Here is a 72,089-nt window from a genome sequence, read left to right on the forward strand (position 1 = left end):
AAAATTTGATGACCACCAGTATTCGTGAATTCAACCCAAAGTGCTTCCTGCCCAAGCAATTGTGGTCCGACGGCGTCTGGTTTTCCCTTTTCACGGCACATATCCTCGTTCTCGGACGAACCGAGCACATGAAAACTAACCTTCAAACTTTTCTAGACTCTTTTGGTACAGCCCCAGTCGTGATGTTTTGACGAGAAAGCAGGTTTTTGTCAGGTTCCTTTCAAAACAACGCAGGAATACACGTCTCGCACGGGGGCTTCCGCCCACAGCCCCAGACCGGAAGTGTGCCCGAAGCGCCACCACCGCACTGTGACGTAACAGAGATGAGTTTGTGTATGAAGGAATACAAAAAACATTTTTGCATAAAAATCTAAATATCTAGACACAAAAAGGTGTAGATTATGAAAAGCTAGGTTGTCACTTGCATTCACGAGCATGACCGATGTGATCAAGTTTGATAGTGAATACCTTAAGTAATAGTATTAGGCAATTTTAGACTAGAGTACCCAAAAGCCTTGCGTAAGCAAAAATAGCGTCGCCACCAGTGCGCATGTGCCAAGCCTAGACCTTGTCTGGATTGGCGCATGACGACGATGCCATTTCTTTGACACGCACAAATTTGGACACATTCTAAAACTTGCAATTAGAAGCTCATTAATTTTGAGAAACAATGTCTGGGTTAGGCGAAAGAGGCCTTGAGAACATACGTTCATCATTCATGCTCCTTTTTTTTTCATGCTTTATATTGAATACAAAATATTTGCATATAACAAGCAGATTTAAAAATCCCCTTGATTAGAATATCTGCAACAAATTTCTTGTTCAGATGCCGCAGTTTATAAGTATGAGTTACGTATTAAAATAAGGACTTAGGAGAGTACAAGTGAAATCTCGGCAGCAACCTGCAGGGTTTCTATTTAACTATGGTACAGTAGTGGAAGGCTTGTAAAAACTATAACAATAATAAATTCAAAAATATTTAACAAAAAATATTCGCTTTAAATTCGTTTTGAACTCAAAATCCACTATACGTCAAACCTGTTTATATCAAACTCGGACGAAAACGTCTGCCAGTTCGATATAGCGGGTTATTCAATCAGAAGTATTAATGAATTTGACTCTCAAAAATCCACTTTCTGCTTACATATTACACAATGAAATAGTCTTGCATCTTCTGCTGCTTTTTGTTCATTGCATCCGCGATAACAATATTTTTCTACGCTATCGACGGACTCCTAAATTGAGGCCGCTGCCTTCTATATTCGCACATTAGGGCCGAACTATGCCGAGAGCACGGAGCACGTCCGACCAGTAGCACCTGCAGAGCTTCCGTTTTGCTTTGCAAGTTGGCTTTCCCCTAAGGTGACCAGCTGCGTTGGGGGAAAGCCAGCTAGCAGAGCAAGCTGTCTTTTTTTCTTCCGGGCGGCCGCCTCAACCTTCCCGGAAGAAAAGATAGTATTTTCTTTTGCGGACGGAGTGGGAAGAGGAACCATGAAGCGCCCTCGCCCTGCTCCCTGCGCAAAAGAGATTTTTTTTTCTTCCGGGCGGTTGACCAACACCTCCCAGAAGAGAAGGCCGTAGCGCTCCTCTTGTTACGTCGCAAATGAAGGCCATCGGGGGCGCACGTCGAAGCGAAGGCAACGCGCGTGGGTCGATTGTCGTAACGCGGGTTTAGTCACATAAGCTTGATTTATTAGCTAAAATGAAAGCTGCCCATAAGAATGGGTCTAGAAAACATTGTATTTCACGGGCAAAGCATTACATCGCTAAATAATCGGTACAAATAGGCACGAAGTATGCGTATAAGACGCCTATACAAAGTGATTGTTTTAAGTTGAAAACATTGAGTTACGCAATTGTTGTAGGAATGCATAATTTATACAGAAATGCTTCAACAAAATTGTGAGACACGCAGTGAGAGGACACAGCAAAACAGATCAGTTAAAGATCAGGTAGACGTAGTCAACGCGGACACGGCTAGAGAAGGGTCACTTACAATCATGTAAACAAAATATAACTTCTTTTGTATACAATAATACTATTGCCATACTACAGTTAAGGTCCTGGTATAAATGCGGTAAAGGCAGTAAAATGACATTAGTATCAAGAAACACGAAACGACAAAAAATGCACTTTGTATGATCACACAAACTTGTTATTCACCTTCCAGTGAAAACTAGAATGTTACAACGCATATTTACAAATGTGGACGCCACTGCACACGGATGGCGACAAAAAACAAAATTCCATTCTATCACAAAATTTTTAAAGAAAGACTGCAGCACTTACTTGCGTCCCACATGACCAAGAAAGCCCGTAACTAAGTTCTTTCACACCTGTCGATCGTATCCATACGTCCCACAATATCTGGCACGAAAACATTTGAAGACAAGCTCCAAGAAGTCCCTCTTTGTCGAGAGAGAGGTCTATCGATAATCGACCAGTGTCATTGTTGGCTAGTTTCCACACACGTCACCCAAACAGTTGCAGGACTTGTTCCGCGAAACCACGTAAATGCCGTAGTATCAAGCGAACACAAAAACTACCCGAGACTGCGGTGACGACAGAAAAACGTCGGGAACAAGGATCAAAAGAACCCCACACAAGAGCAGCGGAGCAGTGTGGGAGGCTTAACGTTGTCGGCCCATCTCTTGCTCGTGTGCGCTCCCCGCGGCGATGACTAGATTTTTTTCCGTTCTCTTCCCTTCTGAAAGTGCCAGCGTTCCTTTTCAGACAGTCCGCAGCTCGCACACAACATACATTTACCAGAATCGGAGCCCGTTGGAGGGAAGATGAAAATGTCTCACCGAACTGGTTCATTCGAAAGGTGTGGGGAGCTGCGGGACTGCACATAGTCCCGCGGTTAGGGGGGTAATCATAAATATAAAATTGGTACTTTCAACCTTGGTAGCACATTGTATATTACATTTATAATATATATATATAATAAATTGTACAAGACAGCACTTGTAAGACATATTAATGTCGGATAAACGCGCACGAACCCCACCGTGCCGCTTGACAAGAAAAATGTTTTTCACGACGATGTGATATTTTTTTTCATGTAGTTGCACCATGGCCTTCCTTCTCCGACATTGTGATGTAACCACTCGGAGCGCTACGGCCTTCTTTCTTAGAGGTGTTAAGTCGATGCGTCCGCCCAGAAAAAAGAAGCCAGCGTGCTCTTCAAGCTGGCTTTCCCCCAATGCGGCCACGAACATTGGGGGAAAGCAAGCTTGCAGAGCAAAACGGCACTCTTGGCAGTTCGATATATCGGTAGTGGCTGCTATTTTTGTTCAATGTAACCGTAATTGTTGATATATATTATCGCTGTAACATTACTGTGCACAAACGTTTTTCAATATAAGAAATAATTCCAAGTAAACGGGTTCAATATAGCCGGGTTTGACTGTACACACATACCTGGGTCATTTCAGATAAGATCGACCAAAGGATGGCTAGTCGACATTTTCAAATCAACTGATGTTTTTATATGTTATTGTCTAGTGTCTGGTATGAACGAGTCCAAACTTAGTTTTGACTAGAAAAAATACTTGGGGACAGGAAAAATCGTAAGGCATGAGGTGGTGGACAGTTGCATTAACGCGCACTGATGGAGGGGGCCCGTTTGAGAGTGAATAACTAAAGCGATAACATTAGGAGAACTCTAATACGTTTTAGGCACAAACTATGGGCATAGCTTGCTTGTAATATAAAGTAATGATATTTATTTAAAATTTATTTATTTTTCTAAAAATTGACAAACATGCCTGCTCGAACGACAATGGCAAACTTTGGAGGTCTGTATCTCATGAAATAATTTAATCATTATGATATAATTTGCAGCTATTATTCTACTAGTATATAGCTCATATTTAAAAAATAACTAAGGTATCTGTGTGATACAATAGTTCGGATATATTTAGTCAAACATGGAAACAAAATCAAACAAAGAAAAATTCCGATGCGAATAAAAAAAAAACACCACCCTCGATTTTTTTTAAATTTAGGTAACCTATTATACTCTATTTCGGCATTCATTTCCATTAAAAACATGTTGCATCATTTTATTGAGAAAGAAGATACAACTCCCCAAAGTAGGGTCCTTTTTCAAAGCCTACACTTAGCAGTGTTTTATACAAGAACTGACTCTGAGTTCCAGTTTCATGAAACCAACACACATCTTTTATATATTTTTATTCAGATGAGGCCAATGATAACTAAAGAAATCGTTCACACATTTAAATTAAGGAGAAACTACTGTGTACAAAGAGGTATCATATTACGGACTAGTGATCCGAGAAAAGATCATGCAGCCATCGGCCACTAGGAACTTTGTTTACTTTATTCTCCTGCGACACTATATGCTATTCCCTCTTCCGCTCTACATTCATCTCTCTCTCTCTCTCTCTCATATATATCCCTGATATAAATCCAGAACAAAAACATGTTCAAGCATTCCTTTTCTGCGTGGTAGTGTTCTGTGGCTAGCAAAAATCATTTCCTCGCTAAGCTCACGATTATGGCAAAATAGTTGCCGGAAACCGCAGACGACACTCGTCGCTAGTTCTGGCGAAACGGCCGATACAATCTTTTTTTCGCATTTCCCCGCTCGCTGTCAAGGACAAGGGGGTTCGCTTCAACCAGCAAAACATGGCCGCCGACGCCTGTTTACTGAGCAGTCATGCCTGTCGCCATCTCACTCGCTGGCGTCACGGGCGATAATATCAGGCACAAAGGGGCACACCAACCGGCAGCATTATCCCCAAATACTCGAGCCTCGCGTAAATACATAGAGTGTAAACGCTGTCGCCATGTTATCGTAGTAAGACCGCCCCCCCCCCTCCCCCAACGGGGGACTGCAGTACGCGACGGCGTACTAACACAACGGCGACGTTATCGACATCGCGGGCTCCGAATTTTCCCATAGTTCTACTCCACGGGCATTTCTCGAAACGCTTGATATTGTGTACGCCCGCCTGGAAGGATTAGGCGCGTAGTTAAGATAAGGCGGTTCTCCGCGGCAAAAGAAAGCAATTTCACAAAAGCTTAAAAGCGGCGGCGACGCGTGTGCGGTGAAGGCTTGTAGTTTTGGTGTAGACAGGGTGTGTGTGTTCTCGTTGTTGACACCAGCCGGCGATAAGGCACTGCAGGTGGTAGCTCAGTACAGCAAGGGCTAATCCGAGTGACCATCAACGTAACCCCACCGCCAACCCCTCGTGAACCGGTCGCCGACATGGCTCAGGCTGTGTCATGAACCACGTGGTAGAAGCTCGGGTGCTTTCATATCAGCGCGTGGAGGGACGACAGTGCGATTCCGGAAAGTCTTTTTCGAAGGCCGCTGACCACAATTTTTTGTCTGGAGACTTTCCCTCTTTCTTCCTTTGACGTGGATCAAGCTTGGCCGACAGCCTCAGTTGTGACCTCTCTTTTCAAATGTACGTTTGCAGTGAGTGAGCTCGTCAGCCTCGGACTTGTCACTTGTGCACCCAGTAGTTCTTTCACTTGGCAATTATATGCCATCAGTTGGGGTTTAATTTCTATTATTTACGTATACATTATGAAGACGTCCTGGAGCTCCGAACAAGTATTTTGTGCAGATTACTTTTGCAAACACAAAAAGACTATACCAAAGCAGCGGAATTTTCGAAGTGTTGGCGAGTTGGACCTAAACTCGTTGAAGCAAATTCTTCCGCCTGACTGTTCCACCAAAGTGAGTGCGACGGACTACCTGTGCTACCATTGCTTCATGCACATCACTATGGAGATCTCGATGCGAAGCTCAGAGCAGTGCCCTGACATATTTGTGCCAGCTGAAGAAGCAATTGAAGATCTAAATCCCAGCATACTACCTACAGATGTGTCGCCGCTGAGACAACCAAGCGTCGTAAGAAGTCGGGACAGGCCTGCCTATGTCAAGAGAAAGCAGACAGAACTGGAGCAGGTTGCTGTCAAGAATATACGCTCAAGGCTACGTATTGCGCACGACAGGGACGCACCATCGGGGTCGTCCGAACCAACATGCTCCACATGCACTGAGTGGGTGGACAACTTTCGGCAGGCCTTTGAAACCGCCACCTCTCTCCGGGAACGTTGTCAACTGCTTACACTCCTGCCGTCAACACTGACGAAGAATGAGGTTCAAAAGATGATTCCACAGGCCTCAATGTACCTTATCAGTAAATCCCGAAAACTCAAGGAAAAGCATGGCGTGTGGTATAAGCCGGATCCTTACACGAGGTGCAAGGTGAGCCCTGAGAACCTGCCTGCTGCCCTAGAGTACTTCACGAAAGACGAGCTACAATGTTCGCGCCAATGTCCCAACCAGAAGGACGTCATCTCTGTCATGCTCAACGGAGAGAAAACGTTCGTGCCAAAGCGCTTCATGACACGCTCAATACGAGAGGCCTTCCGTATATACTAAGACAAGCATCCCGATTCCGGCGTTGGGCTAACGAAATTTTATTCGTTGCGCTCTAGATGGGTCCTGTGTATTCCACACCAGGAAGTGTGCGTTTGTGTGCGCTGCGCCAATTATTATATTTGTATTGCCGCTCTAGAGAACGTTACAGGCTCAACATTCAACACTGGTGAAATGAACTCGGCATTTCTGTGCGACCCAGCAACAGAACTGTGCCTTCAAGGAGACTGTGATCACTGCCCACAAGGCCAGTTTCTTACACTCCAGGAACTTGATATCCCGGAGGATGAAGAGATTGTGCTTGCAACATGGGAGTCCGGCGACCTTGTGAAAAAAACTTTGGAACCTGAGACTTTCTTAAATTCATCCAAGTGACGGTTGGAATTTGGGTACTTCACAACCATATCCGGCAAACGCAAGGTAAAGCGATCTACGATGAAAAACAGTGCATGCAACGCGGGAGCATTGTCTTTCATTTTGACTTTGCTGAAAACTGGACCATCGTGCTTCCTGACGAAGTGCAAGCATATCACTGGAAAAAAAAAACAAGTTTCGATATTTACATGTGTAGTGACGACAAGAAAATCTACAAACAGCTTTGCCATCATCAGTGAGGACCTGTGTCACGACGCCGCTCACGCTTGCTTGGCTCTAGAAAAAGTGAAGGAGTGGGTTGAAGACAACGTTGCGGTATACTCGTACGTGACGTACGTAAGTGACGGCGCCGCCAGTCATTTCAAGAATCGCTACCAGCTTCACCAATTTGCAAAGGACGATTGCCCACAAGTCCAGTGGTTATTTTCTGCATCTGGACGTGGGAAAAATGCATGTGACGGAGTTGGCGGACTCGTGAAGCACCAGGCCACGCAGAAAAACCTGAGAGAACGTTCAGTAAGCGCAATTCAGACGGCCAGGACAATGGTGAGCGTTCTATCAAAGAAACTGAAAGGCGTGCATCTTGTATATCTGGACGAAAATGAGGTTGTTCGGTATCGTGAACAAAAAAAAGAAGAGTGGCTGACGGTGCGCGCCTTCCCTGGCATTCAGTCTTGGCACGCGTGGCGGCTCAGCAAGTCATCAACAGAAGGGACCTGTGACGTATATGTAGCACGGACAGTCGGATCTGCTTGGAAGCAACTTTATTAAATGGGTACAGCGAGGAAAACCTTAGCGTAAAGTGCCGAATTTGATTTCCCAAGGACTGCTCATTTTGAATGCAGGGACATCTTATTTATCACATTTTTCTTCACGGGGTATTTAACCTACTGTTTTTTTTGGTGGTTACTAATAACTTTTATCTGATCACTATAAAAAAAATCCCAAAATGTTATCCTCGAGCAGGATAAAATATATCGGCTTGCCACGATTCATTCATACACCGAGAGCATCGAAGCTGCTCCAGTTAGGCACAATGGCATCCGTCACCTGAAATTGTTTGTAATCGTAAATACACAGCCAACCTAAATATCTTACTATTATATCTTTGTTTTTGTGTGTGGAAGTAAAGTTATTTATTTTACTCTAGATGTAAAATATACCGGAAGGTACAACTTCACACTGCATCATCTTTTCTCAAATCATTAGTCTCTAATATGATACCACTTTGTACGCTTATGTAAAATGCTGTATATAGTTTCTCCTCCCTTTTACTGTGTGACCGATCGCTCTTTTTATCAATGACCTCATCTGAATAAATGTATATAAAAGATTTGTGCAAGTTTCATGAAACTGGAACTCAGAGTCACTTCTTGTATAGGACACTGCTAAGTGTAGGCTTTGAAAAAGGACCCTACTTTGGGGAGTTGTTTCTTCTTTCACAGTGCAATGATGCAACATGTTTTTAATAGAAATGAATGCCGAAATAGATTATAACAGGGTACCCAAATTTTAAAAATATCGGAGGTGGTGTTTTTTTTTATTCGCATTGGAATTTTTCTTTGATTTTTTTCCCATGTTTGCCTAAATATATTGTAACTATTGTGTCACTCAGATACCTTATTTATTTTTTCAATAATAGCCATATATTAGTAAAATAATGTCTGCAAGTTATGTAATAATGATTAAATTATTTCATGAGATACAGATTTCCAAAGTTTGCATTTGTCGTTTCAGCAGGCATGTTTGGCAATTTTTAAAAAACTAAATAAATTTTTAATAAATATTACTACTTTATATTACAAGCAAGTTCTACCCATAGTTTGTTAGTAAAAAGTTTTAAAATTCTCCTAATTTTATAGTTTTAATTATTCACTTTCAAACTTGCCCCCTCCATCAGTGCGCGTTATTGCAACTGTCCACCTCTCCCTGCCTTACGCTTTTTCTTGTCTCCAAATTTTTTTTCTGGTCAAAACTAAGTGTGGATTCGTTTATACCAGACACTAGACAATGTCATATAAAAACATCAGTTGATTTAAAAATGTCGACCAGCCACCCATTGGTCGATCTTATCTGAAATCACCCACCTACAAAACATAGTTCCTGAATAATGTGCAAACATTTCTCTTGATGTGACAACGGGTTTAGGTGAACTAGGGTCAGGACAAAGCAGCTTAGGCCTTCGACAGCACAGTTCATGGTCTTGTCGAACAACCGATTGCCAGGCAAGACTAACGAATGATGTGTCTAGCCCTACTCTTGCTCCTAACCAGGGTCCTGGTTGCTGGAAATCGGGGCAAGCAATCTTTCCAACTTTAAACATTTACTGTGTTTAAATGGCAGGAGCTGCTGAGGGTGATGTCATTCTTGTAGGACCTAATGCCGACGGCATGTGCTCTTGAGAAAAATGCATATAGACATATCCGGTTACCAAATAGCACCGTAGTGCAGTCAATGGCACGGTCTTGTACCGGAGGACGCTCTTCCACATATTCCCAACAGAACAGAAGCAAGTGTGTGAAGCAAAATGGTCAGATCTCCTCACTTTCAACAAAGCACACATGAAGGAACGCTAGGTAATGTTATTCCTTGAAGTTTGACTGTCATTGCTACTTGAAAGAGTATTACATATCCGTCCTTTGCTTACTGTTAATGATGTACTTGCCAAATAGGATTCCCTGTTCACTTGTTTATTTTTCACTTGAAATAAATTTACATATTTTAGTTGGCTCCTGCCATGAATTAGGGTGTGTTTCTGTAGCCCCCCCCCCCCCCCCCCCCCAACAGAGGAGGCCAGCTGCATGACAAGAAATTGAATAGGCCAACAGGCTACCTGCAATCCACTGGTTAGAGGAACATGAGTGACACTAAATAAGCTATGCTCCAGAGTAACAACACTTAGGCCATCTTGTGGATTAAAATTATTGTATTTAAATTATTTGGAGCTTTACTTTGAATTTCAAGGACAGCTTTCCGTCGTCCAGAAACGTTGAAGCGGTTCATGGTAGAGCGGTCTCACTCAATCTTTTGGCGATGCCACAAGACACTCGGGGAGTGGAGTCCCTAAAGGCGCATTCACACTTCCAAGTTCTGGTGGTCGCGCGACTGCTTTTTTTGTCGCAAACGCGAGCGGTTTACTCTCCAAACCAGTCGCTTTTGCGATTATCACCGTCTCCCGGTGATCAAAATGCAGTCACGCAACCACTGCGTCTTGCAAGTATGAACAGACCTTGAGCGTGGCTTCTAGGGAGAGTCATTGGCCTAACCATCTTTGCCAAGTTTTTTCTACGGACACCATACCAGCTTGGCTGTCAACCCAATGCCATTGCCGGCCACTGGCATCCTGCCGATGCCACACTGTCAACTAGGCGGCCGACCGAAAGCCGCCCTCGGCCAATGGCGTTCTGCTGGTACCACAACCTCAGGTTGGTGGTCAACCCAAAACCGCCCTCGGCCGCTAGGGTTCTGCAAGTGCCAGGATCTCAGGACGGTGGCCGACCCAAAAGCTGCCCTAGGCCACTGGCGTCCTGCCGGTGCCACGATATCATCTCGGTGGCCGACCCAAAGTCGCCCTCGGCCACTGGTGTCCTCCTGGTGCCACAATATCATCTCTGTGGCCGCCCCAAATCCGCCCTCGGCCACTGGCGTTTTGCCAGTGCCACGATATCATCTCGGTGGCCGACCCGAATCCGCCCTCGGCCACTGGTGTTTTGCCAGTGCCATCAATATCATCTCGGTGGCCGACCCAAATCCGCCCTCGGCCACTGGTGTTTTGCCAGTGCCATCAATATAATCTCGGTGGCCGACCCAAATCTGCCCTCGGCCACTGGTGTTCTACCGGTGCCACGATATCATCTCGGTGGCCGACCCAAATCCGCCCTTGGCAGCTGGTGTTTTGCCGGTGCCACGATATAATCGTGTGGCCGCCCCAAATCCACCCTCGGCCACTGGTGTTCTGCCGGTGCCACGATCTCAGGTTGGTGGCCGACCCAAATCCGCCCTCGGCCACTGGTGTTCTGCCAATGCCACCATGCCAGCTCGGTGGCCGACCCAATACCGCCTTTGGCCCTTAGTCTTTTGCCGGTGCCCGGCCATTGGTGCTCAGCCGATGCCTGAGCCGGGGGTGCTCGTTAATGGGGCCCGGCCCTCCCAAAGCCCGGGCAGGTGGGCCTTTCTTATGCCGAGGGACCATAACGAGGTCGGCACCGACCTCTTTGGCCGGGCAATGGCCGATGAAAAATGGCTCGGCCATGGGGATATGGCCATCCTTCGGCCGGGCTCCCCGTGCTACTTGGGTAGTGTTTTGTTCTGCTTTAATGGGGTACGGAAGCAACATTTTAGCGCCTATTTCTTTGTATAGACATGGTCGACTTCGTCTATAAATGCTAGAAAAGCAATTTTAAAACAAATAATAAAATGTCCTAATTCCACCTGGTAGTTGAGGTCTGAGCTTTGTTGGAATGTCTCACGTGACGGGCCCATTAGAAGCTACGCCACGGTGTGGCGTGTCCGATGGAGGCGTGCGGGAGCGAGCGGCGCTTGGCGCACGTCTCAGGTCTAGTACACCGTACCTCGGGCATTCCGACTTGGCAGAATTGTAACGCGCTGGATGGATGGATGAATTTGGCTGAGCCATTTGGATCGGGCGGTAGCTTACGCCACCTAGCCATTTTGTTTTACCATTTAAGCTTAGAATATTTAAAAATGAAATATATATTCACTCCGCGCTGACGATAAAGCTGGCGCCACATAGAGACGGCGATCGTAATTACTATACCCTTGGCCTTGTATGGGCCCGTGACGTTGCGAGCGTGACGTCACGTGTGAATATCCCGAGGTTTGCGTGCCGACTCGATGGCTGATTTTGAAGCGCTCGCCAGAATCTGTCGGTTGGAACAAAAATATAGCCATCTGCTAAAAATACAAGCGTGCCATTATCATTTACGGATATCGTGGATCATATTTCACTTATTTTGAAGTGTTCCAGAAATATTCCAAGTTTTGATTTTGTACCCCCTTAATGTCTTTCTTGGGGTTTTGTTTAAAAAAAATAAAAGCAAAGGAGAATCTAATAATGGCTTTTACTAGTTTCTTAAATCGTCACAGACACTATTTGCACTGTTATGAGTCCAAGTTCGAGTCCGAGCTTGCACCTTTTTGCCATTTTTCTTCTTCATTTCTGATGTTCTGCTCTATAATGAATGATATCTAAACCTAAAAGTCAATCCCCTCTGCTTTGTCGCAGGCGGGGTTCGCGCTGACTGTGAACCCCGCCACTACTCGTCTCCCATCAGGGTACCCCATTACCTGGCCGCTCTACCAGCCCTTTTTGGATGTCTTCTGCTGCCAAGGAGCAGCCTGATGATTGAACCACCGAACCTCCAACATTGTTGCCTCTCTGTCAAAGAAACTACTGCAGGTAGGCTGGCCCACTTGTGGGGAAGCTTTGCACACAGCAGATCTGCCTTGTGTTCGAACTGTCCTCTTGAGGTGCCTACTGTTGACACTCGTATACCATCAAGTGAGCATACATTTTCAGGAATCCACCATAGGCCTAAACTGCGTGCCCACACGACTGTGTGGGCACGCAGTGTCCCACACCAAAAGGATGGTTGCCTCCCATGTGCGGGGACGAGTCCAAATGCATATAAAAAAATCAATCTGGGATCTGATGTGGTAGCCAAATAACAGTTAAGAATACTTCCCATCTTTTGCCGAGGTTCTGCAGCAGCGGAACTTCAACAACAGCGGGGAAGTGCTTGCAAGCCTGGTTCCAAGACTGTGAGGTTGAACCTCATAAAGTCCCCCTTGTCTCCACATATCGCATTCTTTGATAACCCGATGAACTGCGGGTGATACGAAGGGGTGGTGGGGTGATGTAGATGACCGTTGTAAAAACTGTTTGAAAACAGTACTATTAATCTGGGTTCATTGTCGTCAAACGCAAGTGTCCTTGGCTGTCCAAATCGATCAAAGATGTCGCACTGGGCTTCCACTGTGGTCTCGGCCGATGCTTGTATCTGCTTTGTGTCGATCAGTATCACGTAACTCTCCAGCTGTACGGCATAATATAAGCCCTGTACGGCGTAATATAAGTTATGTTCAGCATTGCTTGGTATCCAATCAGCTGACCCGAGCCTGCACCAAGGGCATTTAACAGGACTGGGCACATGTTTTCGCACCTTCTTACATGGTCTTAAATGTCTCTGTCAACACCGGGGTACCAGAATATGATTTGTTCCAAGCTCTTCATGACTGACCTGCCTGGGGCCCTATGTTGCGCTTTCTGGACTCCCACGGCCACTAGGAACAAGGAAGTGACCTCAACAACGCAGCAAGGGCAGATTAAGATTTAGGTTTACCGTTATGTTAAACTTACACCACTTCGCCTGCACCCAGATAACGTTTTTCGTTAGTCAGACATTATACATGTGTAATTCGTTTCTTTTTTGTTAACCACGTCTGCGATTGGTGCGCTATGCGCTCTATCAAGCTGTTTATTTCTACCCTGTCCCGCAGGCGGTCAGTAACAATAAAACAACTTTTAGAAAACCGGCAAAGTTTGTTTAAATGTTAGTTTGTTATCAATACTGGTTGATTCAAGGAGCGGCAAGGCTCTTTAAATCGAAATTCGGTTTCTTTAAATCGAAATTTGGTTTCTTAACCCATCGCGCCACGATTTTGTGCAGCGTTGCCCACAGAGGGTGCATTTCTTTTTTTTTTTTTTCAAAATTCGCAAAGATCGAACTTACCTGAGGAAAAGTAAAGAAAGAAAAAGGCTTAGCTCCTATGGAAACGCAACGACGCCACCTGTCTTCAAAAAACACGGCGCCGTTTCGCACGGGAGACAAGAGATGGCGCAAGCGGTCGCGATGCCATTATGCCAGCAGCCGCCAATGAACGAGCATACGTCGCCGAGAGCCTGCGTCTTTAGCAGACGTACGTTTCGACTCAAAAGCGACACGCGTTCCGCAGGCGGCGACAGTCGCAGAAACAAAAACAGGCGCGGTAACAACAACGAACTGCAAAGCAGGCAACATAAATACTCCCCCCCTCCTCCAAAAAAAAAATATCCCGACAAACCATTTTTTCATCGGTTATCTGTGCCTCCATTATGTTTTATTATTAAAGATGATAAGATAATATATTGGAAACCTATATCAGAAAAGCTCGCGCCGCTTCTGAGTCGAAACGATCGTCTGCTAAAGACACCGGCTCTCGGCGATGTATGCTCGTTGGTTGGCGGCAGTTGGCATCGCGACCGCTTGCGCCATCTCTTGTTTCCCTGCGAAGCGGCGCCGTATTAGAGAGTTTTAGTAATACGTATAGGGGCAAACGCAAACCCCCTACGTTAGCGTTAACGTTGCGTCGACGGAACGTTACGGAGCGCGTCGAATACGCACTTTTAGTAGAGCGGAAGAAGACTGCATACGCAAAGACTTGTAGCGTCATTTAGATGTGCTCCTGTAAACTGCTTCAAACAATCCAAGGCGGGTATTCAGTCTAGCCAATCCAAAGCCCCGATTCTCCTCGCTTTCTTACGGAAGTGCGTGTTTCCGTGTGCCTGTTGTGTACGTGTTTTGTCTTTTTTTTGTACCGACCGCACGGTAAACTCCTTTTTGTGTTCGACACCCATCTTTGTGGATGGTCGAAAGGGTTCGTCGCGTTGACTTCTTTGAGGAGGTTGATGTCATCTTCAATGGTAAAGCGAACCCGTACAATGCGCGTAGCACTTCCGCTGGTTTGCCTCACCGCCGCCATTTTTGAAACTGAACTAGTCTCGCGCTCTCCCGTGCGCGACGAGAGCAACGAGATGGCACGCAGGGGACCGCTACGTACGTTCGCAAAAATCGATAGCGAGCGTACGTACGCAAGGCTCACCGCAGTACGTACGTATGGCGCATGTGCAGTGTGGAGGACGCAACGTTAACGTTAACGTATGGGGTCTGCGTTTGCTCCTATACGTATTACTAAAACTCTCTATTGTTTGAAGACCGTTGGCTTCGCTTCCTTTCCATAGGAGCTAGGGTTTTTTCTTTCTTTACTTTTTCCTCGGGTAAGTTCGCTCTTCGCAAATTTTACAAAAAATCCACCATCTGTGGGCAACGCTGCACAATGCCGTAGCGCGATAGGTTAAGAAACCGAATTTTGCGGTCGATTTAAAGAGCCTGGCCTCTCCTTGAATCACCCAGTGGAATGTTATGCACCAACCTGATTACTACAAAACTTCGTTTCCTGCTGACACATTCCATGTTTCGCGGTGTTACGCCAAGCGAATGATTCTGATAATTTTTTGTAATTTTTGCCATAGATCTAGATGTTAGCCTTCTTTTTACATTTGTTGAGATATATGAGCAGCCGGAGAGACCGAGTACTGGCGTAGATGTGTATCCCACGTCCGCAGTGAGACCCCCACCTGAACGACTCGAACTTGGCCACAGACGAAGAAACCATTATAAGGCGATAAGACGACAAGAACGCCTTTTCATCGCTACCCTACATACTAAGGCTTCACAAACAACAGATCATCATAAAAAATACAGGATAATAGAAGTCAATACCGGGGCGTCCGAAACGATAATGCACAACGGTGCTTACCAAAAGCCGTTAAGCGATTACTACAAGTAGCATGTCCGCCGCCCCACTTCCAAAATGCTCGCGCGTGCACCCTTTTTTTGGTAAGATCGGTCTATTGAAAACCCGATGTTTACAATGCGTAGGAAAGATTGGTATTTCTGACGTTGTCAAATCTCTCAAACCAGCCGACTTTCACAATAGGCCAGCCGCGCGTCGTGTCGCCAAACGGCGACGAGTCACGTTGTCAACAGGCCAATGGAAACAAAGTTTGTGTGTCTCTGTTTGTGGGAGACGAGGGTGGAAGACGAGCAGGCGGAGTGCACGAGACAAGCGGTCGGCTGAGGAGGTAGGAGCTGGGGCGGGAAATAGCGTGCTGCACGATGTTGGGGCCGGGCAGGAACGATGGAGCCGGTCTGGCCTTTGGCGATCCCTGGAGCTTTCCAACAAAGAGGTTCGGACTAAGACCGGCGGGAACGGCGAGCCCTTGCCATACTGTTCTAGGTAATCCCGATTCCTGGGCGGTTCCGGAGGGAGACTGGGGCTATCATGGCCCGAAACAGCTAGAATACGGAGCGATGGCGTGCAAAAAACGTTTCACAGGCCTGGGCACGAACTGCGACTGCGAGTTTTGAACGAAGGGCGACAACCAGGGCCGGCAAACCTGGCCTGCCTGCTATCGAGGATGGCCGGGAACTACATTACACCCATTCACTGTTTTCCTGTTGGGTCGTGTGACTCCTTGGGATACGAGCGAAGAACATGCCCACCGAGCGTAGACTTTATAGAGCGACCCCACATAAAAATGGCACATCCAACGTGGGGTCCCGTCGGTTGGCATTTGGTTCTGGTCATCTTCAGGGAGTTTTACGGATTCCTTGGGCGGAATTTTCACTAATGCTTACGGTGTCTGTCGAGACAAGTTTTGTTGAAATTAAGGCGACATGTCTGACGGCAAACTGAGCAGGTCTATCCTGGAGTGGAGAACGCGAAAGGACTCGAAAGACGAGGTTGAGGACGCGCTCTCTCGGGCACCCCAGTTTAGCTGTTTGGCGGAGGTGATGCAAAAGGCGAATTGGGGGGGGGGGGGTGGTATGTGACAATGAGTACGGGTAAGATGTCAGGATGTCGTTTTGGGAGACGGAGAAGAGACACCGCATGTTCGCTGGGAGTGAGGGTAACGGCTAGAAGGAGGTGAAACAGGACTCGTTACAGATTTAGGACGCTGCACGGGGGAACCTAAGTTCGGGGCTAGGGTGAAGTTGAGAGCAAGGAAAAGTTGTCGAGGCAGTGGTAATGGATTGGTTTTTTTCCGCGTGTGTCGGAAAAAATTGCGGGCATTGCAGTTGATACCGGGAGCCCTGGCGGACGTGTTTCAAAGCGAGTGTCGAAACGTTTTCGGGAATTGTAGTTGATACCGGAAACGCTGTTGGACAAATGTGTCAACGGTTAGCGGGAAAACTGTGGGAATAGCCGTAGACACCGATAACCATGGTGGACGTCTTTGGCAGTTGTTGTATAAGGAAATTGCGGATATAGCGATTTACCCCACAAAGGCTAGCATGCGAGTCATTGAGCACTACCATTCGTATATTTTGGGCCAAAACGGCTTCCTACTTCGCGTTATTGGTGCTACTGCTCTGGCAACCTGCTGCACCGTGTGCAGCGCCACCGTAGGCTATATAAGAACACCACATTAAACTTCTTCCTCATTTATTTTATCTTAGCCGACTGCTCGTACCATTATTACGGAGCGAACCCACACATTCCACGACCGAAGTGACGAACGGCGAACTGGAGTGACGATCATTGGGCATCCCGCGTTTTGAAGCAGTGTCAATGTGAAAAACAAATTTTGTGTTTTCTTATTTAACGTTTCTCGAGCGGCTTCCTAGAACAACAAAAATAGCTCAAAGCAAAAAAAAAAAATGAAAGTCGTTTACAACTTTCTGTAACGCCGAATTAGAGCGCAGCTCTTGAGGAGGAGAAGGGAAAGGTATGGAGAGGAGGCTATGCCCCTCCTCTCCTGCTCGCTTCCCATTTAGAGAAGAATTTCCGCTAAATTTAGCGGAAAAAGTTTTCCGCTGAATTTAGTAGGAACATTTTTCAGCTAAATTTAGCGGGGACATTTTCCCGCTAAATTTAGCGGCTAAATGTTTCGACTAAATTTGGCGGGAAATGTTTTCGCTAAATTTAGCGGGGAATTTTTTCAGCTAAATTTATCGGGGAAATTTTTTGCTAAATTTAGTGGGCAACGTTTCTGCTAAATTTAGCGGAGAAATTTACCCATACGGAACCGCGTGTTTATGCCCACGGTGACGCCGACGCCGCTCAAGCCGGAAACGGGCGCCTAAGAGCTGCGCTATAGAACTTTCATCATACAATATTAGGAAACTCTTTCCGGTATGCCTTCGCTAGTGAAATTATAATCCCTCAATAAATGTCAACTGTAATTGCCTGCTATTGTTTTCGTGTATATGAAAATGCATATTGCGGTGTTTTGGACCAAACAATCGTAAATGTAAAATTGTGCTCTCCCCAAAAGTAAATATGTCATCTGCTGTTTATGCATCGAAAGGTTAGTCAGCTCCAATGGGCGCCTCGTTTCTAAGCTGTAGATCTGCAATTTAGTTTGGGCAGGACAACCGCTAGCCTGGGGCCTTTAACGTGTATCACACAGTAGTGATGCACGGCCGCACGCCGGTGCGATGCTCATCAATATTAAAAAAAGACAACGGTGGGTACTTATCCAGGATTCCCGGGTTCTGCAACACTAGCGTTAGAACCCAGGGATTTGGGGTTCAATCACCACCCCTGCTCCTTTCGATTTTTATGACCATCGTTCCAGTGTGCGGTCGTGCATTACTAGTGCGCGATGCGCAGGAAAGACTCAAGGCTTGCGGTTCCACTTCAGTGGCTAATTGCTTATCTACAGCAGAGGCACCAGACACCCATTGGCGCTGGCTAACTTTCTGCGTTCAATCCCCGTATGCATTATTATGCCTGGACGTCAACGTCACAAACTATTTTATAAATAATCGACTGAAGTGGGCCGATTAATGGGGTTAGTATGCTTAATGAATGCTCAGCCCTTTCTTTTTAGGTTGAGATATCAAGGAAGGAATTAATCAAAATGCACATCATTCTTATTCACCAAAATTAAGTCTACCGATTTCTCAGTCGAAGACACTATGCGCCAGAACGTTCTGGATTGTCGCATATAAAATAAAGCAAATTATAGAGTCTGACTATTTTAGGTTTTAAATATATGAATTTTTATCTAAACTGCCTATAGACAACCAGAATGACGTTTTGTGTTCAGCATTTAAAAAGAACACATTTAGTACAAAAATGCGCACAATCACTCCCTAGTCACACTAAATTAAATTAATACAAACACAATAAGGAACCGCAGCTGGTCACCAGTGAATTGCTCACTTAAACATAGAACATATACCCAAGCAGCCAAAATTTAACCAATCATTGGCCAATGCCTGGCAATCGTCGTTTTTCCAGTGGCCAGGCAGTGGCCATTTATTGGTCCATGAATTAACGTTTTCTGGCCATTGGCTAATGGCAACTGGCCATCAGCCATCGACTTAGAATTGACCGACGAATGACCACTTTATGGACATTGGCCTAAAGACCATCGCCAGCCAATGGCCAATGCTTGTTCGAAATCCGTGCCACTTAGGTCGAAACCGATACATAGATGTCAAAGTCCGCATATGCCGCAATGGTATTGTAGCGTAATATTAACACATGGCATGTTAATATTGATAAAAGTTAATAATTTATCCTTAGAAATTTACGCATTAAACACTGAAAATATTTAACTATGTACATAACGCGCCATTGTGCTTGTTGTCTAACTATTCCACTAATAGGTGACTGCTCGATTATCAGCACTTAGGAAGGCTAAACAATGCTCCAAATGTTGTTAAAGAACCTGCAAGTGATACACTATCCTTAGTATTGTTTTTTGTATTTGAATTTCAACTGATTTGCACTGAGTTACTTTGTATTTATTTTCCAGTATTTGTATATCACAAGTTTTTGAAGTTAATGTTTTCAGTCATTTTGGTAAAACACACTCACTAAAGTTGTCAGCAGGTTTTATATTAGCGGGTTTGCTTGGCCACATAGGCCAGCAGTTCTTGCCATTGTAGGGTAGAAGGTCCTGTAAAATTATTGAGGGATAAAAGTAATATTAATAATTTTAGTAATCGTACAGCTTATGTTTTTGAGACACAAACGGGTTACAAAAAAGGGTGACTATATTATATAAAGTGATATTAAAGAAACCCAATATATTTTGCCATGTTTCTTCTTCTATATGTTTTAATTCAAAGAAAGGCCTTTATCGACGTCATGGGTCATCACGCAATTGTATTCACCTTTCAATAGGAATTAAAATTATATTTTTAAACGAATGTTCATGATTGTGAGCCAGCAAACAATACTAGCTATCCGATTTATTGTTCTTAAGGTGGCAATTAAAGAATTCTTCGCGACTTTGAAGGAGATATACTTCAAGAACAGTTGGTAAAGCATCTATGAAAAAATAGTTATTACTTTTAATACCAAACTCAAAAAGCTACGTGAAATATTCGCATCAGATAAAAAGTTCGTTCCGTCAAATATTCAATTTATGTACGCAGGATGTAATTTGCGTAATATTAGGGTTATGCAGACTGCGTTGCTTATCCGGGATTAATCAGATGGCGGGTGGTGTTTTGTGAGAATAAATTTTAACTCGGGGTGATTTTGTATGTGTTACTTTTTCAATGTTTGTTTAGAGCAATATTTAATTGACGTGCTAGTGGTCTGAACTCCCTCCCCCCCCCCCCCCCCCCCTGCCCCAAAAATAATATGTGTGTCAACACGAGTGCCTATGGAAACAGATAACAGAACTATATACTTTTTCAAACTTCATCAAGTCACATTGACGGCTGCTATTTTGGGGGCGTAAAGCTTGTTCATAGATCCAAGTCCTCTCTGAACGCTAACCCAGCTGCTGTGTCCAATACATGCTTAGAGCGTCTGCCCAACCCATGCCCTATTTGTATAATTGATGTTAAAACGAAGGTTCGGGCGAGTTAGTTGTTCATGATTGACAAGGAAACAACGCACCCTCAAAACAAGCACTCTAAAGTTTTCATGCACACAAAAGAAAGAGCCACTTACACAGTGCTGACTGACAAATCTTGGTTATATTTACAATTTTCGGTTTCACCTTTCTCTGTGGACTAGGGTTCCAATGGCGAAAAATTGCCCTTTTCTTCTTCCTTCTTCTTTCTGCGTTTTTGTAATAGGAAGCTAAACCATAAAATTATTGTAAGGCTAAGTACTCTAGTTCTTTTTTGGATAACATTACGGAAGGAGTGCTGCCACATCTCTCCTTTTGCCTGGCAATGTTCTCTGCTCCCATTATTTCTCTTGTTACCTTGTCGTGGTTACCTTGTTGGCGCAAGGGCCATCTTTCACGAGTTTGCAAGGAAAATGCGAGCTTCGGTGGCCGAGCGCCGCCAACCAGGCCACAACGATCGCTCCACGCCTTGGGCGAAAGCGTGAGGGATGTCTCGCCGCCGGAGGTCTACGAAATGTGGCAACTTGGGGCCCCTGTGGTCGATGGCCAGCCTTTCCGGTGGAAGTTTCGGTGAACGGGACTCCGTTACTGATGGAACTCGACACGGGCGCCAACGTGTCCGTCGTGTCGGAAGAAACACTTCGCCAACAATGCCCACCGTTGCGGCTCGACCGGTCAAGCGTCATGCTGAAGAGCTACTCGGGTGAACTATCTCCTGTGCGCGGAAGCCTCGCTGCAACCGTACAGCTTGGAGACCGCCGGTGCCAGGACAGTCTGTTCGTCGTGCCGGGTGCCTGTCCGTCCCTACTTGGGCGGGGGTGGATGAAGGGTCTCGGCATCGACTTGCGCGGGGCAAAAGAAATAAACGTGGTGACGTCTGTTCAAGATGTCATCGCTAAGTATTCGAGTGTTTTCAATGACGGCCTAGGATTGTTCAAGAGCGTGGCTGCAAGGATAACTATAAAAGAGGACGCCAGGCCAAGGTTTTTCAAGCCTCGGCCAGTCCCGTTCACGATGCTCGACAAGGTTAACGAGGAGCTGCAGCGTATGGAACGGGAGGGAGTCCTGCGTACCGTGGGGACGTCTGAATGGGCCGCGCCTATTGTTCCGGTCCTGAAGCACAGTGGACAGATTCGCATCTGTGGGGATTTCAAGGTGACGGTAAATCCTGTGACTGTGCCTGAGAAGTACCCGATTCCTTGAGTAGAGGACCTGTTTGCCAAGCTGAGTGGGGGCAAGAAGTTTAGCAAGCTGGACTTGAAGGATGCCTACCTACAATTTGCGCTGGATGAAGAATCTTCAAAATTGGTGACCATCAATACTCCTCGCGGTCTTTACCAATACACGCGCCTGCCATTCTGGGTGACCTCGGCGCCATCGATTTTCCAGCGTGAAATGGACAACCTGTTGCAGGACCTGAAGCACGTCGTCGTGTATTTCGACGACATCCTTGTGACTGGCGAGAATGACCAAGATCACCTGCAGAACCTTGCTTGCAGGAAGCTGGGCTGAAGCTTAAGCTAGATAAGTGCGCTTTCTTGATTCCCAAGGTTGAATATTTGGGCCATATCGTCACCTCGGCGGGTTTCCAACCGAACCCGGAGAAAACTGTGGCTGTCCTGAAAGCACCAAGGCCTATGGATGTCAAGGTATTGCAAAGCTATCTGGGACTAGTTAATTTTTACCGGCGATTCTTGCCTAACTTGTCCAGTGTGCTGCACCCTTTGAATCGTCTCCTGGCGGCAAAGACGCCATGGTCTTGGGGTGCTGAGCAAGAAGAAGCTTTCCGTAAGAGGAAGGAGTTCCTGCTCTCTGCCGCGGTGCTGGTGCATTAAGACACAATGAAAGCTGTTGTGCTGATCTGTGATGCATCACCGTACGGAGTTGGGGCTGTGCTAGCACATCGTGAAGATTCAGGCGCTGAGCGGCCGATTGCGTTTGCTTCTCGATCTCTCTCACCAGCTGAGAGCAACTACAGCCAGCTCGATAAGGAAGCCCTGGCCCTCATCTTTGGCGTGACCAAATTTCGGCAATACTTCTGGGGACGCGAGTTTGAAGCTGTCACAGATCACAAGCCTTTGCTGGGACTGCTTGCTGCGGACAAGCCTGTGGCCGAGACCTGTTCACCACGTGTCCTGCGTTGGGCGCTGATGCTGTCTGCATGCCGCTACAAGCTGCTATACAGGCCTGGTACAAGCATAGCGAACGCAAACGCCCTCAGCCGTTCGCCATTCCCTGTCCCTGCGCTATGAGCGCCCATCGAGCGGCCAGCCGAGGTGCTCATGCTTGAGAACGCCTATCCCAAGGTGTTACTTGCGGCTGTTGTGGCCAAGGCTACATCAAAGGGCCCGACCTTGGCGAAGCTTCGAGATTCGTTGTGGTCTGGAGCTGAGCTGCACCACCCAGAGTTGAAACCGTACGCAGGCCGAGCAACTCAACTGAGTGTACAAGAAAGTTGCATACTCTTGGGGTCGAGGGTGATCATTCCCGGAGTCTTGCAACCAGATGTGCTGCGACTCTAGCATGGAGGCCACCCAGGTATCGCTATAATGAAGGCCGTGGCACGTATCCATGTCTGGTGGACATCTTTGGACGACGATATTACTGCGACAGTACGAGGATGCCGTGTATGCCAAGAGAACCAACGTATTGCGCGGCCAGTACAAATGATGCCATGGCCGTTTCCAGAGAAGCCTTGGTCTCGGCTGCATATCGACTTCGCAGGACCACTTAACAACCGGTACTTGCTTATCGTGGTCGATGCCTACTCGAAATGGATCGAGGTCGTTCCACTGTTTACGCCGTCAGCAGAAGCAACAATCCCTTGCTTACGACGCATGTTCGCAAGCCACGGGCTGCCGGACCTTATCGTATCCGACAACGGGCCAGCATTTGTCAGCGGCATTTTTAGGAACTTCCTCCAAAAGAACGGTTTAAGGCACGTTCTAACGCCGCCCTATTACCCAGCATCGAATGGAGCTGCGGAGCGTGCAGTCCAGACCATTAAGTCCAAGTTGAAGAAAGCCGCTAGTGGTAACTTCACCTGTCACCTGGCCCGCATCTTGTTGAATTACAGGACTACACCGCACAAAACAAGAGGATCTACGCCAGCAGAACTGCTTATGGGACGCAGGTTCACGACAGCGCTGACGTTGCTTCTTCAAGACATGAGGTCATCAGTGTCAGATATGCAGCTTAGGCAGAAGATGGCGCATGACAGGAGCGCTCGGCTGGTACCGCCTGCCTAGATAGGAGATGCAGTTTATGCGCGCAACTTTCGTCCGGGTCCGCCATGGGTCCCGGCAACGGTAATCGAGACGCCGAGCGACCAGATCATAGAGGTGACACTACCAGATGGCCGGTGTTGGAAGCGTCACCAAGAACACGTGCGTCCGGATCTCGCTCAAGTCACTAAAACACCAGATCACCAGCAAATGTGAACATCCTGATCTTGCTCTAACCGCAGCATCAACGGAAGCAGCACATCCGGCCACTTCCCCTGTCGAGGCTGCACTGAATCAAGGGTCTCCTGTGGTGGACTCACAGCCTGCCTTGGCCGCTCCTGCCCAAGCTAGGTCTCAAGGCATGGCTACCCCTAGCACCCCACTACCAAGGAGAAGCGCAAGACTAAAAAAAACCCGTGGTGCGTTTCTCACCATGAACATCGGCAGAACATCAGCTGGTGCGTGCGGAGAGGGGAGGAGTGTGACAGTGTTAGGTGGCGCTTCGGCGCAGCCATAATCAACATCAGGATTATCGGCCGTCGCACATGCCCGACGGTCGATAATGCTAGAATGTAAGAAGCGCGAGCCCAGCGCGTTTTGCGTGCCGGCCCCTCACGCGCTCTCTGCAGAAGCAGACACGAAGCAGGAACGATTTGGCCCGCGTTTGTAGAACACTGCTTCCGCATCACACTGGACTGCTGTTGTATTCATATAACTCGGTTCATGGACTCGGCAAACATCACAATGGTTCCTGCCTAACACTGTACATTTCTCCAGCTGCACTCACCAGCCACTGTCTCGACAGTGAATTAACAGGTGTCCGGAGTTTTTGTTGGTGATAGTGCAGTTGTGCTCACGAAGGCGATCGTTGACGCACCGTCCGGTCTGTCCTTTGTATTGTCGTCCACAGGATAGAGGGAAGGAGTAGACCACCTTTTCGGTACGCTGTACGAAGTTGTATATATATTTATTCGTGCACCTGACTGTGGTTCTTTTGGGTGTATTTTCTCTCTTGCAAAAGCTATGAAGTTTGTTAGGGCTGAGAAGACGATGTCCCGGTTTTATCTTTTTCTTTTAGACCGTGGGAAAAGTTTGAACATATGCGACAATGATCGTTTTTTTGGCTCTGTCTTTGTCTTTTTGTTTAATGTGGTCCCCTTGCTTGATGTATTTGATGAGTCTTTCGGCCACTGATGTAAGTACGAAGGTTGGATAGCCTGCGCATTTTAATCGAGAGACTTGCCCGTCAAAGCTTGTTTGCATTGAATGGCAGCATGATCTTGTAATTGCGTTGTTGAGACCTAACCGCGAAATGCTCACTTAAGAAGCTTTGAGTGCGCCGAGTTGAAAGGTAGAAGCGTCTTTTTCCCTCTGGGCTCATAGGACCAGCACACATGATAAGGTAAAATAAAACGTCGCAGAGTAACACAGTGCGCACAATAGGTGACATTCATTTACCGGACTCTGTCCAGCCTGTTCTCAGTCTAGGCCCGACGTTCGCGGCGGAACCTAAGAAGACGAAACCAGAGCTACTTCCCATCGTCCGGCAAGTATCAAGACGTGCGCCAAAGACCGAGATTGATCGTTGCACCTCTGAAGGAGTGGACATACTTGTTCGGAGAAAGCCATCAGTTACTCCTCTAGCCATCAAGAAGGTAGAAACATACCTAAGAGGGCACTCACTATATCTTATGCCCACTGACAAGGAAGGAGGCTTTGTCTTCATGCAGGAGAACGCATTTCGAGAAACGGCATTAACAGCAATCGAAGCTGTTTTCTGCAGCCACAACGATACCTCTTTGGAAAAAGTGAAAAGGTAAGCAAAAAAAAAAAAATTTGCCAATCACAAGATTTAAAACAGGTCTGCTCCTATATTGATTGCAGTACAAAGTTGAACAGAGAATTATTTTTGAGTGCAAAAACTAACAAAACAAACTGCCCCCTGAGAGTTAGCATTTCTGAAATGGAAACTTGGCAAAAGTCTGTGGCCTTACATTTACAAGATGGACCTAATAAGCTAGCCGTTGACAATCCGTACCTAATCAGAAGTTTCTACGATGTCTTCACCTTCTTCCAGGAGCATCGGGGCCGAAAACTTCGCAGTGTTCTCCATCGATATTAAGGACCTCTGCTATGCCCTGCCGAAAGACCGTCTTCTACAGTGCATTGAGGAGAGCATAGACACCTATGGCACTATTGCATTCCAGAATGCATCAGGCATATCCCAAGGAGAACTTTTTTTTAAAATTTGATTAACCTCTATCTCAAATCGACGTTCGCTACTTGGCATAGTCACACATACTTACAAACGTAGGGAGTCTGCATAGGATCATGCATTGCCCCTGTCCTTAGCGACCTCCATCTTGCCCACCAAGACAGGCAGTTACAGTACACCTTGGATACCTCCAAAGTTATAAAAGTCTTCCGGTCGGTATGTTGACGATTATTTAATAGTGCTACAAACCGATGATCACGACTTTACAACCATGATTGCCAAAGTTCTAGACATCTTTAAAGGCTGCATGAACCCATTGGACAATACGCATGGACTTCCAGTTGAACATTGGTGAAGATTCCTGGATCTGCGACTTTTTATTTTACCTTATCATGTCTGCTGATCCTATGATCCCAGGGGGAAAAAGCCGCTTCTACCTTTCAACTCGGCGCACTGAAAGCTTACTAAGCGGAGCATTGCGCGGCTAAGTCTCAACAACACAATTACAAAATCATGATGCCATTCCATGCAAACAAGCTTTGACGGGAAAGTCTCTCGATTAAAATGCGCAAGCTATTCAACCTCCTTACTAACATCAGTGGTCGAAAGACTCATCAAAGACATCAAGCAAGGGGACCACATTAAACAAAAAGAAAAAGAGCCCGAAGGAAATATCCATCAATGTAACCCTGTTTGGCAGTGAATGTTTTCTAGTGGACCGCTGACTGTGCCTGACTGTACGTCAAGCATGTCTGATTGGCCAACAAGTTACTCTGACCGACAGTCAAACTCCAGTGAAACTCCACTTCTCGGCTTTCTGATGGTTTTTTGGTGGCAGTCGGCCGCCGCGAAATTCCATCAAGATGTCTTGGTGGCGATTCTGACTGTACATCGATTGTCTCTGACTGTACGTCAAAAAGCTTTGACGTGCAGACAGACGTACGGTCAAAGGACGTAAAGCTCGTTCGGATACCACTATTTCGTCAAATCTATGAATACGAAGAATAATCTATGCACGAGAAAACGATTTCGGGACGTGAGCTCATAAAACCGCTGAAGTTAGAGATATGACACGCAGCCGACCGAGAACCTTGATCAGAAGCCCGCCGAAACGCCAAACACGGCACTTCGCTTCGCCCATAGAGGCTTCGCCAAGCTTTCATGAACGATCGCTCTCGACGCGCTTTGTTTCCCCGCTTGCTCCAACCTGTCGATCCTGCCCGGGCTCTACAATGTCTCATGTTTTAGTAGAATTTCTACTCGACAAGACCTAGCCTGCTGCGAGTTCCGACGATGTAAGGGACTTTAGCGGTGTAGTTGAAGACGACAAGGTGTACCAGGTCTACTGTGTCGGAGACGCGCGAACAAAAGGATCGTTCTACGACGCGAAAGTACTCTACATGGCAGGTGAGTAGAACTGAAGTACGGCGAGTGATGTACGAGAAATTTGCATAACATGATGAAGGCTTAACTGCATTTGCAGCCGAAGCATCTCGTATAAAACGAATGGTCAAATCGAGTTTTCAAAGCGATGGCATAGCATTGGGGTTAAGGTGTCTGATTTGTACGCAAGAGGTCGCGGGTTCGATCCGCGGTGATCCTGTTTTTTTTTCTTTTTTTTTCTCGAACATTTTGTTTTATCGAGGACTTTGGCGATATTTATGAGTGCGAATGAATAGCTTTAGTATTATATAAATGCTGCCCTTGTTGATGAAATTCCCTTGGCAGTGGCAGTCAGACGTCATCTGATGGACCATCAGATGACGTCAGATGGTCCATCACGTTCCACCAAGGCTGCTGACTGGCAGTCAGTTCCCCAAATTACGTATCTTGATGGAATTTTCAATAAGGGGAGAGCCAAAAACAGGTCATTGTGCTATATATTCACAACTTCTCCCACGGTGTAAAGAAAATAGCTAATAGAGTTAACCTGGACATCGTCTTCTCAGCCCCTAACAAACTTCATAGCTTGTGCAAGAAAGTAAATACACCCAAAAGAACCACAGTCAGGTGCACGAAGAAACATAAAAACAACTTCGTACAGTTCACCGATAAGGTGATCTAATCCTTCCCTCTATCCTGTGGACGACAATACATACGACAGACCGGACGGTGCGTCAACGATCGCCTTCGTGAGCACAACTGCACTATCACGAACAAAAACTCTGGACACCTGGGAATTTACTGTCGAGACTGTGGCTGCTCAGCGCAGCTGGACAAATGCACAATATTAGGCAGGAACCACGACAAGCTAACAAGAGAAATTATGGAAGCAGAGAACATTGCCAGACAAGAGGAGAGCTGTGTCAGCACTCCTTTCATAATGTTATCCAAAAAAGAACTAGAGTACTGAGCCTTACAATATTTTATGGTTTAGCTTCCTATTACAAAAACACAGAAGGAAGAAGGAAGAAGAAAAGGGCAATTTTTCGCCATTGGAACAATAGTCCACAAAGAAAGACGAAACCGAAAATTGTAAATATAACCAAGATTTGTCAGTCAGCACTGTGTAAGTGGCTCTTTCTCTTGTGTGCATGAAAACTTTACAGTGCTTGTTTTGAGGGTGCGCTGTTTCCTTGTCAATCATGTGCAATATACGTGACAGCTGCGATAGTCTGCAGATTTGAAGCATAGGCCTTTTGCCAATCTTTTAATTATTAGAAGGCATACATTTGTCGTCGAAATATGTGCCTCATTTTCTACTAGGAAATATATATTACGAATAGAGTGCTTTAGCTGGCGTTACATAGCTCGTAGAACTGACTCTATATTTGGAGGCATATCTGGGAAGTGCGTTTCGGTGTTTTCGGCATGGCAACGGTCAAAGTTGACATTGGCCAGCCGGTCTTTCAAGAAAACTCGAAAGAAGCAGAGCTATAATTCAGTGGTAGACGTCACAGATATACACAAGTAATAATTAGCAGCATATGAACATCACTGCCACAAAATACATAACAATGAACATTTGCCAACATAGACGTGAAACACGCACAAGCGGTGCAATTGACAAACAGGATATAAGCAACTGAAATTTGCGAACCGGGTGTACAGAGTCAATTGCTTTACAGAGTGTTTTCTGTTCTTGGGACCATAAACAAAGAAAGTAGAACGTGAGTTTGGGTACATTGTCCTTTGAGGAAGGTTATTTAGCGTTCTTACTAACTAACGGGATAAAATAATCTTCTTATATCGTTTAATATTTCTTTTATAATGTTGTTGATGGATAGAAGCTCAGCCTACTTATAGTTCCCACGCGACGCGAATCTTTGAAGACAAACTTGGTTTTGGGCGCCTCGGCACTAGAAATATTTTCGTTCTGCACAACTTAAAACCAAAACTAAGCCGTCAAAGAGCAATGCCGACGACGATCCCTCCGACCTCCGCTGACTCCGGTAACCAAGTGTCTGCAGTGCAGGTGACGTCAGCAGTGCCACGCAAGCGCAGAGCGGAGGAATCCACGCCCTGTGCCTGAATCACATCGAAAAAAAAAATTATTTCTTTTAAACTTTTGGCATTACTCAAATAACATCCTGCACATTGTCGGACATGATGTGACACTTTTGAGGCAGGGGACTCCCGCAATGTTTTGCGAAAATAAATGAGGTTTCGCTGCCGCGATATAATACATATCATTATTTTGAGGCAGAAAGTCATACATTTTGCATAATATAAAATAATTCTTAAATACATCAGTATATTAAATATACCCTAAGCAGATTCAGGTTACTCGACACTATCAAAAACAGTTTAGTGTTCAGTTATTGGCAAACAGAGAACCCTGCTTCGGCAATGTGTCCACTGCCGATGGTGGCCTGCGGACTAGGTATGCCGGACTAAGCATGACTCGCCGGCGAGGTGACCTGCGGACTAAGTGTGCTGGGCTAAATACAGTTTGCTGCCAACGGTCGCCTGTGGACTATGTAGGCTGAACTAGATTTGACTCGGAACGATGGTCTAGACGCGAATTATGTTACACTAACAACGACTCGCCGCCCCAATGGTCGGCTTCCCACTGAGTATGCTGAACTAAGTACTACTCGCAACGGGCAGTCCCGTGCAACTGCAGGCGACTGTCGGAGGCAATGTCATATTTAGTCCAGCTGCTTGAGCTCTCTTTCACCTCAACCTTGTAAAACTAAACAACGGCTAAATGAAAATTAAAAAAAGAAATATCTTGGTGCTGAGCAAACACGCCGGACTGCGGATTGTAGGCTCTGGGGTTCGAATCCTGGCGAGTTCTTGGTGAATCTCCCTGGTTAAAATAATTTCGCCTAGTTATGATTATGTATGAAGGATTAACTTTAATTATGCCACTGGATGGGGCAGACATAATCCGAAAAGTATTCCGGACCATACCTGCTGCGATATATATATATATGAAAAATATAGAGATGCTCATAGATTTGTTTTTCTTTTATATAAAAGGATATCCCTGAGACGCTTCTACAAACAAGGCAAAATTACTACCTAGATATGTATAAAGACAATGTTTTTCTTTTATATTAAGGAAGGGTGTTAGGTTCGCAGAACAGCAGTTCTAGGTGAACGCAAATGATAGAGGGATCGTGTTCCTCACGTTTTGTTAGTTTCATGTTCCTCTACTTGAATCTTTTAATGTATTCACACATCCCGAATGCCAATGAATGATGTTAGTGCCTACAATGAAGCACATATAGATACTGCAAGTGCACGACAGTTTCTTATACTTTACAAAAAGAGGCTGGTCGAAATAAACCCGGTTTCGCGTGGGCCTTGGTGTCCCGCAGGTTGAGGAGATTAAACAACTGAGCCAGACGACATGTTGTAACTAAAAGAAAGAGAAGTCCCTGCCAGAGAATCTTTACTACCAATGGTTGGCGGATTCTTTCTCACAACGCCTGCATGCTAACGTTCCTTCGCTAAAGTGGAATGGGTCGAGAGATTTGTAGGCGAAACTTATTGTGGTATCCATTCTTGTGACATTTCTTCAACCACCGTTGCTCTTTGTTTTGTACTGCTTTAACGTTGGTGACTGCATGCAATATACCAGTCAAACAGGCTTTCCTCATCTAGAGCATGTCATACGCAGATTCATGATTTAAACTTTCGAACTCCTTGAGACACAAAGGTAGTTCTTAATCCGTATAGTTCGACAGGTAATTTTTGGTCAGTAAATGTAAACTATACGTAAGCCTGGCATAGTTTCGTGATACAAGGAATACATCGTATGTGCATTTTACTACTGAGATACAACTACGTTTGTTAAATGTATATCCCAGCAAAATTATCGATATTCGAGTGTATATCCTAGATACAATCGCGATTCATTAGTATCGCAATACCGCACTGCTCCTATACGCCATGGTAACTTGTTTTTTTTTACAGATAAAATAAATGGTTGAGGATTTAGACGCGTGCCAGTTTTGACATGCATGTATCAGGCTCGACAGAAAGATGAGGGAATAACCATCACAAAAAAATAAAAAAAACAAGCTGATTACCTAAAACTTGTTTAAGGAGTAATGTTTCAACTACAGAATTGACTGCATTTATTGCTCGAGGCGAGAGCAATTTAACTAATTTGCAATAAAGTTACGTTTTCGTAAGATAATACCAATGAATTCTCTCGTTTCGCGCATGATTAAAAAATTGCAGCAAAATTAACGTAATCCTTTCAGGCCCCCTCATCACTTAATTAGTCGGCGCATCCTCTAAGGACAGGATGCGAAGAAAGTGGCATGATAAAACTGACTATGTCGTTTTTCAAAGCCTGATTGTGGTAGGGCTTGAGGCCCTTTCTTTCTGTGCAATTTTTAGTTTTAATCTGGCTGAGAAAGTTAAAAAAAAAAACATGCTACAATTTTACAAATTATACTTGATTTGTCTTATATTGACCTGTAATTGCCATGCATAGCAAAACATAAATTTAAAACTAACAATTAAGACATTATATGTCGTAGCCGCAGTGGACGAGGCAGGAGACAGAGCGACTAACGCAACATGTTTATTCGGCAAGCGCGGCCGTGTCAAGAACACTGAGCTTCGCGTTCCCAGCGCTTTTATAGATACGCGATAGCCACGATAAGGGGGGGGGGGGTGACGTCACGGCGCGTCTGCATGACACCACATTCCTTACCCCTTAATTACGTTACACAGTCTCTACGGTCTGTACCAATCAGGGGCCTTCTTAGTACGGGTACTGCGTCGCAGAGCTTCTGGCTGTTGAGGCGACGCAGCAGCTCGATGCGGTGACTGCGATGTGCAACTTGGGTACGGATTAGCACCCCGCTGATCCGAAAAAGGCGCATCTTCAGGTGGCTCAGGTGTTGGTGCTACAGGGCTCGGAGTCTCCGTCGTTGGCAGGGGAGACCTCGTGGTAGATGGCTCCCGCATAAAGTCTGCAATTGAACTTGGAACCGAACACGGAAACGCACTCGGCACAGTTTCGGCACTTTCAAAAGAACACAGACGTAAATTGTCTGCATGCACAAACCTGTTTTCTTGTCCCACACGAACGATATAGGTGGAAGCACTGCACCGCTTTTCTACAACGCCCGGCAACCACTTTGCGTCGCCAGGACGAAGACCTTGTACTAGAACGCGGTCTTGTACTTCGAACGATGTCCACGGGCCTCTTCGTTCGTCTGCTGTCCTCTTCGCCCTGGAGAACCGCTCATGCATGCGACACTCCAGGCTTGGTTGCAGAAGGCTCAGACGTGTGCGAGGTTTCCACGAGAGAAACAGCTCCACAGGTGTCTGCCCCGTAGTAGCGGTAGGCGTGTTCCTATACCTGAAAAGGAACAGGTCGACCCGATGCTGTAAGGGCTTCTTGATACCTGTTTTTCTCTCGTCGAGAAGCTCGCGCAGCAGGTCTCGCTTTACTGTCTGCACACAGCGCTCGGCGCTCCCGTTCGAGGCCGGATGGTACGGTGGAGTCCTTGTATGACGCACTCCGTTCTTCTGCAAAAAGTCCGCGAAGGTCCTTGCGGTAAATTGGAGCCCGTTGTCCGTAACCACTTCTTCCGGAAGCCAATACGATGCGAAGACACTCCGCAGTTTTTCGATGGTCTTGTCCGCTGTTGTTGACGTCATCACAAACACCTCTACCCACTTCGAATGGGCGTCAACAAGCACCAACAACCACTGGTTGTCCGTGAAAGCAAAATATAGGTGAATTCGCTGGATCTGCGAGTCAGCCAATTCCATGTCTGTAGTGGTGCACTGGGTGAAGCATTTTGCGTCAACTGGCACGTACTGCAGCTTCTGACAAGATGTTCAATGTATTGTGTTAGCTGAGGCCACCAAACATAGCTACGGGTGAGCATTTTCATGCGCGTCATACCCGGGTGTCCTTCATGCAACAGACGCAACACTTGTTTACGCAAGGTTTGAGGAATTATCGCACGAGTTCACCACGTGACACACTGTTGGTCTACCGACAGTTCATGTCGCTTAAGAAAGTACGCTGTCAGCTCGCTGTCAGTTACATGCGCGGGCCAACCGTGCATCGTGTACATCAGCACTTTTGACTGTCAGTGCGTGCGCCTTTCTGGATCTCGACAGCAGATAATGGCACTTCATCAACAAGTGAGAAGAAGTGTACGTAATATGATACACCTTTCCCATTAGCTAGCGGCAACCGTGATAGTGCGTCAGCGTTTCCAACATCGCTGCCTTTGCGATACACCCACCGGTAGTCGTACGCCGGGAGCAATAAAGCCCAGCGTTGCATGCGGGCAGCTGACATCACTAGAACGGGTTTGCCGTTACCCAAAAGACCAGCTAGTGGCTGGTGATCGGAATAGATGACAAAGCTGCGCCCAAACAGGTACTTATGAAACTTTTTGAGGCCAAATACCACAGCAAGGGCCTCTTTTTCGATGTGAGCATAACCTTGCTCAGCTGTGCTTAATGCTCTGGACGCGTAAGCGATTGGCTTTTCACCTTTTCCGATCTTGTGGAACAGAATGGCGCCCACGCCGTAAGGCGACCCGTCACACACCAGTTCAAGCTCTTTTTTGGGTCGTAGTACGTCAAAACGTTTCCTTTTGTGAGCCAAGTTTTACTTTGCTGGAAGGCCTGCTCTGCTGCATGTGACCACTGAAACCCTTTTTCGCGATTCAGCACTTTGTACAGCGGCTTCAGCATGGCAGCCATGTTAGGAACAAACTTCCCATAAAAGTTTAACAACCCAAGGTAGGCTCGCAACTGGGTTTCGTTCTTTGGAGTACGCGCCTCTTTTCTCGCTTTCACGTTTCCATCTGACGGCCTTATGCTTTTCTCATCCAGAATGTGCCCAAGGTAGGAGACAGACGTTTGAAAGAACTTGCATTTTTCTTTCTTCAATCGTATGCCTCTTTCCTGGAACCGTGACAGGACACTTTGTAGTTTCTCGAAACACTCTTCAAGAGTGGACCCGGCTATCAGAACGTCATCTAAATGGCAAGATACGCGGTCAAGCCCTTTTAACACGTCATCCACTACTGCTTGAAAGATCGAAGGCGCACTCGTGATGCCGTAGGGTAAGCGCGTGTACTTGAACAGTCCCAGGTGTGTGTTGACAACGACTAAAGACTGTGCTTCGGGATGCAGTGCGAGCTGCTGATAGGCAGTGGAGAGGTCAAGAACCGTGAAATACCGGCACCCCGACATCATTACAAAGAAATCTTTCCTAACGGGAAGGGGTTAATGATCCGTACATAGGCACGGATTGAGCATCACTTTGAAATCACCACACACCCGGACTTGGTTGTTCGGTTTTGGTACAACTACAAGGGGCGTAGCCCAGTCGCTTTGCTGTACAGGTACAAGAACGCCTGTTTTTACGACTGACTGCACCTCTAGTGACACGGCTTCCCTCATCGCGAACGGCACTTGTCGTGCTTTGAAAAATACCGGTGTGCTACCCTCTTTCAGAACAAGTTTGATCGGGCTGCCCTTGATCTGTCCTAGCGTAGGCTCAAAAACCTGAGCATACTTTTCAAGCAGCGCCGCTACCTTGTCGAGGCACACTCCATGCACGCTAGCCCAGTCTAACTAGAGCCGCCAGCCAATCACGTCCCAGCAGCGCCGTGTTGCCATTGTCGCGTATCTTCACGACATTCAATGGTAGATGCTCGCGCTCACCGTTATGCTCGACGAGAACAGAAAACGTCCCAGCCACTGTCAGTGCTGTTCTGCCTTACGTTTTTAGCTTCAGGGGGCTCGGCTCTAAAGGTGGAGAGGGCCAGTAATTCGTGTACAATGCTTCCGGTACAATTGAGACCGACGCGCCCGTGTCTATCTGCATGCGAACATTCTTCTGTGCTACTTTCAAGGAAATTTCGTAATGTCCTGAGCTCCCCTCGCAAAGAATAGACATTGTACAGCACCACTTTGCCCGGGTCACTGTCTTCCACTACTACGTTCGCGGAGTCTTTAGACCCACCCCTGCACATTTTCGCTAAGTGTCCGTAAAGCTAACAAGAACGGCAGTGATACTTGCGAAATTTGCAGGTAGACGACTCATGCGCTGAGCCGCACCGGAAACAATCCGATGATTCCAAAGCTCTTGCTCTCGATGATTGAGCCGTAGCAGACGATTTCTCCCGTCGCTGTGGGCGTCTCCCGCTGTCTGGCTTCTGGCGTAGCGCGGTGACTGTCCCCTGGGCATGACGGGCTGAAATGCATTGCTTTCTTTGCGTGCGAGCTCGATACTCTTCGCGATATCGCAGGCATTTGTGAACGTCAACGTGCTCTTTTTCAGCAACTGCGCTTGGGTTTCTCGGTCGCTCAGCCCGGCGACAAAACGATCCCGAACGGCGTCGTCCAGAAATGCACCGAAGTCCCATAACGCAGCCAATCGCTTCAGCTCTACTGCAAAAGCTGCCACCGATTCGCCATCTTGCTGGAAACGACGGTTAAACTTGAACCGCTCCGCTATAACTAGGGGCTTCGGCGAGTAATCTCCCTGCAATGCTTGCACCAGCTCCGCGTAGGTCTTGCATTCAGGCTTTACCAGCTCGAGCAAAGTTTTCAGGGTCTTGTAAGCGTTTTTTCCTATTCCCGTTATGAACGTTGAGACCTTGAGGTCGTCGCTCACCTTGGATGCCTTCAGGAAGTGTTTAAACTTCTCCACGTAGGACTGGAAGTCCTCGTCGCCGTCCTCGACGAACTGGTCAAATCTTCCAACCGTTGTCATCCCGACGTCTCGTCGCGGCACGCTCCAGACACGCTGCTAGTGTCCTTTATCAACCCGGCAGGTATCCCATCCTCGTCGCCATCTATGTTGCAGCCGCCGTGGACGAGGCAGGAGACAGAGCGACTAACGCAACATGTTTATTCGGCAAGCGCGGCCGTATCAAGAACACTGAGCTTCGCGTTCCCAGCGCTTTTATAGATAAGCGATAGCCACGATAGGGGTGACGTCACGGTGCGTCTGTATGACACTACATTATTTACTGAATATTAGTAGTTAACAATCTTGCCTTGAAGATTATTCTCGCATCTTATTTCCACCGCGCCTGATAAATGCACGGCGAAGACAGTACATCTTTAGTAGTATAACATGTCTAAAACATTATGTTGTCATGCAAAAATAGTCCAAAAGCCGGGAGATGCCATGATTAAAATAAGAACACCGACTTCACATAACAAGAAAAACAACTTCATTCAACGTTTCGCCTCCCATGCGGGAGGCATCATCAGTACATACACAGGAATGAGAGAGCTTCGGTCAACGCAGTCCTATTTATCGAGAAGGTCCATATAAGCTTCCGGGAGGGGGCCACGGTACTTGTTGCACGCCGTCTTATCTCCGCGGATGAACCATGACCGAAGTATTTTGCGTGGGCCCCACCTATCCTCCTTCGCCATGGTCGTCGCGGCTGTGAAGTCGAAGGTGTGTCCTGTGGTCCACGCGTGGTCGACCAGCTCCGTCTTGAGACGGGTGGCGTTCGTGGAATACTTGACGTCACGTTGATGTTCTTTCATCCTGGTTATCTTCTTGCGTCCGGTCTCCCCAATGTACGAAGAGCCGCAGTCCTGGCAGGGGATCTTGTACACAATGCCTTTCAACGTATCCGCAGGGGTAGGGTCCTTTGCATGAGACACAATGCTTGCTATAGTTCGGTACGGTTTATACACAGTTCAAAAACCTGCAGGTTTTAGGGCGCGGCTTAGCGACTCAGACACTCACTTAACGTACGGAATGCACAAGACATTACGTTCTTTGTCGGGCTGGATTGGAGTGCGTTTTTCGTTTCGTCTGGTTGATTACCTCACCTACGAAGCGCCCGGGGTAGTTTCGCTTTTGCAGAGACTCTTGTACACGTGCGAGCTCATGAGCGCAATAGGTCGCGTTAGAGGGCAGAGTGTTTGACCTGTGAACAAAAGTTCGTACAACAGACTTCTTATGCTGTACAGGGTGGGGCAAAAGAAAATCTAGAAAATTACCACTGTCACATGGTTTTCGATACACCTTGGTTTCCATCCTGTTGTTCGGCTCGCCAGTTCTGATCACACACACACATCTAAGAAGGACATGTTATTTTGTTCAGGCTCGTAGGTAAACTTAATCGCGGGGTGGACACTGTTTAAGCATTGGTGAAAATCATCAAAAAAATTCTTGTCTAGGATAACGAAAGTGTAATCAACATACGTACGATAAAACTTGACAGGAAATACAATCTCACCGAACACTTTCTCTTCGATATACTCCATTACAAGGTTAGCGGCAGTGACAGAGACAAGGCTTCCCATTGGAGAGCCATTCACTTGATGGTACACCTCTCCACGGAAGGCAAAGAATCATTGGTTCAGACAAAAACGCAAAAGCAAAATGATATCATCTACATGCAGAGACGTGGGAGTAGAGAGCGTTCGGTCACCAAGTAAACGTTGTCGGGCGACATCAACTGCAAGATCGTTGGGAACATTTGTGAAAAGAAAAACAACGTCAGACGAAATCATGCTTTCGTGTAGAAGAAGAGTTTAAGCGCGAATCAATTGTACAAACTCTTGGGAATTGTTTACACTAAAGTTATTGTTCCCTGTCAGGGGTGTTAACAATTCTACTAGATACTTCGACAAATCTTACGTGGGGGAGCAAATCAAAGATACATTGGGACGAAGGGGGCATTCCGGCCTATGTACCTTTGAGAGACCGTAAAGTTTAGGCGTGCTACCATCGAAGGAAAAAAGGCGACGGTACAACTGGTCACTAAGCCTACCTTTCTTACGGAGTTCTTTGAGATTATCAACTAGCGATCGCTCAGTTTTTGCAGTAGGGTCGCGGGGCTATTTAACATAGTGGTCGGTATCGTTAAGGATCGCGTACATTTTTTCGTCGTAGTCGGTCTTGTCGAGGATCACCGTTCCGCCATCTTTATCGGCACGCACAATGATGATTGATTCATCCGATCTCAGTTCTTGTAGCGCCTTGCGTTCATGATGGGCAAGGTTAGGCTAAGGTGGCTTGGCATTGCGGCTCTTCGTTCATTGGGGAGACCGGACGCAAGAAGATAACCAGGATGAAAGAACACCAACGTGACTTCAAGTATTCCACGAACGCCACCCGTCTTAAGACGGCTGGTCGACCACGCGTGGACCACAGGACACACCTTCGACTTCACAGCCGTGACGACCTTGGCGAAGGAGGATAGGTGGGGCCCACGCAAACTACTTGAGTCATGGTTCATCCGCGGAGATAAGACGGCGTGCAACAAGAGCCGTGGTCCCCTCCCGGAAGCTTATATGGACCTTCCCGATAAATAGGACTGCGTTGACCGAAGCTCTCTCATTCCTGTGTATGTACTGATGATGCCTCCCGCATGGGAGGCGAAACGTTTAATGAAGTTGTATTTCTTGATATGTGAAGTCGATGTTCTTATTTTAATCATGACATCTCCCGGCTTTTGGACTATTTTTGCACTTATCCGAAACCTTTACGGTTCCGTCGCACTCAGCAACGTGAGAGATTACGTCAACCAGTCAACATCTATAATTCGCCTGTAAGGCCACCAAGACTTCAACCGCCAGTGCCTCCACCGGGGCCTCATTCCTCATGGCCTACGCTGCAAGCCTCTCGTGCACACCCCCTATGGACGCAAGTTGGCACCCGACTTCAGCCGAAACTGCATAAAAGCTCGCATCCAAGACAACAAGCGACGGATTACCTACGCAAGAAAAAGACAAGCATCGGCAGAACGGAATCTTCGGCATGTACTACAATACGACCACCTACGCAGCATATTCATCGCAAGGAAACAAGCAGTAGACATGGAAAGAAGCAAGTATTCAGAAATACACAGCAAGAAGCTCGCCCGACTTTAACCCGAGGAGCCTGCTTCACGAAACGAGAGAACTGCTATTTTCAACTACTCATCAAAACAGCTGTCGGACCACCACGTGAGTCTCTTGGCCAAGGGTCTTAACTTTGCTATGGCCCCCCGCTACGTTCCCAAGCGTGACTTCATAGTCGAAATGGAAGAAAAACTCCGACATATAAACAACGTGACTGGCGTGAACCTTGCCCGTAGTCGCGTGCTCTAGATTTTGAACAGTGCCAAGCCACCTCAGCCTAACCTTGCCCATCATGAAGGCAAGGCGCTACAGGAACTGAGATCGGATGAATCAATCATCACTGTGCGTGCCGATAAAGGTGGCGGAACGGTGATCCTCGACAAGACCGACTACGACGAAAAAATGTACGCGATCATTAACGATACCGACCACTATGTTAAATAGCCCCGCGACCCTACTGCAAAAAGTGAGCGATCGCTAGTTGATCATCTCAAAGAACTCCGTAAGAAAGGTAGACTTAGTGACCAGTTGTAACGTCGCCTTTTTTCCTCCGATGGTAGCACGCCTAAACTTTACGGTCTCCCAAAGGTACATAGGCCGGAATGCCCCCTTCGTTCCATTGTATATTTTATTGGCTCCCCCACGTACGATTTGTCGAAGTATCTGGTAGAATTGCTAACACCCCTGACAGGGAACAATAACTTTGGTGTAAAAAATTCCCAAGAGTTTGTACAATTGATTCGCGCTCAAACTCTTCTTCCACACGAAAGCATGATTTCGTTTGACGTTGTTTTTCTTTTCACAATTGTTCCCAACGATCTTGCAGTTGATGTCGCCCGACAACGCTTACTTGATGACCGAACGCTCTCTACTCGCACGTCTCTGCATGTAGATGATATCATTTTGCTTTTGCGTTTTTGTCTGAACCAATGTTTCTTTGCCTTCCTTGGAGAGGTTTACCATCAAGTGAATGGCTGTCCAATGGGAAGCCCTGTCTCTGTCACTGCCACTAACCTTGTAATGGAGTATATCGAAGAGAAAGTGTTTGGTGAGGTTGTATTTCCTGTCAAGTTTTATCGTAGGTATGTTGATGACACTTTCGTTATCCTAGACAAGAATTTTGTTGATGATTTTCACCAATGCTTAAACAGCGTCCACCCCGCGATTAAGTTTACCTACCAGCCTGAACAAAATAACATGTTCTCCTTCTTAGATAAGTGTGTGATCAGAACTGACGAGCCGAACAACAGGATGGAAACCAAGGTGTATCGAAAACCATGTGACAGTGGTAATTTTCTAGATTTTCTTTCGCACCACCCTGTACAGCATAAGAAGTCTGTTGCACGAACTTTTGTTCACAGGTCAAACACTGTGCCCTCTAACGCGCCGTATTGCGCTCATGAGCTCGCACGTGTACAAGAGTCTCTGCAAAAGCGAAACTACCCCGGGCGCTTCGTAGGTGAGGTAATCAACCAGACGAAACGAAAAACGCACTCCGATCCAGCCCGACAAAGAACGTAATGTCTTGTGCATTCCGTACGTTAAGGGAGTGTCTGAGTCGCTAAGCCGCGCCCTAAAACTTGTAGGTATTTGAACTGTGTATAAACCGTACCGAACTATAGCAAGCATTGTGCCTAAGCCAAAGGACCCTACCCCTGCGGATACGTTGAAAGGCATTGTGTACAAGATCCCCTGCCAGGACTGCGGCTCTTCGTACATTGGGGAGACCGGACGCAAGAAGATAACCAGGATGAAAGAACATCAACGTGACGTCAAGTATTCCACGAACGCCACCCGTCTCAAGAGGGAGCTGGTCGACCACGCGTGGACCACAGGACACACCTTCGACTTCACAGCCGCGACGACCTTGGCGAACGAGGATAGGTGGGGCCCACGCAAAATAATTCGGTCATGGTTCATCCGCGGAGATAAGACGGCGTGCAACAAGAACCGTGGCCCCCTCCCGGAAGCTTTTATGGACCTTCCCGATAAATAGGACTGCGTTGACCGAAGCTCTCTCATTCCTGTGTATGTACTGATGATGCCTTCCGCATGGGAGGCGAAACGTTTAGTGAAGTCGTTTTTCTTGCTATGTGAAGTCGGTGTTCTTATTTTAATCATTATGTTGTCATTAATAATAAGACAACTTGTGTACTCTAGATGCTTCTGCATTGTTTGTTATGGGCTGGGCATTAATTAGTTGGCATTGGGCTGCTCGTAACGCTATTTTGTCACGCTCAAGCGTTACACTTTTGACATACAATAGGCCTTTAAACCCCATTTCTTTTAATAGAGGTTAGAAAAATTTAGAAGCCAGTTATGGTGCCGAGTTTGACTTTTCAAAACAGAGTCTTCTGCAGGAAATCTGACAACGCGAAACTTAGGAGAAAAGTAACCCGGTGTAGATAGGCTGGCTTGAGAGTGAATTGTGAAACATTAGATCAGGTGGCACAAAATGAGAGGAATGGTCGTCATTTGAGTGCAGAAATTAAAAGGAAGCTAGAATGAATTAATGAGAAACGAAGGATATAGACTTTTTTTTTAGCTTTGTGTACATGAAGAGTGTTGGTATGTAGTAGAGGAAGCGAACAAAAATACACAAGATGAATTGTTTGGGCGATAATGGGGGACGCAGATCAGAACATTACGGTTAAGCGAGATAAAACAGTATGAAGTCAAATTTTGGCAGCTGGTCTGGGGACCTAATATGTTCTGGTGTCTTATAAAATTGAGAAGAAATTGAATATTACGGGGAAAGTATTTCGCTTTCTAGGGTCAGTCTGTTTTTGGAATATAATTTATTTATATTCCAGTCCCAGTTTGGCATGGAAATTTACACTAATTATTTTTTAATTATCTCTAGGATCTACAGTAATAATGTTTAAGCTTGATAAGCACCTTGTTTGTTGAAGCTTTGGTACAAGGAAAGCGCATTTGCCGAGCGTGCTCAGGCCCCTGAGCCTAAGTCTGCACCACAAGCAAATGAGAAATTTTTGTTGTGTTGTTTTCTTTTTTGTAGTATCAGCCTAGTTTAAAGGTAAATTCCTTGCAGCACGGTTTGATCAAAGAGTGCCAATTATTGAGCCAATTATTAACTAATTGGCTCAATCGCTGGCACTGTCAAGAAGTCGGCAAAAGGACATTCTTTAGATATATTGACAACAGTCTTATTTTGTGTTCCTTCCGCGTAGAGGGCATAGATTGAAGGGAGATATCAACTTAAACCAGCCATATCGCCTTAAATTTAATGGTGGATCTCTTGTTCGCACATTTAGTGCGTATGCACATAATTTATTTTAGGAGCAGCAAAAATGATGGCGGGTGCAGAGGCGAAGACGCTAGCTGATTATTGATGAAAATACTTTGGTTCGACGATTTCCACTCTTCTTAGAAGCTTGTTCTTCAAAAGTGGCGCGAACACGATTCAGAGGTTGGAATCACTCTCAAACATATGCACTCTACCTATGTCATACGTCTCCAGGTTGTCGACCTCACGTGGGGACGTCGATAAAGAAGATCATAGTGTTGGTGACGCTTACTATATACTCCATGTATATAAAACACTGAATGCAAAGCATGAGAAACAAATTAAAACAGCTGGTATTGTTTGTTCCGATACATTGCTTTAATTTCTTTTTGAGAGGTCTTATAAAAAACGAAGAACAGTTTGCGCAACACCGCCCAATGACATCGCTAAATGTATTGAGGACATGTTCACTCCGATGTGATTATTTTCATTGTAGCTATACATAATTTTTTTATTACAGATCGAAAAATGCAGGAACATTAATTCTTCCATAAATCTAACTGCAGGTACTTATTCTCTAATACCTCCCTAGCCCTTTCCTGCCAGCCAGCTGGCCATCCTCGTGTCAATACATTTATTCATTATTTATTGCCCCATGTTTATTAATAAATCAAGAATAGGAAAAGAAATCGCGACATCGTTTGCATTGCCAAAAGGACCGCGTTCACTAATACTATGGGCGTAAGGCATCGAGGGGACACCATTTTTTTAAAATATAATTGGAGCATCGTGCCTCATAGAAAGCCCGATTGATGTAAAAAAAAATTGAAGCAACTTGTCTTTTCAAAAGGCTGTCGCGCTATCGTAAAATTATGCTGTTGATTTGTGTAAAATTATGAGTTGTCAAAGACACAGGCAATGTAAGAACACCAAAGGGTTCCCTTTGTAGACTTTGTCGTTGGCTTCTGCCGTTTTGTTGCTGCTCGTGCACACTAGAGGCTCATGAGACCCCAAGCGCCCTCTTAGGTGGGAAGCTCAGGCTGGGGGTTGAGCAACTAAAGCACCTCTTTTCCCATCTTATTAAGGCGAAAGCCTTATATGTATCATCGTTCAGGTTTTGGGCGAAGATATCTCGGCGACACAAAAGGTACCAAATCATTTACGTGACATCTGAGAATTTTAATATTCCTCCAAAAAGACTGTTCGCGCTTGCCCCTCAGCTGGCGTTGAACTACCAACCTTCCGGCTGCCACATCTGTAAACCATGCGTATGTCCTGAACGCACCGGCGCTTGGGTTTTCGCCTCCAAGTAGTCTTAGAGATAGCAGAAGGGACCTTGTGTTCTTTGTCAGTCACTACACTTGATTTTCGAAATTTATCTGCAAAAATACAAATGAAAAAGTGGCAAACAAAGCAATATTAACTTTACATTTCTTTCTCGTCAAGGTGGCGCTAGTTAGGTTCGATAATTTATTGTTTTCATTCAGAATCACTATTGTTCACCTGATAGCGACTTGGCACTTAACACGATCGAAATATAAAATTTTCCCAGCTCGGTGTTTCCAATAAGTTATTTTTATCGAATCGTGACTGCGTCCACACTTTGTTCTAACAACATTTGGCGGTCCCTGAAGGCTGCGGCTCAGTAAAGCCAATAGAAGAAATGCAACGATGCACGTGACATCGCTCCAAAAGGTATGTGTTCCCACAGTTTGGAGTTCCGTGCTTCACTCCGAAGCTCCTATTGGCTCATTGTGCACGTAGCCCCCGATGTGTGCCAAGTCACTTAAACAAAATTGAAGTGTACGGTCCTACAATATCTGAATGTAGAAATAAAGCATCATCTGCCCACACCATTAAATAAAAAAAAACTTTAAATGTAAAACAAAAATTGTTCTGATACGTAATATTCCACAACGACTGTGGCGATCGTAAACGGCCAGAAACAACACTCATTTTACTGTATCCTTGAACATTTTGCGCAAAAAAAAAAAAAGATAGATAAGGCAATAAGTCGAAGCTCAGGTGCAACATACGAATAAAAAGAGATCGCTAAAGAGTTTATATGTGACTCGTACTTCTATCGAGCTGATACAAACACCCGTGGACGGCAATGGAGGCAGAACTGCGCCTAGTGGCTTCCCTCCTGATCCTCAGTGGACTGGCGCATGGAGTGATAGGATGGTTCGATGAACGTCCTCCTGCAACGGAATACGAGGTTTCCGAGTGCCATTTATGTAAGTATATTACATATTGTACATGTTGTTATTATGGGGTTGTTGTTTTTCTCGAGATAAAATTTAAAACTATAGAGAAAAAGAAAAAGAGAGAGAAAAGGGGCAGGTAGTGTATACGGCAGGAAGTACTGACACCAAATCTCCAGAAAATTTTTATTTTGTGTTTTTTCCTTGGCAGTCAGACTTTGAGACTTTTGAGATATTTTATTGACACGCAGCACCAATAAAAATGCTATCCTACGCATCAGTACACCATTTTCAAAGGTTTTGCGGCATCCAGTAGCTGCTGTGGATGTGGTTTTTTTTTTTTTTTTAAGTCGGTTATTGTTTGTTTGCGTACGTTGAGCACTGAACACGAAAGCTGCGACAGTGTTCAGGGTGAACTCGGCCCAGTTTGCGAAAATAACGAGTGCCACGTGAACTTTCGGTGAGGAGCGAAAATCAATATACCTATTGCTAAATTCTCTGGGCGACAAGTGTAATGCAGGGATGGGAGTTCCACGTGAGGCACGTGCTGGGCTCAGCAGTAGTAAATTTTATAAAGCAAATACCTAAACAAATGGCATCTCTCACGCGCTTTCGTCAACGCTGTATTTTCGTTATTTACTTCGAATCTTTTATACGTGGAAGGCGTGCGAGTGACCCGTGGATCTTCAATCCCTGCATTCTCCTTGATGCATCGGTAATTTAGCAATAGGTTTATCACACGCTTCGTGCCAACGCGGGTTATTGCGATTTTCAAAACGGACTCTTAAACAAACTGTTTCAGCTCTTTGTTGTTGTTAACAGTTATGGGAGGTCGCTAAACGCTTTTCGGATCGGCGGACCTGATACGAAGTTATTGCTCTTTTGAAATCGGATAGAACTGAAAGGTCACAATATGAAATTTTGTCGATATCGTCGTTATCAAACATAAATTGAGATATTGGACATCCGTATTTTTTATTCAAAATTTAAGGGAGCGATACATTCGTACATTATCCGAGATTCAAGACTTTCCCGAGGCACCAATACGCCTCGCAAGTGGGCTCATTTTCGTGTTCTGCGCATGAGAAAGGAAGTAGTGGTGACGTCAGAACGCCGAGCCCTGATTGGCTGATCGCGACCCCCTATCTAAGCGTCGTCTGCTCCTTCGCAACCTCGTCTGCGTCTGTCTTACCTTTCCTGCGAATTTCGGAAGTGCAGGTCTTTACGAGCGAGCTCAACTTCGCCTTTCAGAGAGGGCAGACGAAATAACTCGAGCAGTACGTTGTTTTTGTCTAACAACTATAGCAGACGCGCATCAAGGAGAAAAGTCGAAAGACTCGCTGGCGAGGTGTCCCGAGGCGCCCAGGATTGTTTGCTAAGAACCGAGAGTGAGCGTGTTAGTGTCCGCAAGTTCCCTTCCAAATATTTTTTCCCTCCTTTCGTGTGCGGCGAGACCCCTCACTCTTTTAACGTCGTCTGCTTTACGTCTGCTAGTCGAAGCGATGGCTGCTTTACCTTTCCTGCGTCTGTCGGAGATCCACCGCTTTTTTCACCAGCGAAAGTCACCGTCGCCTCGGGAAACAAGGAGATAATAAGAGGAAGAAATTGACCTCTTAATCTAAAATTAAGGTCAGCGATCAAAGTATACCACGGGAAGGGTTCACAAGGGTCGCGCGGGCATATTCCGTTCAGCAAGAGTTCAAAATATGCAGCCGGTCGTGGGCAAACGGTCGTCGAGTCGCGGAGTGCCTGCAAGGCCTAACTGCTGTGCTCGCTTGGTCGCGTTCGGTGGAATCGTGGCGGTTAGAGCTTTTTCCCGGTGTTGTGGATCCAGCGTTCTTATCCGTCGTGGTCTGTTTCAAGTACTTTTTACTTTTTTCTTGCTGTTTGAAGTCTGGACGCGTGAGAAGCGCACGTAGAAAAATAAACGCTAGTGGGTCGTCGCGAGCGCGACGCTGTCGGCCATGCTGATTTTATCGTAAGAAGTGCGTAAGATAGCTTCCGAGCTGTCGTAGGATTTCGTCGTAACCTGCGCAAAACCTACGAAAATTTCGTTTCGTGAAGACGAATTTGTTCTTAACTTATGTCTTACGCACATTTTTGGCGTAAGATCGTTTCGTGAACCTGGCCTCTGCACTTCCGAAAGTCGCAGGAAAGGTAAGACAGACGCAGACGACGTAGCGAGCAGACGACGTTGCAAAGGAGCAGACGACGCTCAGATAAGGGGTCGTTCTGACGTCACCGCTACCCCTTGCACAAGAAGCAGACGAACTTGCCCTCCGCATACCTTTGTCGATGTTTCGCTACACAAAAGTCGCAGCCACACCGCTTTTACAGCTTTCAAATAGGCACGGTGTACGCTGCGGGTGTTTGGGAACATGCTCGAAGTATGTTTCCTGACATGTTTAGAGTATATTGGCACCACACATATTCATGCTTTAAGCAGATATGCAAGCAAATTTTGTTTATTATATATGACAGGGCGATATCAAGAAGAAAGAGTCACGCCTCAGGAAGTGTCTGAAGCCAGATTTCCACATGATGTATTACTATGGTGCCTGGGTTGCGTCCCCGACAGCTGTGTCTGCCCCATCCAAAAAAGTGGTTCCTCAATTTCTCCTCTAAATTTAGCAGGGAAACTAAATTGGCGTTGAGGTCGCTTGACGCCGATTTCTTTTGCCAAAATTAGCGCGGAATTAAGCTGCTTCTGAAGTCACGAGGGGTCAATTTTCCCGCTAAATCTAGTGGGGAACTGAATTTTTTTTTTGTGGGTGACGGGACAACAAGGTATGGGACTTCATTATTCCCGCTAAATTTAGCTGGGAAACTGAATTGGTGGTGAGGTCACGTGGCGTCAATTTTCCCCCTATATCTAGCGTAAAAGTTGAATTTGTTAATAGGTGAAGTGATACCAAGTCATAGGACCTTAATTCGCCCACCAAATTTAGCGGGGAAAGTGAATTATTCTTGAGGTCACGTGACGTAAATGTTTTTGCTCAATTTTGCAAGAAATTAAATTTCTGCTGAGGTCACGTGATGTCAAGTTTTCCCCAATATCTAGCGGAGAAACTGAATTTCGACGTAGGCGACGTGACACCAAGTCATGGGGCGTCAAATTCACCGGTTAATTTAGCGGGAAGAGTGAATTGGCGTTGAAGTCACGTGACGTCAATTTTTCCACTAAATCAAGCAGGGGAATCCATTTTTTTATTGGTGACGAAACGCCAAGGTTCGTGACGTCATTTTCCCTGCTAAATTTAGCTCGGAAACTGAATTGATGGTGTTGTTACGTGACGTCAATTTTCCCCCTTTATCTAGCATAAAAACTGAATTTGTTGATAGGTGTAATGATACCAAGTCATAGGACCTAAATCCCCAATATATTTAGCGGGTAAACTGAATTAGCGTTGAGGTCACGAGGCGTAAATTTTCCTGCTAAATTTAGCGGGCAATTAAATTGCTGCTAAGGTCACAGTGATATCAATTTTCCCCCTATATTTAGCGGAGAAACTGAATTTGGACAAAGGTGACGTGACACCAAGTCATGGGACATCAATTTCCCCGGTTAGTTTAGCGGGGAAACTTAATTGGCGTTGAGGTCACGTGACGTCAATATTCCCACTAAACTTAGCGGCGAATTAAATTGCTGCTGAGGTTACGCGACATAAATTTTCCTTCTAAATTTTGCGGGCAACTAGATTTCTGCTGAGGTCACGTGATGTCAATTATCCCGCTAAATCTAGCGTGGAAATGAATTTGTTTTGTGAAGAAACACCAGGGTATGTGACGACATTTTCCCGCTAAATTTAGCTGGGAAACAGAATTGGTGGCGATGTTACGTGACATCAATTTCTCCCTATATATAACGTAAAAACTGAATTTGTTCATAGGTGAAGTGGTACCAAGTCATGGGACCTTAATTTCCCCGCTAAATTTAGCGGGGAAACTGAATTAGCGTTGAGGTCACGTGGCGTAAATTTTCCAGCTAAATTTAGCGTGCAATTAAATTGCTGCTGAGGTTACGCGATGTCAATTTTCCTGCTAAATTTAGCGGGCAAATAAATTTTTACTAAGGTCACGTGACGTCCATTTTCCGCCTATATCTAGCGGAGAAACTGAATTGGGACACAGGTGGCGTGACACCAAGTCATGGGACGTCAGTTCCCCTGTTCATTTACAGGGAAAACTGAATTGGCTTTGAGGTCACGTGACGTCAATTTTCCTCCACAATTTACCGGGAAAATGAATTTTTGTAGCGTTAGCTACACTGGCCGAGGTTGAGCAGTTTCGAGTGGCTCTCAAAGAGCGGAGCTGCCCAAGCGCGAGGAGCAGTGACCTCACACGGCGCACAGCTGGCACGCCGGAGACGCCGCCGCCACGCGCTCCGCCGCCGCCGCGCGCGCCTCGCCGGTCTGCGCATGCGCGAAGGGCAGTGACGTCACACCGCGCACGGCTGGCGTGCCGGAGCCGTCACCGCCGTGCGCTCCGCCGCTACCGCTCGCGCCTCGCCGGTCTGCACTTTCCAGAGAAGAGACGTCATAGCCGCAGCAGACGCACTGGCGCCGCCGCGTACCCAGCTGTCAGTCTCTGTTGTGCAGTAGCCAATTCTGACCTTGCACCGGAGCCACTTGATAGCGCCTCTCATTTGTGCGCTTAAGCTCTCGCTACGTATATCCTGGCAAAGCCGCGCTAAGACACCACAATTGTTTTATTGGTGACGGGACACCAAGGTACGTGACGTCATTTTCCACGCTAAATTTAGCTGGGAAACTGAATTGGTAGTGACGTTACGTGACGTCAATTTTCCCCCTATATCTAGCGTAGAAAATGAATTTGTTCATTGCTGAAGTGCTACCAAGTCATGGGACCTTAATTTCCCCGCTAAACTTAGCGGGGAAACTGAATTGGCGTTGCAGACACGTGACGCAAATGTTTCTGCTAAATTTAGCGGGCAATTAAATTGCTGCTAAGGTCACGTGATATCAATTATCCCCCTATATTTAGCGGAGAAACTGAATTTGGACAAAGGTGACGTGGCACCAAGTCATGGGACATCAATTTCCCCGGTTAGTTTAGCGGGGAAACTTAATTGGCGTTGAGGTCACGTGACGTCAATATTCCCACTAAACTTAGCGGCGAACTAAATTGCTGCTGAGGTTACTTGACGTCAATTTTCCTGCTAAACTTAGCGGGCAATTAAATTTCTGCTGGGGTCACGTGACGTCAAACTTCCTCGTATATCTAGCGGAGAAACTTAATTTGGACACAGGTGACGGTGACACCAAGTCATGGCTCGTCGATTAAACTGGTTAATTTAGCGGAAAAACTGAAAGGCGTTGAGGTCACGTGACGACAAGTTTTCTGCTAAATCTAGCGGACAAATGAATTTCTTTATTGGTGACGGAACACCAAGGTATGTGACGTCATTTTCACCACTAAATTTTACCGGGAAACTAAATTGGCGTTGAGGTCCCGTGACGTCAATTTTCCCGCTAACTCTAACGGGGATATGAATGTTTTGTTGGTGACGGGACACCAAGGTATGTGACGTCATTTTCCCCGCTAAGTCTAGCTGGAAAATTCAATTGGTGTTGAGGTTACGTCACGTCAATTTTCCCCTATATCCAGCCAATAACCTGAATTTGTTCATAAGCGAAATGATACCAAGTCATGGGACCTCAATTTCCCCACTAAACTTAGCCGGAAAACTGAATTAGTGTTGACGTCATGTGCCATGAATTTTCTGATAAATTTAGTGGGATATTATTGTGCAGCTGAGGTCACGTGACGTCAATTTTGCCCCTAAATTTATTGGAGAAACTTAATTTGGACACTGGTGACGTGACACCAAGTCATGGGACGTGAAACTCCCGGTTAATTTAGCGGGAAAACTCAGTTGGCATTTAGGTCACATGACGTCCATTTTCCTGCTAAATTTAGTGGGCAATTAAATTTCTGCTGAGGTCACGTGACGTCAATTTTGCCCCTATATTTAGTGGAAAACTTAATTTGGACACTGGTGGCGGTGACACCAAGTCATGGAACGTGAACTTCCCCGGTTAATTTAGTGGGAAAACGGAATTGGCATTGAGGTCACGTGACATCAGTTTTTTCACTAAATTTAGCGGGGAATTAAATTGCTGCTGAGGTTACGCGACGTCAATTTTCCTGTTAAATTTAGTGTGTAATTAAATTTCTGCTAAAGTCACATGACGTCAATTTTGAAGCTATATGTAGCGAAGAAAGTAAATTTGGACACTGGCGATGTGACACCAAATCACGTGACGTTAGTTTCCCATAAATTTAACGGGGAACTTAATTGGCGTTGAAGTCACGTGCCGTCAATTTCGCCCCTATATTTAGCGGAGAAACTGAATTTGAACACAGGTGACGTGACACCAAGTCATGGGAGGTTAATTTCACCGGTTAATTTAGCGGGAAAACTGAATTGGCATTGAAGTCCCGTGACGTCAATTTTGCACTAAATGTAGTGGGAAATAAATTGCTTCTGAATTTACGCGATGTAAATTTTCCTGCTAAATTTAGCGGCAATTAAATTTCTGTTGAGGTCACGTGACATCAATTTCGCTCCTATATTTAGCGGAGAAACTAAATTTGAACACAAGTGACGTGACACCAAGTCATGGGAGGTTAATTTCACCGGTTAATTTAGCGGGAAAACTGAATTGGCATTGAAGTCCCGTGACGTCAAGTTTGCCACTAAATGTAGCGGGAAATAAATTGCTTCTGAATTTACGCAATGTCAATTTTCCTGCTAAATTTAGCGGCAATTAAATTTCTGCTGAGGTCGCGTGACATCGGTTTCGCCCCTATACTGGGCGGAGAAACTAAAATTGAACACAGGTGACGTGACACCAAGTCATGGGAGGTCAATTTCACCGGTTAATTTAGCGGGAAAACTGAATTGGCATTGAGGTCCTGTGACGTCACTTTTCCCGATAAATTCAACGGGCGAATGAATTGCCTTTATTGTTTTTGGAACACCAAGGTATGTGACGTGAATTTTTCCGCTTAATATAGCTGGAAAATATTATTGGGGGTGAGGTTGCGTGACGTCAATTTTTCCCCCATATCTAGGGTAAAAACTCAATTTCTTTATAGTTGAAGTGATACCATGTATTCGGACCTTAATTTCCCCGCTAAATTTAGCGGAGAAACTGAATTACCGTTGAGGTCTCGTGGTGTAAACTTTCCCGCTAAGTTTAGTGGGAAATTAAATTGCAGCTGCGGCCACCTGTCGTCAATTTCTCCCCTATATCTAACAAAGAAACTAAATTTTGACATCGGTGACGGGACACCAAGTCATTGGACTTCAGATTCTCCAGTAAATTTAGCGGGGAAACTTAATTGGCGTTGAGGTCACGTGGTATCGAATTTCCTGATAAATTTAGCGGGCAAATAAATTGCTGCTTAGGTCACGTGACGTCAATTTTCCACCTATTTCTAGCATTTCATTTGCACCCTTTATCTAGCGTAAAAACTGAATTTGGACATCGGTGACGGGAAATCAAGTCATAGGATTCAAATTCCCCGGTACATTTAGCGGGGAAACTTTATTGGTGTTGTGGTGACGTGACATCAATTTTTCGGCTAAATTTAGCGGGCAATTAAATTGCTGCTGGGGTCTTGTGACGTTAATTTGCCCCCTTTATCTAGCGTAAAAACTGAATTTGGACATCGGTGACGGGACACCAAGTCATGGGATTCAAAGTCCCCGGTACATTTAGCGGGGAAACTTAATTGGTGTTGTGGTGACGTGACATCAATTTTTCGGCTAAATTCAGCGGGCAATTAAATTGCTGCTGGGGTCTTGTGACGTTCATTTGCACCCTTTATCTAGCGTAAAAACTGAATTTGGACATCGGTGACGGGACGCCAAGTCATGGGATTCAAAGTCCCCGGTACATTTAGCGGGGAAACATAATTGGTGTTGTGGTGACGTGACATCAATTTTTCGGCTAAATTTAGCGGGCAATTAAACTGCTGCTGGGGTCTTGTGACGTTAATTTGCCCCCTTTATCTAGCGTAAAAACTGAATTTGGGCATCGGTGACGGGACGCCAAGTCATGGGATTCAAAGTCCCCGGTACATTTAGCGGGGAAACTTAATTGGTGTTGTGGTAACGTGACATCAATTTTTCGGCTAAATTTAGCGGGCAATTAAATTGCTGCTGGGGTCTTGTGACGTTCATTTGCACCCTTTATCTAGCGTAAAAACTGAATTTGGACATCGGTGACGGGAAATCAAGTCATGGGATTCAAATTCCCCGGTACATTTAGCGGGGAAACTTAATTGGTGTTGTGGTGACGTTACATCAATTTTTCGGCTAAATTTAGCGGGCAATTAAGCTGCTGCTGGGGTCTTGTGACGTTAATTTGCCCACTTTATCTAGCGTAAAAACTGAATTTGGACATCGGTGACGGGACGCCAAGTCATGGGATTCAAAGTCCCCGGTACATTTAGCGGGGAAACTTAATTGGTGTTGTGGTGACGTGACATCAATTTTTCGGCTAAATTTAGCGGGCAATGAAACTGCTGCTGGGGTCTTGTGACGTTAATTTGCCCCGTTTATCTAGCGTAAAAACTGAATTTGGACATCGGTGACGGGACGCCAAGTCATGGGATTCAAAGTCCCCGGTACATTTAGCGGGGAAACTTAATTGGTGTTGTGGTAACGTGACATCAATTTTTCGGCTAAATTTAGCGGGTAATTAAATTGCTGCTGGGGTCTTGTAACGTTAATTTGCCCCTTTATCTAGCGTAAAAACTGAATTTGGACATCGGTGACGGGACACCAAGTCATGCGACTTCGAATTCCCCGGTACATTTAGCGGGGAAACTTAATTGGTGTTGTGGTCACGTGACATCAATTTTTCGGCTTAATTTAGCGGGCAATTAAATTGCTGCTGGGGTCTTGTGACGTTAATTTGCCCCCTTTATCTAGCGTAAAAACTGAATTTGGACATTGGTGACGGGACACCAAGTCATGCGACTTCGAATTCCCCGGTACATTTAGCGGGGAAACTTAATTGGTGTTGTGGTCAGGTGACATCAATTTTTCGGCTTAATTTAGCGGGCAATTAAATTGCTGCTGGGGTCTTGTGACGTTCATTGCACCCTTTATCTAGCGTAAAAACTGAATTTGGACATCGGTGACGGGAAACCAAGTCATGGGATTCAAATTCCCCGGTACATTTAGCGGGGAAACTTAATTGGTGTTGTGGTGACGTGACATAAATTTTTCGGCTAAATTTAGTGGGCAATTAGATTGCTGCTGGGGTCTTGTGACATTAATTTGCCCCCTTTATCTAGCGTAAAAACTGAATTTGGACATCGGTGGCGGGACACCAAGTCATGGGATTCAAAGTCCCCGGTACATTTAGCGGGGAAACTTAATTGGTGTTGTGGTGACGTGACATCAATTTTTCGGCTAAATTTAGCGGGCAATTAAATTACTGCTGGGGTCTTGTAACGTTAAATTGCCCCTTTATCTAGCGTAAAAACTGAATTTGGACATCGGTGACGGGACACCAAGTCATGCGACTTCGAATTCCCCGGTACATTTAGCGGGGAAACTTAATTGGGGTTGTGGTCACGTGACATCAATTTTTCGGCTTAATTTAGCGGGCAATTAAATTGCTGCTGGGGTCTTGTGACGTTAATTTGCACCCTTTATCTAGCGTAAAAACTGAATTTGGACATTGGTGACGGGAAACCAAGTCATGGGATTCAAATTCCCCGGTACAATTAGCGGGGAAACTTAATTGGTGTTGTGGTCACGTGACATCAATTTTTCGGCTAAATTTAGCGGGCAATTAAATTGCTGCTGGGGTCTTCCCAAGCAGCACAATTCACCGGCTCAAGCTTGAGCCTGCTTGGGCAGCCGGGGAAAGTTTCCCTGGCCCAAGCACCGTTTTGCTCCAAGGGGCAAGCTAGCCCCAGCCTGGCTAGCCGGCCCGGCAGTTCAGTGGGGGTTCCTTGTACAGCCAAGCTTGGCTAAACGGTGTAAAACAAGCGTGGGCCAGGCTGGCAGTTCAGTGGTCAGCCAAGCTTGGCAAAACGGTCTAAATGCATCCTGGGCCACACTGGCAGTTCAGTGGTCAGTCAAGCTTGGCAAAACGGTGTAAATGCAGTGTGGGCCAAGGTGGGAGTTCTCTGGTCATTCAATCTTGGCTATACGGGGAATTTACAGACTTCTCCCAAGGAAGTCTATGTTGTCATTCAAAGGATGTTTTTTAGTCAAACATCTCCAGTTTTTGGTGCTGTGTGCAGAAAAAAACTGGTTGCTACCTTGTTCCGGATTTAGTGACCCACGATTAATGGAGCTGCTAAAGTAATTTTCTCAGAATACTTAAACAATAAAATGAAAGTTGAAAACATGCGCGAGCTGCTGTATTTATTGTGCAGTTGGCATGCAAATGAAGCTGCAAAATCAAGTCAAGTTTGATACAGTGGTTTTTTATTTTATGTTCAGTACATGGTGCTAGCTTATGCCCGAGTTCCACTACAGCGACAAACAGAAACAAATGACGACAAGTCTCAAACCCGAGTCTTTCCCGATTTGACAGGCTTTGTAGAATAAAGGAGGCTATACTTAAACACAAGCATCATGCACGCGAGGGTATCTTTGGCAGGCTTAGAATCACTCATGCTTATTTCACGAGCACCGAACGAATAAACGCCGCCTGCCAAAAGTACCACCACGGGCATGCTGAATGGGTTGGAGGCTTTTAGCTGTCGTTTGTTTCTGTTTGTCGCTCTCGTGTCCCACTAGAGCGACAAGGGTTGGTTGCTGGTCGAGTATCTGGTGCCTGGCAACTGCGCTTCAGAGCTAGTAGGTGGCTCTGCCGATTCGAGTACTAATGACAGCAGTTGTACACAGTTCACCCCATGGCCACTTCATCGCTGTGACGTAGAGCTGGATAGCAGCACCTGGAGAAGGAACAAGATAACCAGTGATGCATGTTTAGTAAATATGTTTCACATGAACTATAAATCATGCTCCTAATTAAATTATAACAGCAGAAAGGCATCCCAAAAGGTCTTGGTGGTATCTTCAGTCTCCTTCAATATAAAAGACGTACTAAAAGCGCGTGGCCGAGATGACCGTGGTCGGGGGCGCTATGTGCGCTCCACGAGATTCTGTTCTGCCTCGAGGAAAGGACGCTCACTCGGGGCTGAACTGGTCCTGAACTTGCGGACAGTTTTTGATTTAGGTTTAGACTAAGAGCGTGCTTTATGGGCATTGCGCCCACAGATATGATCATGGAGGCTCGAAGTAAGCATGCTCATTATTGTTTTTGTTATCAGTTGTTTCTGGTGTAAAATTTGAAAACAGGCACAAATATTAATGTTGTACCCGAGCCTCATATTTGAAAAATAAAATGTCTTGATGAGCGGATTTATTAATCAGAAGGATGGCATGGACCATGCACTTTAGAAGTGAAAATAATTGCCTTGACTCGGGCCAGTTTCTCTCGGACAGCCATTTCAGAATTAGTGGCTGTGACATAATGTGAATGAACTGCTCTCCACCGTGAACCCAAAAACTGATAAGTGTGCATTGCACTTTAGCTGAACACTAAGTGAGTTCCCCCTTGGGTAGGTTGGGATCTCCCAGAGCACACCAGTCACCGCCTCGGCCAGGCGCTCCCACTGGGTCTTTCATACTGCAGGAGAATACATAACGCAGGAACTACAGAACTTGACAGTGACAAACATGATTTCCCTCCATTTGTAGAATACTACTGTCAGTAAATGCAAAATAGAAGCCAGTTAGAGCACCTCAATGTGAACACCACATATAACATACAGTACTGTGGAAGGTTGCTCAGATCGTTTGAAAGCAGACTTTGAATTGCCGCAAGGGAATTCTTGATTCTCTTGATAGTAAAACCAAGCCATAAGTACAACTTCACTGTAAAGACAATGTTTTCTATCTGCTTTTCTTTAAATGCATAGAAGTACTTTTTGGTATTTATGTTACCTACCTCTAAAAAGACGAAGGACCAGTAAAAGGAAACACAGACACAGTTACGTACAAAACGAGCATGTTGGTAACAGTAACTAAACATGAGGAAGACACAAAGAAAGGGGGGGACAGACGGACAACTTCGTTGTCCGTCCCCCCTTTCTTTGCATCTTCCTCATGTTTAATCACAAACACAGCGCTGTCTTTCCTTTTACTCGTCAATCTTTTTTGCGCTGTTTTAACCCATTCAATATGACCACCAATCAACTCGCCCAACTTTACACCTTGCTACCTCTAAGGTTGCAATATAAAGTGGTCTCAACTTCCACTGACAGCCCTGAAGCTATAAACCCACAAAAAACCAAATTCCCTAGAAATTAAAACGACACAAAAGAAAATCAGATCAGAAAAACATTCAGTCTGACTTGATTATATTGAATCAATAAATACAATGAATGTGAGCAATATTTTTGTGAAATTGTATTATAAACTTTCAATGTAAAATGGGATGAGAGTCCCACTAAAGCAACCAAGAAGAACAACAACCGACCCCGACACGACTTAAATACATTCAGCATGCACACGAAGATACCTTTGGCAGGCTTCCCATTTTTCGAGGCTCATGAAAAAAGCACAAGTTATTGCAAGCCTGCCAAAAGATATCTTGGTATGCATGCTGCATGGTCTTGGGGCTTAAGATGGCAAGTTGGCTATTCATCACTGAATAATATGCCAAAAAAACACAGACACAACAAAGGAAGATCTGGACAGAACACTGCATAACCTTCAACTGAATGGTTCGTATAAAAAAACAGAAATACATATAGACCCTTTCAGGCAACATTTCATGGGTGCGTCGCCGCCACCTTGACGTCACGTGACCCTGCCGCCACAGCCGACCTTCAGTTTCTCGCAGTTCTCCGCGTTGTGTGCTGCACCGGCCACCACCGGAGCTTTGTTCTCGAGTTCTTTTACGTTCTGCGTTGAAATCGTGTGTTTGCTTTAGGTCCTTTCGATATTTCGGGCTTTCATTTAATCATTTGATACCGACATTTGAACATCGCTCTTGTATTTTCTTATTTATGGAATGGAATCGGACAGCGAATGGATCGACGATACAAGATTATGGCCTAGGCTTCAGAGACCATTAAGTTCATCACATTTTGTTTTTATCGTTAATAAGGGCAGTCAACACCATTGCGACACATAAAAATTTCAACTGACGCTGTAAGGCTATCGCAGTCGTGCTTCTTGCTGCATGTGCGAACTTTAGACATCGTTTCTGTAAGTAAAAGCCGAACCGCATGTAATTGCTCAAGCGAGCGGCGAGACGAGCAACGGTGACAACGATGAGAGTCAGCGACGAAGATTTCTCGCTGTCGCCCGTTGCATCGCTCGGTTTTTGGATTTCTAGAAAACGTCGCTCGTCGTTTTGGTCGCTTGCGTGCGGTTTGCCTCGTCGCGCGACTGATCGAGCGAAAGCGAAGCGAGTCGCTTGTCTCGCTGCTCCCCAAATCGCTTTCATGCGGTTTTCTAGAAATCAAAAAGCCGAGCGCCGCGACGGGTGGCAGTGAGAAACTTTCGTTGCTGACTCGTCGTTGTCTCTCGTCTTGCTTGCTAAAGCGCTTACATGCGGTCCGGCTTTTATCTACGGAAACAATGTCTAAAAGCGCGCACATGCACCGAGAAGCACGACTGCGATAGCCTCACTGCCAAAAATTTGGGGGTTTTGCGTGCCAAACCAACGACGGGCATCTGGAGATAGCCTCACTGCGTCAGTTGATATTTTCATATGTCGCAATGGTGTTGACTGCCCTTTATTAGCAACAAAAACAAAAGAATGTGATGAACTTACATGTTCTCTGAAGCCTAGGCCATGATCTTGTATCGTGATCCATTCACTGTCCGATTCCATTCTATAAATAAGAAAATACATCTATATTGAAACTTAGGTATCAAATGGATAAATGAAAGCCTGAAATATCAAAAAGACCTAAAGAAAACACTCGACTTCAACGCGGAACGTAAAAGAACACGAAAACAAAGCTCTGGTGGTGACCGGTGCAGCACACAATGCGAAGCAACGGCGACAAAATGAAGGTCAGCTATGGCAGCCCGTTAAGCGCACCGACTGGTGGCAGCTCGAGTAACTGACTCCCTAAAAGCATCTATACAGATAAAAACTGACACCTGCTGGCAGAACACTGTAAGGTCAAAATGCACTTCCTCAGAAACCAGTGCCACTAGTTCCACAGAGAGTGAAATTCTGTCAGACAATGACACTAAGGGTGCACCTCAGACAAGAGTTGTTACCCTGGTATTTCATCCAGAAGGTCACCTAGCAATTCACTGTGTCCATTGTGAGTGCAAGTCCAACTTAGAAAAAGACTAGTGCCATGGGCTGCTACAAGACAAAAGCAAAGAGGAAAATTCACAATGCCTTCTTGATGAACTCCTAGAATAACAACTCATGTGAGCCCACCCTCATTACTAATACATGACAAAGAATTCCACGGTCTGCAGAGCCAATGACGCTCGTTTCTGGGGGAGTGCGTTCAGACGACGCATCAGCCCACTTCACATGGCGCAATTTCGCTTGCAAATTTACACCTGTGACTGCAGGCACTGCAGCTTCCCCCATGCCTATATTTCGCTGCATGAGTGACGTCACAACAGCAAACTCCCAAGTAAAGTCACACCATGCGAATCAGGTTTACAGTGTTCACACAGCATGTGTTACTCCCTATCAGTAGATATATTTTTTTTACCAAAGTAAACTATTCAGTTAAAAGTTAAGACGTGTCCTGCCCAGATCTTCCTTCATTTCGTCTGTGTTTTTTGGCGTATTATCCAGTCTTGAGGCATATCAGTGTCAGGTGTTTCTCTTTGTCGCTCTAGTAGGACTCGGGCAGGGTGGGGAAACAGTCATGTCTCAATAATATGGATACTCTGCTATATAAAAACCGTTTTCGGGGACCAACCGGGTAAATACCTGCATTTTGTCCTGTTATTATGCACAGCTCACATTATGGACGCTTTTGGGTAGGAACGGAGGTGTCCATTTGCATGAGACAGCACTGTCATATTCCCTAGTGTTGAAATTAATGACTGCACGCTCTGAAGCCACGTAGCAGGTTTCTCCACTGAACACTAATGCGTAGCGGTGGCATGGCAGATGTTTGTGGCTGCAGAACACACCGCAGGCAAATGATATCCAATGTGGACAATCATGGATATTTGACATTAGAATCAACCAACAAATAGGCCTACATGTTGCTGTCACAGAATTGAAAGATTTTTTTCTTCGTGTGATTCCGTTTTGAGTAAGATGCACAAGTGCCGAAAACACGAGCTCGGAAGAGAAGAAAAAGAAAAAAAGAAGGAAGGCGGAAGCTGCATAGAGCTAGGCTTCAGTGGTTGGAACAACAAGCAAGGCTTCAGTGGTGTGGGAGGTCGAACCCCGAACAAGGCTTTGTCAAGATGGTTGGTGGGCCCTGAGCAAACTTCGACGATGTGCATGTGCTTGTGAGCGAGCGCTGTTCGGCACTATAAGCACCCAAGCCACCACAAGTTCTCGACTCCGACTGGTGCCGCAAGGGACTGGGACCACCACCGACATCTTGGGACCATGATTCGACTTTCCTCATACGAAATGTATAGCGTCTTTGATTTGGCTTCTGTTCCCTCCTTGTTACGCTTTCGAAGCTTTTGTGATTTTCTTGCCCCTGTTACGAAGAGCAGAAGGCTTGCAAGATATGTTCTTTTCCTTTATTATTTTCATTTTTTTACGACCGTTTGTACGTCCTGTGCACCTTTTCTTTAATTTTGAATTTCATTACTCATAAATAGTGTTTCGAAAGGCCAGGTACAAGTCACTCTCAATTCCTACCGCCTCTAAGGAAGTCCATCACCTAGGTGTGGCCCTAGTACCTGGACAGCGGTCCAATTCAGATTACAAGTTGGTTTGTTTATGGCATCTTTTCCAACCGAACCTGTGACAAACTGGCATCCACTACAGGACTTGAACCTGTCACAAGTTAGTCACAGGTTCGGTTGGAAAAGATCCCATTAAAACAAACTTGTAATTTGAATTGGACCGCTGTCCAGGTGCTAAGGCCACACCTAGGCGATGGACTTCCTGAGAGGCGGTAGGAATTGAGAGTGAGTCGAGCCTGGCGTTACGGAACACTATTTAATAGTAAAGAAATTCAAAAGTAAAGAAAAGGTGCACAGGACGCACACACAGTCGTAAAAAAAAGGAATAAATAAAGGAATAGAACATATCTTGCAAGCGTTCCACTCTTCATAACCGCAGAAGGAAAAACACAAAAGCTTTGAAAGCATAACAAAAGGAACAGAAGCCAAATCAAAGATGCCATACATTTGGAGGAGGAGGAGAGTCCAATCATGGTCCCAAGATGTCGGTGGTGGCTTGGGTGCTTACAGCACCACACAGTGCTCACTCACAAGCACAGGCACATTGTCTAAGACTTGCTCGGGGCCCACCAACAGTCTTGACGAAGCCTTGCTCAAGGTTTGACCACCCAAACCCACGAAGCCTTGCTTGCCGTTCCACCGGCCATAGCGCCGATGCCTTGCTTCGCGTTCCACCACAACCACACCGTGCGCGGGTTCCATCTTCTTTCTTCTTGATCCCTTCCTCCGAGCTTGTGCTTTTGGCACTCGCACATTTTGCTCAAAAAGGAAACCAGTAAAAAGAGTACAATAACCACTGAATTCTGTGAGAGTTGTTATGACTGTGAATGTCTAGAGGGCAAAGTTGACATTTGCAACAAAACTTGAAATAATAAGGCATGTGGAGAAGGAGACAAAAAGTTTTGTGTCACTGGAGCCCACAAGATCTTTGTAAACTACTCAAGAAACGGTGTGACATAAAAGCGCGACAAAACACATTCTGACGCACGGCATGTTAAGACATCGAGAAACCACTACAGAGGTGGTTTAGAGATGTCGGGGCAAGCAACATTCCTATATTGGGACCAATCTTCTTAAGGCATGTGAAAAACTCCTTTTACTCTTGAAGTGAAGAATCTTCTAAAAGAATGTGAAAGATTCCTTTTACCTTGATGTGAAGAACTTGATTGCAAGTGGATAGCTACATTAACTTAAGGGCCACCATGGTATAGGAGAAAAGACCATCTAAGGGATGGATAGATAGATGCAAACGGCTGTACCTTTTGTAACGAGCAGTAGTGCCAGTGTATGTGATGGGACTATTGTGTTGGCAGTGCCAGCGTCGAAAGAGAAAGTCAATGGCTCAACAATCAATTGAAGCCGAGTATGAAACCAGAAATAGTTAAATGCCTTGCCAAGGAAATTGGCCTGCAGTGGCAAAAGCATCCCTGGCAAGCGATTCACAGTTCGCATGGAAACTAACAGAACAAGGCCCAGATATCAGAGCTTTTAAAAACCAACACGGATGGCACCACAAAAATGTATTCTTAGTGATGGGAAAGTTTAGAATGCCAAATATTATGAGCTGTTGCAGTAAAACCATCATATACGTATGAAACATGAAATCATGGATGACTCGGGATCTCTTTGGCTGGGTCTTTGGTGGCTCGTGGACTGGGAAGCCGAGTTTGTGGATAAGCGTCCCAGCGTGTGCTTACTTGGTGACATGTGCCGCTTAACACTATCCAGTTCCATTCTAGCAGCCAAACACGACATCCAAGCTACATCCGTTAGACCAAGGCATAATTCAAAGGTAGTCTAGATTGTGTGTACCATTTATAAATGTCCAGGCACGTCTGCAATTTAGCCCATCCAGAGGCTTTCGGAGACGGTCACAAGAGCCAGCAGCTTGCTTGGGCAGCTCACTGTCAGCCACTCTGTCCTTCCATGCACCGTGCCACCTCCATGAGCTCCCACTGAAAAACAAAAAAAAAGCAGAATCGGAAATTATACCTGCAATAAGAACGTCTCAGCAGCAGAGGCTACGTTATGGTGCCTGGAATGCGCCTCCAACTGGTTCGTTTAGTGTTCTATATAACCCATGTACCAAAAGTGGTCTCTAAGCGACAAAATTAAATGACACCACAGGAGCTGGCATGTCATGCTGTTGGATGTTGCAATCCTGGCAGTTAGTCGTACAACTTCTGGCAAAAAATATATGAGCTAACACAGCTGTCATTGTCCTCGCAACATTCAAAATCCTGGCTGACAAAGCTTCTATGGACTGTCAAGCTGAGGGATACCCTCTCTGCCCCCCTCCCTTTTCCAGCAGAAACTACCTCAACTGTCATGATGTTCACAGCCCGGAAAAGATCCCCTAGAAGTTTATTCAGGAGCAACTAGGGTAGCTATAGAGACAAACTCTCGCACTATGAAGCCATTCCACAAATCTGCCATAAGCAGCAGCAGTTCGTTGAAAGTATAGAAGTTTGCCTTGTAAATACATTTCGAGATGAAGTTGCATCTCTGGATTCTACCAAGACTCTAGTTTCCAGCAAAGATTTACGTTGGCAGGCCGGCCGAGTTGCTGAGTAGGAGGAAGGTGCATGTGTCACACCACACGTGTCTTTTGCTTACATTCAGAGAAAGGAAGGCTGAAATTCCCTGATCGATACTGATTAGGCTGGAAATCTTGAGACTTTTCCAATTGCCGAATTTCTCAACAATACCAATTTTCAGCTCATAGAAACCCTGCACAGGTTTGAGTCAGGTACTAACGGCCATTAACAACTGCGTGAATTACTGTACACATATGCGGTAACTATACTAAAGCCCAACTTATTCTAGTAACGCACAACGCCATAAAACTACCAAAAAACACCGAGCATGCACCCGCGGCAGAGTAAGCGCTCAACCCCTACTTTTGAAACATATCAACTCATCTAAGGACATATTAATGCCTATTCCTCTATTTTAAGCAAGTTAAAAAAATATATGAAAGAGACATCAGGCACCCTGTCGCCATGGGCGTTTATCTCCACGACTGGCAGGCAGAATGGGGATAGAACAAGTAGAACAGCAAAGCAGGAGAGGAATAGGAGGGGTGCAGTCGAAAAGAGCTAGAAAGTGATATACTTGGGGACAATGTTCCGTGGCAATGAAGCTAAAGCTAGAGAGCCAAAGGACACCATTTCACTGCATAGCTGAATATAGTTCAACCATAATAATTTGCTGGGTGGAACGTAACCAATTAAAATATATGTAAAATTGTTCCGTTTAGCTTTGACTTTAGAATGTTAGCATAACATTGGCCAGGATGTGCCAAACCTAGAGCATTTCCTTTTTAGACATTTTGTGTTTTCTTGGTTTAAATTCACCCTAGGTTTTCTAGCTCCCTGCAAAATTAAGATGGCATCTTTATCATGCGCATCTTTGGGCATCATCAGTGCGGTTTATTGCAGGCACACTCTGTGAGCTCGAGCCTTTGTTTGACATGTAAGATTTTTATGAAGTTTGGCAACCAAGAAATCTTAAAACAAACCAAGCAAGTGGTGTGCAACATGTATGACAAATGGGACAGTGGGAACCGGGACTCCTAGTTGTTTCCGTATGCCGGTTGGCTAGCAAGCTCACTGGTGTGTCTGAGCAGGGGTGGGGACGGAACTCAGGACCCCTGGGTTCTGCAGCGCAATCCTCGCTACACATATTCTGAGCTGTGGTGTGCCAGCGACCCCCTAGGGCCAGCCATAACTGAATGCGACCCAAATGGAATGCGACTTCGCGTCGTGGAGTGTGCGTGCTTCTATTTCTGTATATTCCTCCCGCGCAATAGTTTTTCAGCACCAGAAGAGTTTACAGATAACCGACCTCAAAACGCGGCAGCACTCATGAAATTCGTTCATGTGGCAATTCGGGTCAGGTGGTTCATGATCATTGACAAGCGCCAAAAAATAGACAGGGTCAAGAAGTTGCCACTGGCGCACTCGCAACTAACATCATTGAAAAAAAAACAATCTGTTACATTGCTGTGAGAAATGTCAATCATGATTACAACGAATGTAGACCTCTATCAAGAAATTCATATTCTTTTGCTGATAAGGTTATGGATGTGTCACTTGTACAACTCGTGCCTAAGGCTATAATCTCAAACACCTCGTGTAGCTTTTTCTAGACATTTTATCTGGGTATCTGGCCAAATATTTGGTGTCATTAAATGACGGGAAACAAGGGCAGCAGCTGATGTGTGTTGTCGCTGCAGCAGCGGCCCTTGGAAAAGACAAATGCAAAACTAAACAGTGCAAAAAATTCACAGAAGGCACAACCAAAGTAGTGTACGGAATCAAAATGTCATATGGTTCTGTGTACACGGGTCAGACAGGCCTATGTATTAATGATTGCGCCCGCGAACGCGAGGTGGCCACACAAGCGATCTCCATCACGACATCAGGCCACACACTGCAGACGCTGCTTTTGCTCCCAGTCGTTTAAAGACACTAAATTTTTGGCCAGATACCCAGATAAAGAATCTAGAGAGCTACACCAGGCGTTTAAGATTAAAGCCAAAGGCACCAGGTGTACAAGTGACACATCCATAACCTTATCAGCAAAAGAATGAATTTTTTGATAGAGGGTTGACCAGTTGTAGTCCTGACTGACGTTTTTCACAGCTATAATAATAATAATAATAATAATGTTTTATTTGAATCATGCCCCAGAACGACCACTAGGCCATAGTGTGGTGGCACATAAAATGGTAGTAGATGACTTAACACAATGTCTTCCACTTGTAAAAAAGAACAGACTAACATGCAATCACGAATTAAAGATAAAAATTTAGCTCCCTTCTAAACACTGATATATCTGAAAAGATATCAACATGAGAGGACAGTTCATTACCACAAATCTGCATCCTTACCACTTACTATATAAGAAATTTTGTTTTCAATAAATGTTAGTTGCCGGTACGCCAGTGTTCACGTCAAATTTTTGTCTAGGTATTTTTCCGGCGCTTATCTATCATGAAGTTCGCAGCTTTTCCTGATCCGACACTGCCTATCTTCGTCAGCTGAGAGACAAATTAAATTCTAGGAGATTGACCACGGTGAAATCTACCTTGCAAGTCTGTCCGAGTGCTTCAGTCAAAGTGTTGGCTTACGCTTAAAAACGGGTGAAGCCTTCAGAAATAGATCTGAATATGCCTGCACGCTCGGCGATCGCGGTTCAGCTCCCTCAACCGCAATCCTCGTAGAAAAACATGCAATGAAGCAACTGCGTGGTTGACACGCCACACCCTAACTGAAACTGAGACAAAAAAAAAACAAAAAATGATAACTATTTGGTGCACTAACACAGAGCCTTTGGCACTGCCTGCCTCCCCCCCTCCCTAGTTTTCTCTTCATTGCCAAAGAAAGTTGTGCCCAAAAAAAGATAAGTTGCTTTTTTGTTCTAACTCGGAAGAATAAATTTAAGGCTTTATAACAAGAACAAGCAAGTGCGTAAGCAACCATTCTTTAGGATGTTAATTTGTAATAAAAAAAAAAGAAAAAAAAACAGACTGTTTGTTTTTACGTGTTTGCACAGTCAACCAGCTTTGCAAATGGCAGCTGTTTGTAATTCCGTGGTCAGACCAAGGGACCACCCGACCATGTACACCTGTGCTTTATTACCTACCCTATCCCCCAGCTCTCCATGGTCATCCCCAATTTAGAGTGGGCAATTGCTTGGTATATTACAGTTTGGAATGGTGTTATTTGTTTAGGAAAACAAAAGGTCAGATAAATACCAGCAGGGCCCTGCGGAAGCGGTGCATGGGCCCCGTTTCACTTTTCACAAACCATCCTGTCTTGAAAGGCAGCAGAGAAACAGGTTGGGCTGATTCGCCTGCAGGCCTTTGCTGAGTTGATGGCTACTATCCAGACTGGCAGCTGATCGGCAGCTTCCAGCCACCTGCAGTTTTTCTTGATGATACAGACTTCCTGCAATACCATGAATAAGAATCAGACTGATATTCTGGAACAAACAAAGAAACCAAAACTTGCTTCACAGATCAACAAAAGAAAAAGTGCCAACATTACGCTTCTCTTGTTGTCGACAGTGCAAAGACCATGATGACAGCACCATTACACTCAACCAAACAAGGAAAATGAGCTTCTTCATAACGTAATTGTATTAAGAACCAGGCACGCAGCCGGAAAGGGGGGGGGGGGGGGGGGGTAGGAGCCTACCTCACCTTTTCTTTATTACCTACCCTATCCCCCCGCCCCCCCCCCCCCCCGAAATCGTCCATTTTGCTGGGCCCTCCCCCCCCCCCAAAAAAAAAAAAAACAAATTTCTGGTGAAGTGCCTGTTAAGAACAATGTGCATGTAGAGCTTAGATACCTACTGGTACCTTAAGAAATCCCAGGAAGCTAAAAACAAATTAAACACCACTTAAAAATAGCACAGCTCGCTTGGTAGGCACATGCACAGCAATCAACAAGCCTCTTGACATGTTCTGCAGTGCAGGGATACAGATTAAAAATAAACACCGGGGATGTGATCGATATCCTCTGGGGCAGTGCAATGCGCAAGTTTATCCTGAAGCTACTGTTTGCGCATGCACCTAAGAGGCGTTAGAGCTGGTTCACACTGTTGCAACTGACTACGACCGAGTTGAACAAAACAGGGTTTTAAGCCGCTTACGACTGCCATTATTACTGCTGGACGGCGTGGTCATAAGCCGTCACAAGAGGCTTAAAGACTGGTTTTGTCGGAGTCAGTCCTAGTCGGTTGCTGCAGTGTAGACCAGCTATTAGACTAAAATTTTATCCAGCTTTGGGTCTTTCCACAAATGTTTTAAGAGACTCCCTTCAACTTTACCAGGGCCTCAGGTATTTAAACGTTGTAGTAAGTAGGGAGCCATCACATTCAAAGCTGGATCTCCTTGCTTTGTATGTGTCTCCCCAGTACCACTAAACGTTCTATACCAGATCAGAGCATTTTAATCAAATCATTCAACCTCTTTCCTCAGCCATGTAAACTACTTGTGCACCCACGAGTTCTACAAGTCACGAATGTAGCCGGGGTAAATTAAAACGTCGCTAAGGCAAGCAATAATAATCATTATTAGCGACAGTAGTACCCTGTGTGGCTCGCAAGGCTAGACATATATGCAGGGGCCCGTACGCACGATCGTCTGCTAGCCAATCAACCAGAGCAAGATGATCAAAATAACAAACAGGCAGCAAGGGAGAAAACAACAAGAACGATGAGACTAAGAGGGCTCGGTCAACACTTTTAATACCCGTGCGACACGGGCAACTCGAATGCCATATACAACGAATGACAATTGTGTGATCGGCGAATCAGCTCGCTATCTGTCGCGCGTGGAATGCGTCACGCCCGGAGTGTCGCGCGCCGATTGGCCGTCCGCTCAAATGTCATTCGTTGTAAATGGCATTCGAGTTGCCCGTGTGTCCCAAGTATAAGAAACTCAAGGCCCGAGCACCTCAAACCCAACTCCACGCACCGCACGCCGGCGCGAGGCACACGCCGTACACGAGCACAACGACGACATCCAGTTAGGAGCGTGTCCTATCAATACGCCAAACGCCAGCGCCAGTCGAACCGCGCCATCCCGCTGGACGCGGCATGAAAACCCAGAGCGCGCGGGCCGGGAGTTTCAAAACATTGGGCACAACTCCACGCTGCCGCTAGCATGAAAAAGGACGAGACGACACGCAATCAAGCGTTTAACAACACAGAACAGTTCACTGATAGCAACGCGTACTTTAGAAACAATCTAATCAGCGTCTCTGCAGTGCTCCGGTGTCGCAGAGCATTCACGGGATTCTCAAGATAGCGGCACGGCGGCACGGCGGCACCGCGGCGGCGCCGCCGCCACCGCCGGTCAGTGCTAGAGCGGGTTTCACATGAAGCGATTTTGGCCCTAGAGCGGCGCGATTTCTGCCGTCGCGGCGCTCGTGCCGCAGATTTGCTGGTGCTGGCCAGAGCGCCGCGACGGCAGAAATCGCGCCGCTCTAGGGCCAAAACCGCTGCATGTGAACTAGGCTTAAGACGATTTCACTTTTTTCGACTCAAATCGTAGAAAAAAGTGAAAAATCATCCGAATTACGGTGGCAACGTGAGCTACGTTGTTCCGAAGATGATCTAGCATATCTGGATATTCTTCTAGCATGCATTTTGAATATGAAATCGGCAAAACTTACCTAAACTCGGATCGACCGACGCACTCCGAGAAAGGCCTTTGTGTCCTCTCCGGAACGAACAAGGATCCAGAAGTTGCTTGCGGCTTTGAATTGGCACGAAGCCAAGCCAGCCAAGGCAGCCAAGGATTGAAATACGACTTAATAGTTTCGGTTTCGACCCCACTCTATCTCAGTCCATATTTCTGGGGCCGGTGTCACTACGGTTGACATGACTGCAGTTATCGTACTCTATACGAACTTTGAAGTCAATCGAATGCGAGCAGACATAATTTCCCAGCTTCTTCTCCTGTTATACGTTGCTTGATAACCTTTGTTTGCTGATTGGAATCTGCATCAACTCATGTCCATCTGGTCCTTCAAACAAACGGTGTTCAATATCTTAATTCGACTTGATTTCTTATTTGTGAATACATGTAATTGCTTAATCATTCACTGGATATCTGTTTTAAGTTTTTATTTTTTGCTGAGAAAATGTACGTATTTTTTAAGTTTTTTTTTTTTTTTTTGGTTTGGTTTGAATTACAGGCTGTGTTTTGTGGCTCAGTAAAACAGGTTGATTTGAGAAATTCAAGATCATGAACAGCCGACAATACACGAGTGATGTAAATACAGGGGAGGCGGGAGAAGCGCACCCCCCCCCCCCCCTTCCCCTCCACCTTAGAAAATATTCCTGGCTGCGTCGCTAAATGAGCATAAGAGGCACTGCGTTTTTTCCCTTATCAACATACACACAAATCGAAGGAGTGAGAAGCTGCTTCATCTGAAAACTTTCAGTTTTGAGATGAAGCAGCTCCTCCCATCTCTTTCCACTTTTGCAGAGCGAACGCTCGGGAGGAGCCGACCCCCTCCCCAGCGTTTACTTTCAACCTGCCAACGAGTATGGCTGTATTTTTTTTTTTTTCGTGGACCTTCTAGATCGCTACAGCTTCAGTGCATACAGCGGTGTAATCCACTCGCTAACTTGCTGTGCGTGTCTAAACAGAAGACTTGTTTCCCTCCGGAGCGGGATCGGCGGCCGAGTGGGCTAGAGCACACCATCTCGGAGCACGCGGAGCGAAAGCTCGCGCAACAGAACCCAGGGATCCTGGGTTCAATCCGCACCCCTGCCCGTTTCGATTTGGATGAACATCCTACAGGCGCACTTTCGTGTATCATTACTGCGTGATGCACGTTAAAGACCCTGCGCTATCAGTTGTACTGCATTGGCTAAAATTTTCATCTACAGCTGGGAGACTCGTCGGCCGTTGAGGCAGACCAAATTCTAGGCTGTATGAACATACACACTCCCCAATTTTTCTCTGGAGCCATAGCTACAGGTTCAGCGCACGTGATCAGCGCATTCAGAAAACTAACTACAAGAGCACGCCCACGAGGCTTTGCGTTGCCTCTAATTTGCACGTGCTCACCCCAGCTTTGACGAAATTGGAGCCCTGCAGAAGTGGGCTAAAGCGCACACCCAGCTCGACGCGCGTGGAGTGAAAGCTCGCGCTGCAGAACCCAGGGATCCTGGGTTCGAGCCCCACCCCTGCCCGTTTCGATCTGGATGAGCATCCTACCGACCTGCGCTCGTGTATCACTACTGCGTGGTGCACGTTAAGGACCCCAGGCTAGTGGTTGTACTGCACCGGCTAAATTGCTCATCTACCGCGAGTGACTCGTCGCAACTTTAAATGGCTGACCAACTGCACGCTGTAAAAATATCCCCATAACCCAATTTGCAATTTTTGCCCTGCAGACGTTACGCTAACCTTGATGACGTAGAACAAATTAGTTCTGAACACGTCGACGCGTGCACCGCCGAAACGTGCCCCACATGTCCTACACTTCGTTTCACGCTCAGTGCGAGCGAAAGCAATGTGAGGTCGATGTTGACACGTCACGAGCTCACCTTCGCTCGTATTTATGGTGAAAGAGAGAATGAAGAGTCATAGAACAAAGAAATGATACAAAACATAGATGTAATCTATGTTTTGTATGTAGATAGTGTAATAGATGGCAGGGTAGATCTATGTCATCTATGTTTTGACTGCCTACGCTAAGCCTATTTCGTATTTACAAATTCTGATAAGCATGAGTCCACGTGGGAACCTATCCAAACGCGGATTAAAATCCGGCTTGCTTAATTTTGAGATTAAAATAAAAATGTAAATAAATATTTACATTCCCGGTGCACTTTACTTTGTTTCGATTCCTTACATCAGTGAATGCGATTTTCCGCTGAATAAACTTCTTTTTTATGTACTTGATCACTGGCGCCACTTGCACATACAACGCTTTTGCTTTACACCACGCGTGGCCAAGGCTTTCGTAACTTGTGGTGCGGTCCGTGCAGACCGCATTCCACGTGTGTTGGCGGTGTAAGGTGAGTCAGATGGGTCGTTCCCGCTTTAAATAAATACTAAAAATCAGTTTCTCATACTGCGGCACTAAGCGTTGACATTGGTGCAGCGAGAGCAGTCTTGCCTCTTCTCGAACTTAGAAATACCAGCCAACATCTAAGCCTTTCTCGTGTCGGAAGTTTTGCGTGTCGCGTTTCATTTGAAAAACTCAAGGCTTAGCACATGTCGGTTTTAAAAAGCATTTCTTGCTTGAAGCTTGTGAGGCAAGTTCGCTTTCGCGAAGAAAACGCACCACCAGGATGCAATTACGTAGCATGTGAAACTGATATTTGTTGTTTATTTAAATGTGGGACGATCAATTTGACTGAAGCACCCGGTCATTCTTTTCAGTCTGGAAAGAACTCGGGGTCTTAGCGAACGGAAAATTGAACACGCGCGCTCAACGCCTCTGCAATGTACGCAGATTTAGTTGAGCAGCATGTTTTTCACATATATTTTCTTGAAGCGCCGACTGATTTGCGATTAGTTAATTTGTTCTGGAATAAACACCGGCCTCTGGAATTTGATGAAATGTGTTCTATTGTTTTTTTTTCTAATTTACACATCCAGTGCAACAGTTTGTTTTTGGCGTTTTTGTGAAATCAGACATGGGGGGTGCTGTTTTGCGGACCCTGCTTGCGGTTGCGATGTACTGTCGGCACGGGTGTGTCAATAAAGCCCGACGATCGCGTCACGCCGGCAAGCGCAATATTCTTGAAAAGGAGGAAACTGTTCCTGGCCAAAGGTCTAAGCGCAGATTCTCGTGTACGAAGCTGTATGTCACTGGCTTTGTGATAATAGCGTGAGAGTCAAATTTAAGCGCAACGTAAGAACGGATTTTAAGTTGATGTAAGTAAAAGTGGCCGTATCGAGTACTTCAGGGTCCGATGTCAAGCAAGTTCCAGACAAAAAATAATGAACGACGGTAATTGCCCGTCGTTCCTTCGCGCGCTGATCTTGCAAAAATAAACGACACCCGAAACCAGTG

The 72,089-nt window shown here is 45.7% G+C and overlaps 1 pseudogene; it reads right to left on the reverse strand.

Annotated features, from left to right (window-relative positions):
• Positions 1-35,005: 35,005 nt before the first annotated feature.
• On the reverse strand, positions 35,006-36,057 carry LOC121046868 (annotated as a pseudogene).
• Positions 36,058-72,089: the final 36,032 nt, after the last annotated feature.

Source organism: Ixodes scapularis, unplaced genomic scaffold, assembly GCF_016920785.2.
Source record: "Ixodes scapularis isolate PalLabHiFi unplaced genomic scaffold, ASM1692078v2 PGA_scaffold24__2_contigs__length_7659602, whole genome shotgun sequence".
In the NCBI taxonomy this organism is placed as follows: Eukaryota; Metazoa; Arthropoda; class Arachnida; order Ixodida; family Ixodidae; genus Ixodes; species Ixodes scapularis.